Source organism: Erinaceus europaeus, chromosome 9 (genome assembly GCF_950295315.1).
Source record: "Erinaceus europaeus chromosome 9, mEriEur2.1, whole genome shotgun sequence".
In the NCBI taxonomy this organism is placed as follows: domain Eukaryota; kingdom Metazoa; phylum Chordata; class Mammalia; order Eulipotyphla; family Erinaceidae; genus Erinaceus; species Erinaceus europaeus.
The window spans coordinates 18,370,868-18,442,956 of record NC_080170.1 but is presented as its reverse complement, the minus strand read 5'-3'; the positions used below and the strand labels follow the sequence as shown (position 1 = coordinate 18,442,956).

Sequence of the window (72,089 nt, the reverse complement as noted above, 5' to 3'; positions counted from 1 at the left end):
CTGTGTCCACCTGCAGGGGGAAAGCTTCAAGAATGGGGAAGCAGTGCTGCAGGCGTCTCTCTGTCTTTCTCCCTCTCTATAACCACCGTCCCTCTCAACTTCTGGTTATTCAATAAATCAATGAATAAAGACTTAAAAAATTAAAAAGAGGGAGTCGGTCTGTAGCGCAGCGGGTTAAGCGCAGGTGGCACAAAGCACAAGGACTGGCATAAGGATCCCATTCGAAGCCTGGCTCCCCAGCTTCAGGCGAGTCGCTTCACAGGTGGTGTAGCAGGTCTGCAGGTGTCTATCTTTCTCTCCTCCTCTCTGTGTTCCCCTCCTCTCTCCATTTCTCTCTGTACTATCCAACAACGACAACAACATTAATAACTACAACAATAAAGCAACAAGGGCAACACAAGGGACTAAATAAATAAAATAAAAATAAATAAAAAATAAACAGATAAAATAAAAAATAAAATTAAAAGAATTAAAAAGAAGAAATATTCTAAACATTGTATTTGATGTCATTGGAACCCTGATATACAATCATTTGTTTTTCCATTATTTTGTTTATTTAGCTCTGGCCCCATTCCCTCGTGGGAATATTTCACTATAGATTTAAATTTAAGTATTTCATTATAGAACCGGTTATCATTTTTACAAATCTTGCCTCCTGAGAAAAATTATTTTTGCCAAGATTATTATATTTCTCTTTTTCATTTGTGTTCCATACATTTTTAAATTTTTTTAATTTCTTTTTTGGAAGATTAATGTTTTACAGTTGACAGTAGACATAATAGTTTGTACATGCATAACATTTCTCAGTTTTCCACATAACGGTATAACTCCCAGTGGGTCCCCTGTCATCCTTTGCTAGCACCTGTATTTTCCCTGCCACACACTCCGGAGTCTTTTACTTTGGTGCAATATCAATGTATATTTTTCAGTCTCATTTATTTATTTTTTTTGCCTCCAGGGTTACTGGTGGTACTTGGTGCCTGCACTACAAACCCACTACTACTGGAGGCTATTTTTTCCCATTTTGTTTGCCCTTATTGTTATTATTAATGCTGTTCTTTTTGTTGGATAGGACAAAGAGAAATAGAGTGGAGGGGAAGACAGAGTGAGGGAGAGATGGACAGACACCTGCAAATCTACTTCACTGCCTGTGAAATGACTGCCCTGCAGGTGAGGAGCCATGGGCTCGAACTGGTTTCCTTACACTGTTCCTCACACTTTGTGCCATTTCTGCTTAACCCACTGTTCTACTGCCAGCCTTCCTTCAGTTCATTTTCACCACTTAATTCAAAGTTTAATCTCTCAAAGATGGACACGTCGATATTGCCACTATAATTATACTTATGAGAATAGTTTTTATATTCTTCTTATAAGAATTAATGTATGATCTATATTATTAGCAATTGTTATTGGCAATCAAATAATCACATCTATACTAATAGGGATATTGCTGAGTGGAGCAATTATCTTTAAACAGTCAAATTCAGAGAACAAGTCAGCTTCATATTTCCAGGAATTCTATAAGTAGTGATGATGCCACTTCCTTCATTTCTCCATTTCTCTCTTTATCTAAAACTTTAAATGAAGACACTGACTCATTAAATTTACTTATTTGGGTTGTAGAGATGTCCTTTTTATTACGCAGGATGATTTTCATCCTGCTTGTCACCCTCGTGAGGGCATGCTGGCAGTGCCAGAGGAAATGTTGGTCCTTCCTCATCTGGAGTGTCTTCAAGACTTGCATTCTCAGTCTACAAAAATAGAACAGAAGTCAAAACACTTCCCACTCATGCCCATTTAATACAACACATAAAATATATGCTGCAGACATGAAATCATTGTGGATGGAAGAACTAATATATGGCAACTTTTCATTCTAAGAATGCATGTCTATGTTCTTCATATTGATGTCAATGTGCAACTATCACAGGGCACAGTGCTTTCCTTAATATGTTCAAAGAAGTCTCATAATAAATTTTCAACCAAGGAGATACATCAGTGCTGTGGCAAAGACCTAACCTGATGAACATACCTAAGTTCCAAGTCCAAACACAGCACCATATACAAGAAGGTGAGCTGTGTAAACCTGTGTGTGTGTGTGTATTCAAAACTACTGTAACAGGATAAAATTATTTTTGATAATCTTGTTTGTTTTTTCAGACAAGGAAAGAATGATTTACCATTAAGTATTTTTGTTTGTTTAACTAATTCAGGGCTTTGAAGCTGGGTCATTGGAGCCTGTTTGCATAACCTCTGTTCAAACTCCCTCAACCCTGAATGCCCAGAGTTATGGTCAATGGGAAACCAGATACAGGAACTAAATCTCCCTCAAAATGAACACCTCTGCTCCCCCATACATCACCAAAGAAAGAAACGCACCCTCTCTGCAATTCTGCGTGCAGTGATGGATAATTCTAACTGCATGCCAGTGTGTCTGTTCTGAAGGAGAAAGGAGAAGGACAGTCCTGTATGGACCTCCCCAAGTCGTCTTGGTGGTCCTCGTTCCTCTTCAGTCTACAAGATCAGAGCAAAGCATCACGGTGTTAGTGATCTTCTGGGCAGTCCCATTTCAACGGACTAGAATGAAATCAAGGCACATTCTTCTAGTGAATCCTTCAAGGACATGCATGACAGCTTTCGTGGCTGCTTCTGAATCTATGTTTCCAAGAAAAAGTACCTTCACAGGATTGATTTCTACATACAAAAACACCTAGCACCTCCTACCAAAGAGATCTGATTTACAGAACAGTCCTTGAAGATGTTTTCAAACAAATGAACTTCCTGCTGGAAATTTCATCCAGTCTAGAGTACAGGATTGGTAATTTCATCAAGTTCAAACCTGGGCATCACTTATCAGAGGTCTAAGAGGTGAATTTAGCTTGCTCAGTCTAATGGTCCAAAAATAATCTCCACATAAAATAATGAGAAATGTTTTATGTCAAAATCAGACTTTTTTATAAATCTTATTGACAGAAGGAAAAAAAAAGCACCACCTTTGGCTGACCTGCATGTTGGCTCTCAGGCTCAGGCAATCATTAGTAATGTCATGGGCCCCTTGGAATATTTTGAAAAATTTCTAATAATTCTTTCCAAGATGGAAATCTCAAATCTTAGCTCCTATATTTCTGTCTTTATATTCCAGATTATTTAAAAAAAATGTTCTTCTTTGTATCTCAGTGCTATTTCAGACACCAAATTGAAGATGCTATCATGTTGTCAACCTGACTCTTCCAGGGAGAAAACCTTACCAATGTACACTGGGACCCCACCTCCCCAGAGCCCTGCCCCAATAGTGAAAGATAGAAACATGCTAGGAGTATGGGCTGACCTGCCAATGTCCATGGTTAGTGGACAAGCTATTACAGAAGCCAGACCTTCTACCTCTCCATCCGACAATGATACTGGATCCATACGCCCAGAGACATAAAGAATAGGAAAGCTTCCAATGGAGGGGACAGGAAACAGAACTCTGGTAGTGGGAAATATGTGGAATCTTTACCCCTCTTATCCTGTAGTTTTGTTGATATTTTCCATTTGACAGATACATTAAATAAACACAACAGCAAAAAAAACATCAGTCCTGCTAAGTAAAGGACATATTACAGTCTATCATGACTGAATTCTGTTAGGAGTCAAAATACGCTTTCTTCACCTTTGAGATCCAGTTCCTGCCTGTGCACTTAGTAGTGGCTGCTATGTCAAGTCACCTTGGTGCAGTGCGTGACCTCGAGGCCAGCTCCTGTTGGTCTGTGAGCTGGGGTGACAATCTCAGTCAAATCCCACAGGATGTCTGTGAGAGTGATGGACAAAACAGACACCTGGAGCTCACAGTGCAGTGCCAGGAAGAGGGTGGGTGCTACGCAGAGCTTTGGATGAGGTAAATGATATGAATTTTCTTTTCTTTTTTAACTATTTAAAGGGTTTTTATTTATTATTAGATAGAGAAGAGAGGAATTGAGAGGGGAAGGGGAGATAAGGTGGGACAGAGACACCTGCAGAACTGCCTCACCATTCGTGAAGCTTTCCCCTTTCCGGTGGGGATCAGGCGTTTGAACCTGGAATCATGCATACTGTAATGTGTGTGCTTATGCAGATGTGCTACCGCCTGGCTCCAATGATTTGAATTTTCCTGTAAGCTATACTTTGTGTCTTGGTGTCAATCATTTCTCTCTATTCAAAACACTTAACAATGAAAAAGAAGGCATCATGATATAAACATGTAAATTACAAATGTTTAAAATTGTATTTTCCTATTTATTTGATAGAGACAGCCAGAAATCAATGGGGAATGGGTTGTGAGAAAAGGAGAGAAATGGGCGGAGCCAAGATGGTGACTTGGAGGCAGCTGCTGGTATGAGCTCTTACATCAGGGGCCGGATAGGGTAGGATATGGGGCTGTGAGCAGGACGGTGAACAAGAAGTCCTACCTGTGACACCAAAGAGGGTTCCTGTGACTCTAGTTGGGTTAGGAAATGGAGGAAAAAGAAAAGACATTTTCTGATTATTGTTGAAGCCATCCCTCCCCTCCACCAGATAACCACTCCCCAGGGCTTGGAGAGCTGGTCCTAGCAGGCTCCCAGATGAGCTTTCATCTTTATGACTATGAGTCCCTATTCAAGGAAATAGACACTGATACCAAGAAATAGAAAGACATCCCATGCTCATGGATTGGAAGACTCAATATATTCAAAATAAATATTCTCCCGAGAGCCATATACAAATGTAATGCAATGTCCAGCAAAGTTACACCATACTTCCTCTTAAGAGAATAGGATAAAAACTACAGTCATGGGGAGTCGGGCTGTAGCGCAGCGGGTTACGATCAGGTGGCACAAAGCACAAGGACCAGCATAAGATTCCCGGTTCGAGGCCGGCTCCTCAACTGCAGGGGAGCCGCTTCACAGGTGGTGAAGCAGGTCTGCAGGTGTCTATCTTTCACTCCTCCTCTCTGTCTTCCCCTCCTCTCTCCATTTCTCTCTGTCCCATCCAACAACGACAACAACAATAATAACTACAACAATAAAACAACAAGGGCAACAAAAGGGAATAAATAAATAAAATAAATATTAAAAAAACAAAATACTATTAAAAAAAACTACAGTCATTTAACTGGAACCAGAAAACACCTAGAATTGCCTTAACAATCTTAGGAAAAGAAATAGAAATGGAGGCATCACACTGCCATATCTCAAGCTATATTATAAGGCCATCATCATCAGAACTGCCTGGTACTGGAACAAAAATAGGCACACAGACTAGTGGAACAGAATTGAAAGCCCAGAACTAACCCCCACAACTATGGACATCTAATCTTTGAAAAGGGGGGGGGGGCCCAAAGGATTACATGGAGGAAGGAGGCTCACTTCAATAAATGGTGCTGGGCAAACAGGGTTGTAACATGCAGAAGAATGAAATTGAACCACCTTATCTCACCAGAAACAGAAATCAACTCCAAATGAATCAAGGGCCCGGGCATTAGACCAGAAACTATCAGACACTTAGAGGAAAGCATTGGTGGAACACTTTCCTACCTAGACCTCAAGGATATCTTTGATGAAACCAAGCCAACTGCAAGGAAGACTAAAGCAGAAACAAACCAGTAGGAATACATCCAATTGCAAAGTTTCTGCACAGCCAAAGAAACTATCACACAAATAAAGAGACTCCTCACCATGGGAGAAGATCATCACATGCAAACATCAGACAAGAGACTAATCACCAAAGTATACAAAGAGCTGAGCAAACTTAGCACCAAAAAAGCAAATGACCCCGTTAAAAAGTGGGCAGAGAATAAGAACAAAAGATTCACGACAGAGATCATCCAAAATGCTAACAAACATATGAAAAATAGCTCCAGGTTTCTGATTGTCAGGGAAATGCAAATAAAGACAACAATGAGATACTACCTCACTCCTGTGAGAATGGCATACATCAAAAAGGACAGCAGCAACAAATGCTGGAGAGAGTAGAGTGTGGGGACAGTGGAACGTTTCTGCACTACTGGTGGGATTGTAAATTGGTCCAGCCTCTCTGGAGAGCAGTCTGGAGCACTCTCACAAGGCTAGACATGGACCTTCCATATGACCGAGTAATCCCTCTGCTGGGGACATACCCGATGGACACCATAATACCCAGCCAAAAAGATATGTGTACACCTATGTTCCTAGCAGCACAATTCATAAGAGCTACATCCTGGAAGCAACCCAAATACCCAACAGCAGATGAATGGCTGAGAAAGCTGTGGTCTACATACACAGTGGAATACTACGCAGCTATAAACAACATTCAACACACCTACTCTGACCCATCTTGCATGAAGCCAGAAGAAATTATGTTAAGTCAGCTAAGTCAAAAAGATAAAGACGAGTATGGGATGATCCCACTCATAAACAGAAGTTGAGAAAGAAGAACAGAAAGGGAAACTCAAATCAAGATCTGACTAAATTTGTAGTAGGGCACTAATGTAAAAGCCCTGAGTGGAGGGTGAGGGTGGATCTTCAACTTCATGAGACTGGGGGGTGAGTGGAGCGAGAGGATGTGACACTGACTTTTGGGGGGGTTGGGAATTGTGTTATGTACACTCCTATCAATTTGTAGTCATTTAAATCACTATTTAATTAGTCTGAGAGGGGAAAATTGATTGGATGTCTCAAACTATTTAAAGCACAGACTGCGTCTTTTGAATTCATAGGCTGAGTCTTTGATAGGTTGACTCTCTTATAAGCTTTGTCCAGGGAGAACAAAAGAAGCTGGTAGCATCGCTATATGCAAATAATGTCAAAGGCAATAAATTATGGTGCTGGTGTGTATGATATAGCAAATCCAAACAAAGGGATTTTTCAAAGTTTACCCATTTGCCAAACAATGTGATTATTGCAATAAATAACTATTGTCTTCTTTTTAAAAAAAATTCTTTAAGAGAGGATAAATTAACAAAACCATAGGGAAGTCTTCTTAAACCCTAGGACAACAGGAATCTCCCTTTCCTCTATAGAGCCTATGTTTCTCCCAATCCTGATACCTCTGGGTGGGGCTCACTTCCCTGCATGCTTCTCTCCAATGAGGCTAAATGATATTGCATCCACCGATTCCAACCTGATCAATGCAATGAGTACCATCTCAGCATGCTTCACCTCCGACTTGGTACAGAGACGTAAGGCATGGATTGCCAACCCTTCACCCTCATCACTCGGGTGAGACCTTTGCTTTCATTGTATTCTCTACGTCCATTCCAGGAGCTTCACTTCCTAATGACATACCAAAAGCTAGATATAGGCCAGGGCCTACCAGATTGAGCATATATTAACATGTATTCATAAATTAGGGCAAAATATAGACCTAAAGGCAAAAATACACAATAGTCTGTAGTGAGTCAGTATCAAGTGTATAATGAAATAGTGTCCACATAGACTTAGATACCCTCATCACCTACTTCCTATTACAGCTCTCTCACTCACGCCAAAGCTAACCTTAGCAAAGCAAGGACTGCAAAAGCTGAATATGGGCAACAGACTGGCATATTTTCACGATGACTCTTTAGTCACTATCAGGCTGTTCCTCCAGCTGGGGCACTAATCGGGCAGTCCTGAGACTCCTAAACAGACTTGATGGGTCTAGAACTCAAAGAAATCCCTCTCTCCATGGAGGGAAATGATTTCGTGGAAAATGAAATCTCAGGGTGTTGCAAAACAGGCTGTGGGATGGTGGCATACCAGTAAGAGCCCATACATTCCCATGGTCCATGACACAGGTTGAAATCCTTGATCCCCAGCTGTGAGAGGAAGTTTTACCAAAGGTATCAAATGCTGCAGGTATCCTACTCTTTGCTTCTTTAAATCTCTCTTTCCTCTTGATTTTTCTCTCTCTCCCCAGTCAACACATTACTTGTAAATAGACACAAAATGCAAATGATCTAACTTCTCTCTAAGTAAGATATTTGGCCTTTGTGTAAATATAAATAAGAAAAAGATATGTGGGAGAGTTAGTCAGTATCCCTCAAAAACAACCTTAAAGAAAATTTGAGCTACCTCACGGCTGAAGTGAACCTGTATTAGAGCCACTGTGAACAAGGTCTAGGAACAAGGCAAAATTAAATCACAATCCCCAAAGGAAACCCCGGCATCACCTCATAAATGGAGGAAATCTTGAGTGTGGTCACAACCTCCACCAGGGGGTCTCGTTCCTCCAGGAGGGAGAGAAGCCAGAGTAGGTTCTCTGCATCTACCTGGCCCTCCGAGGATTCGGTGTCTTCAGAGTCTGAATTGTGGTAGTGTTCTTCATCCTGCTAACAGAGAGGAAAGCATCAGCCTCCATCAGATCATCTAGCTGGTGCTTTCTTTAAGAAAAAAGCTTGCACTGGAGAACTCTACTACTTCTTTTTGGTGAGCCACTGCTGCCTTGGCTGCTGGAAGCTCAGACACATGTGTCTATCGAAGTTGAAGAAAAACCTTTGTTCAGCGTGTTCCCTCTGCACCTCCTCTAAGCAAGTATCTGTGTGACCCACCCAGAAATATTCATAGAAGCTCAAAAGAAAAAAACAAAACCCCGTTAACATTTTTACTATCTCAGAAGCAGAGACTCTCAGCATAGCAGGCTGGTCACAGATTTAGATATTTGTACACTTGACAAACCAGAGGTGTAAGAACAGTTGTGGAGAAGGTACTGCACAGACCGTCATCCAAACTCCACATGAGCTTCCCCCAGGAAGCTGGGCAGCCCCATGAGCACAGGCCCCTCCTTCCAGTCAATTTGTCACTCACCTCGCTAGAAAATTCCTCTGCCGAAGCTGTTAAAAAATATTCGTCGATCCCTGTGCAAGCATCCTTTACGTTGACATGCTCCACCACCACCACTGGCTGGTCTTCTTTGATGTTTTTCATGAGTTCCTCCTCTTCCTCTTCAATGTCCTCCATCTCCTCCTCCTCCTCCATCTCCTCCTCCTCCTCTTCCTCTTTAACCTCCTCCTCCTCTATCTCCTCCTCCTCTACCTCTTCTACCTCCTCTTCCTCTTCCTCTTCCAACTCCTCCTCCTCCTCTTCCCCTTGCTCCTCCAATACCATCCAAACCATTTTCTCTTCTTCTTCCTCCTCCTCCTCTTCTTCCTCCTCCTCCTCTTCCTCCTCCAGCTCCTCCTCCTCTTCCTCCGATACCATCCATAACATTTTCTCTTCTGCCTCCTCCTGCTCCAACACCATCCACACCATTTTCTCTTCTTCTTCTTCCTCCTCCTCTTCCTCCTCCTCCTCCTCCGCCTCCTCCTCCTCTGCCTCTTCCTGCTCCTTCTCCTTCTCCTGCTCCTCTTCCAATACCATCCACACCATTTCCTCTTCCTCCTCCTCTTTCTTCGCCCTACACACCAACTCCTCTTCCTCCTCTTCTTCCTCCAGCAATAACTCCTCCAACCTCACACACTCAGGTTTTTCCTCCTCATCCTGCTCCTCCTCCTCCTCCTCGTCCTCCTCGTCCTCGTCCTCCTCCTCCTCCTCCTCCTGCTCCTCCTCCTCCTCCTCCTCCTTTGGATTCAGCTGCTCCACCTGCAGGCAAACAAGTTTCTTTAGATGCTCTTCCTCATTCTCCTCAGTCAGAGAAAAACATCACAACATAGCAGGTCTTGGAGCCATTTCCATTGCCAATAATGTGAGTAAAATCTACATTCAGACACACTCTAATCCCCGCTGTTGAAAGCACTGACAGAGGATGACAGTGAACATCTGACAGACTGGAGGGAAATGGCAAGTAGGGATTTCAAAGCCCTGCATGAGGGTGTCATTGCAGCAGCCTCCTAATCTCAGGGGAAATGGCACTGAACAGGACTCAGAAGGACTTCATCAACCAAAATGCAGTGACATGAGAACATGCTAAACGGGGTGCAGAATAAACCACCACCCAAATCACATCCCCAGTGAGATCAGAGAAGGGACCAGGTACCTCTTGGAGGATGGGGGCCTCCTGGCCAGCCAGCTGCTCCACGTAAACTCTGGGCTCACCCTTGGCCTGAGCAACTGCCTTCGGCTGCTCCACACACAGGCTGGAGGGTACACACACCTCCTCCTCCTCCTCCTCTGCCTACAGAAGACAGCAGACAGCACATTAGAGCAGGTCCATCTCTAGTCAACTACAAACTAAATATACACAAACTAATTAGCCTGAGGAAATCTCTGTCTCCTCTCTCTCTCTCTCTCTGTCTCAATTTTCTTTTTTTAAGATTTTATTTTTATGAGAAAGATAGGAGGAGAGAGAAAGAACTAGACATGACTCTGGCACATGTGCTGCCAGTGATCAAACTCGGGACCTCATGTTTGAGAGTCCAAGCTTTACGACTGCGCCACCTCCCGGACCACTTCTCTCAATGTTTTCTTGACACCAGTGTTATCAGTGTGGAGTCAGTGGCAGCATGACAGAAATCCATACCTACTACTGGCCATGTCTCCCATTTCTTGGTTGAGTTGAAGGGCAAAGAGAAATCGAAAAGGAGAAGGAAGAGAGGGAGGAAGGCGGATTGAGGCACCTGCAACCTGCACCTGCCTTGACTGAAGAACATGGAGTAGATATCCCCACAGAGCAGCTCCTACCTCACTGCCTGGAGCCAGGCACAGAGCCTGCAGCCCATCTGGCTGACCCTGCTGGTTCTCAGTCAGAGCTCCATCATTCCACTCCAGACACACTCACACCAAGGAGGGAAATTGGCAGCTTGAGGGCCTGGGCTCCATAAGCTCATCTAGAGGCTCCAGAGCACTGCTTCAATCCTACCCTCCTGTCTTGGGCAATGATCATGAAAGACCGCGGGTTCAACCACCACCTGCCTCGGCCTCACCTCAACAGTCCTCATGGGATTTTCCTCCCCACACCCAGCCCCTAAACAGACACATAGACATACAGATGCACACACACACACACACACACACACACACACACACAGAGAGAGAGAGAGAGAGAGAGAGAGAGAGAGAGAGAGGAGAGAGAGAGAGAGAGAACTGCAAGGGAAGCTGTCCTTGGAGAGCTCAGAGAGGAATCCTGATCCGGATTACTCTAGGACACACAGTTTTACCTGAGTGCAGGCACAGCAAGGAAGACATAATATCCAATTTAAAAAGCAATTTCTTTCTGGACTCTGTTCGGGGGTGTTCTGGTGCCTATTTCTCCAGAAACTGGGAAAACAGCATGAGAACATTTTCACGCAGGAAAGATTCCAGTGAAATGAACTGGGTAGGGGCCAATGTACCCGCCTGGTTACAGGGGTTCCATGTTCTACTCACACCAGGCATGAGAACTGTGAGCTCACTTCCTGCAGACATAGCCTCTCCCTCACATATCAACTTATCTAATAGTGCTTTCCACGTCCAGGGCAACCTGAGGTTATAAAAGGAATGAAAGACTGTGGACAATTGTTCAATCCAGTATTTCAGTTGGAAGGGACGTGAAACTAGAGACACTCTGATGAGGCTTGTTGTTATCGAGACATGAGCTCACAGGCTACAGCCACCTGTCCATCTGTGCTTCGCAGTCTGACTTGACTCCGAGAAACACTCAGCAGATCACTTCTGACAGGACATCCACACCATAATCAGGCACTTCTTTGAAGACAGCCTCTGAGTGTTCACAAAGCTGGCTGTCCTCTGAGAAACTACACTGACACAATCATAATAGTAGTGGCATCTGAGCCTTCAGCGAGTGGTGACCTTTTTGTGCTTACCATTCTAGAATTGCTGCCTCCTAGGGAGCCTAGGGTGAGATTTCCTCACAGAAAATGCAGTTCTATCATGCTGCACCCATCCACCATTTTCAGGTTGACTGACAATGGAATTGGTCAAAACACTGAGACAGGTTTCTGCAGGAAGCAGCGAAGTCATGCAGACAGTTCACAGCCCACTTCTCTCTGTTCTCTGGTAAGCTTCAAAGGAACTCAGAGACAAGCCGAAGATGCATCCAGGTCCACTGACAGATCACTGCCCTCCAAGCCCCCAAGTCAGGCCAACTAGAGGATCACACCCCAGCAGAGAGCTACTGCAGCTCACGGGCCACAGGCCTAAGCACCAGTTCAGTCCTGCTAGTCACACTCTGGCTTACTAGGGAGGAGCCGGCTCTTGCAGACACTCTGATCCAACTTGATAAGCTAAGGGCCTTGCTTTGATCTCTCTGACCTTGTGACTGTGCGGCCATGCCAAGAGTCATGACGAAATCTGTGAAACCCTCACCTTTTTCCCTGCTTGTCTAATATACAGGCTTCAGCAAGCCTGTTTTCCTACCCCTGACATGCAAGTGCTGCCTAGTCCTTGATGTTCCTGACATTCAGTCCTCCTCATCTGTTAGGAGGTTCTTTGTTCTTTGCTGAATTTGGGGAGCTCTTGATATAATTGATTATGAGTCTTTTGTCTGATGTATGGCCTGCAAAGATCATGTCCTCTTCTGAAAGGAGTCGCTTTGTTGGGGAGGTGCTTCCCTTTGCTGTGTAGAAGCTTTTCATTTTAGGGAGTCCCTTTTGTTGTTGTTATGCTTGTTGCTCTTTGCTTTAGTCTTTCTCTGGCAATTGGATTTGTATTACAGAAGATGCCTATAAACTTTAGATGGAAGTATGTTCTGCCAATATTTTCCTCTAAGTCCTTGATAGATTCTGGCCTAAAACCTAGGTCCGCAATTCATTTAAAGTTTATTTGTATATGTGTGTGTGTGTGTGTGGTGTGTGTGTGTAGTGGTTCAATTCTACTTGTCTGCATGTTTCAAACCAACTTTTCAGAACTTTGGTTCAGTATATGTGAATAAGTCAATATGATCTATTGCATCAATTAAAAAATAATAAAACTGTAACCACATGATTATCTCAACAGATGTAGATAAAGCCTTAGATAAAACCCAACATCCTTTCATAATCAGAACTTCAAAAATGAAATAGATGGAATTTTCCTTAACTTAGTGGTGTCCATATACAACAAACCAATAGGCAACTTCATACTACATTGTGAGAAACTGAAAGCATTTCCACTTAGGGCAGATAGTAGGGACATACGTTTCCTATGATTGTTATTATTCCACATAATGTTGGAATTTCTTGCAATGTCAATCAGGCCAGAGGAACGAATTAAAGACATTGACTGGAAAAGAAGAAGTCAAACTGTGACTATCTGCATATGATGTGATAGGATACAAAGAAAACCCTAATTAATCCAGCAAAAGATTATGAGAATTATTTGGAAATAGAATAAGGTGTCAGGTTACAAAATGAACATGGGAGAAAATCAGTGGGAATTCCTTTCTGCAAACTCTAAGTCCGAATAAATAAGTAGAATCAGAATGTGTTGGAAGATGGACAGGGCATTCCATGACCAAGGGAAAACCACTAACACTTCTATTTTGAGCACTGAAAATGCAACTGTTGACTTATACTCTTAGTAGTCAAGCTCAAGAGTGTAAAAAGGAATCATCATTGAGTATTTCATTTGTCTGTCAAAAATGTCAAGGGGCTCCAGCCTGACTTCCCTGGGCATATGACCCCACCAATGTATCCTGGAGCCCCACCTCCCCAGATCCCTGCCCCACTAGGGAAAGAGAGAGAGAGAGGCTGGGAGTAAGGATTGAACTGCCAATACCCATGTAGAGTGGGGAAACAATTATAGAAGCCACACCTTCTACATTCTGCGCCCCTTAATAGCCCTGGGTCCATATTCCCAGAGGGGTAAAGAATAGGATAACATCCAAGGCAGGGGGTGGGATACAGAGTTGAGCAGATGAGAATTGTAACCCTCTTATCCTATGGTCTTGTCAATATTTCCACTATATAAATAATTGAAAAAAATGTCAAGGGGCACGAAGTTTATTACAGAGAGGAATCCACATGTGTCTGTTTGGATCCCAGTCCTTAGCCATCTCAAGAGTGGCCCAAATGCTCAGGGAGTTATCCATGAGGTTGTGTCTTTGAATTGCTGTCATTTCTCAGAACTCACTGCGGTTACTGAACAAAGATACTTCCTACTGCCTGATGCAACTGCTCTAGTGGGTGATCAGGATGGTTTTAATTAGCAACTGTGGTTGGAGGTAACCAGGTAAGTTTTGATGTCTTCATTCCACTGGGACCTGAGAGGAGAACTTTATGGTCATGGGCCTTCTCCCAGACACATGCTAGGTAAGTTGCAGGGATATTTGAATGAGCCATACATAATCCACTGAGACAAAGTGGTAATTCTTTTAACCATATGGGAGAATGTGACTACATACCACCAACCAAACTTTTTCTTTTGTTCTTTCTCTGCACAAATAGGCTCCCTAGCAAGAGGTGCAGTCACAGGCTTCCTCACTGTCAGGTTCATTTTCTGAGAAATGGAGGCATCAGGGAAATTCAGCTTTCTTCTGACACATTTCCAAGCCAGGCACAATATTCAGACACCATTTATTCTTTCTCCCTGTTTGGCAGCGATTGTTCCATCTGTACCACAGGCTTCAGGGGTGTGGCCCAGCCCCTGAGGCCCTATCCACTCAGAGCAGGGGGCTGAGCTCACCTGCCAGCAAACCCACTGATGACTCCCAGGAACTCTTCCTGGTAAAGAACAAAGGTTGGGTACCATCTTTCTGGAATTGCTGACATCTGCCTTCCCTTTCTCTGGGGACTTCAGCTTGACCTTTCTTGAGCAGCCATGTGGCACTGGATCTGGGATCTTGGAAAGGAAGTGCTCTCTCTAAGGTCTGAAGCAGGTAGATGGTAAGAAGAATGGACTTGGAGGTTAAGGTCAGGTTACATGTTCTAAGGAAGGCATGTGGAATAAGCCATGAAAATAGAGCAACTCACAAGGGGGCAGTTTGTGGGCTCCCCAGTAGATCTTATATGTTGTTCATTTTATAGAACTTTTATTTTCTAATACTAATGTTATATTTCTTCCTCATTGGTTTAAAGAGTCATTTGGGCAGAGACAGAAAATCTCACTTGATATTGTACTGCTTCGCCATGTGTGTGATGCACATTTGAGCTGCTAATCCATGAAGATCAAATTGATGTGAGCCGAGGCCCATATTTAGCCTAGGATGAGCAGTGATTTGAAGAGCCTACTTTGTGGAAGGGAATGCTCTATGGGTGATACTTGTCATTTTATATTTGACATGACTCTCGACCTCATCAAGATCAAGTTGTTCAGAGTAGAGACTAATACAATTTAGTTAAAGGCAATCTCAAATAAAAGTCCCTTACCTAGAGTCCCATGTAATTAATAGCAAAGGTTTGGGAGTGTTTAGTATTCAGGAATTGTTTTTACAGAGAGATTCCCTTTGCCTCCATGGGGACTAAAGCAGGACTGATATTTATATAATACAACTTGCTTCCATACTGGTTTAAACCAGGCACACTCTATAAGCCAGAGACCATGTCCTCGTTACAAATGAAACATGCCCTTTCACTTGTTTGTTCAACTGAGACCACACTTTGCATGCAGATTTTGGACCGATGACAGAAATACACAAAGTTCAGAAAAAGGAAATCTTAAATTATGGATAACATTTAATTCCAGGGAAAAATAAAATAATAACAATAACAATAACAGCCTGATTTTGGAGACAAGAAGATGCTGTGCTCTGGCTATGGGCCAGGCAAAACAACCAATCAAAACCATGGAAGGGAAACAAAATAAAGTGTATGAACTGGGTGGGCTGGGTGGTTGGTTATTTAAACAGATTCAAGTGTTGCCTTAAGCATTTGAAATGTGTTTGTAACTTTGAAGTGGTCACAGAATTTTTACAAATTCCTTTTTTTTTTTTAAACTGCCACCAAGTTTCTGCTAGTCCTGCACTAAGAACTCACCTCTGCTCCAGCCAGCCATTTTTCCTTCCCCTCCCACACCTTTTTTTTTTAGATAGGACAGTTTGAGTGGAGTTGGGCAGGAAAGATAGAGAGGGAGAAGAAAGACCTGCAGACCTGTTTCTCCAGTCAAGCAGCTTTCACCCGAAGGTGGTGAGGGCCTGGAACCACAGTGCAGTGATATGTGTGCTCAAGCAGATGTGCCACCAGCCTGCCCCTTATTGACTTACAGTTAATGGTAGTCACATCTGAAAAGTCAGTCCTAAATACCTTTGTTCTGCTACATAAATTATTCATGTTGTACACTAGATTTCTAGAACTGACTCAGCCTGTATACCTTCGCATAATGCTCTGCAAGTCTATTGCTATTGTTGACACTGCAAAAGTTCTGTTTTTTTTTTTTAAGATTGAAAGATAGTCCATAGAATAAGACTGAATAATACATTAAATCCTGTTTATTCATTCAGACATAGATATCTACTATGAACAATGCTACAGTGAAGATAGAAATGAACACATCAAGATCCTGGCTTCATGTTTTGGGGACACATACCTGGAAGCAGAATTGCTGAACCAAATTTTACTTCTCTTTTCATTGTCTATAGAAAACATTGAATCTGTTTTTTTTTTTATACTAGTTGAACAATATTTCATTCATTCAAGCAAAGCAAAGGCTTATCAGATCTCTAAACCTTGCCAGCGTCTGTCATCTTTTGGTTTTGATAGCGGTGACTTTAACCGATGTGAGAAGATGTCTTATGGTGAAATTGACTGTCAATTCCATAAGGGATGCGGAGGACCTTTTCACTCTCCTATCACATATTTTCAGGCATGTCTATTAAAGTCCGTTGCTTACTTTTTTAAAATTTCTGTATTGGAAAATCAATGTTTTACATTCAACTGTAAATACAATAGTTTGTGCATGCATAACACCCCCCAGTTTCCCATGTAACAATATAACACCCATTAGGTTCTCTATTATCCTTCTTGGACCTGTATTTCTTTTCCCACTTCCCACTTCCATTTCAAAAGATATAAAGGCATTTTCTCTGATCAATAAAGACATTTAATTGCACTCCTGCTCAGCCATGAGTCCATGGTCACTTGTCTCCCCTGTGATGTAACCCGAAGTCTGGTGCATCAACCTGGGGCCTAACCCACCCATCCTCCAGATTAGTATACACTGCTTGGCTCTCTGCAGCCTGCTGTTTTACAAAGGCACTGTGATTCTTTTTTTCCCTCTTATAATCTTTCTGAGACCCGTCCACCATGGGGGACCTTCTTCCTTATGAAGAGGTTTCCCAGTCCCTCTACTCCTTTTTCATGAGACAGTTTCTCTGTCTCTGGTACATTTTGTTTTGGGCTACACCTTGGTTCCTTATGAATGTGATCATAGAGCTTGGGAGATGTGTGAAGATTTTCCCCTGGGAAGCCCTGCACTCCCTCTCCCATGTCTCCCATGAACAAGGGTGGCTCTAACTTGCAGAACCTTCTCCAGATGTAAGCTATATGTTACTCCCCTATTTCTGTAAAGAATGGTACAATGGTTAGTATCGTCCTGTTCTCAGGGGAGGTCATACCCAGAATTGTTTTAGACTTTGGCTGAGGGCTATCTCTACCATTAATCTTCTATGGGGGGCATACGGATCTTTGCCTAGCCGTGGACCACTGCTCATCTCGGTCTGGTACAGTTTAACTGTTCATCTTTCTTTGTTTCAATATGTCAACTTGTACCTGGGAGGCCTCAATCTCTGTATTCCTTCTTTGAGGGGCAGTTCATAACATGACTTGTTTTGTCCGTCTATGTTGACCCACCTTCCCCACTTTCATAATGTAACTTTCAAGTATGCCCCTGTGTAAGGGAGAGGGGGTGCTTCTGACTTTCCATTCCCACCAGGCACTGCCAAAGCATTATTAATCAATTGTGACAGTATAATTATTTGTAACAATAACGGGGACAATGCGTCGACCCATTCTTGTCCTCCTGCCTAGCTTCCTTGAAGTCTGAATGCAGTTCCAGTGGAGATGACCCTGTCAGAATCCCTGGTGAACTTTGATGGGGCTCCGCACCTCCCTACCACTTCTCTCTCCCCCCACCTCGCTCTCTCTGAATATCTTATGTTCACTGTCTGTTTTCAATTGTTTTTTCTAAGAGGGTGATTTGCATGAATGAATTTTTCTATGAACCATTTTGCTTTAAGTACTCTCAAATTTAATTGAATATACATACACACACACACACACACACACACACACACACACACACACACACATATATATACACATTAGATGTAGCCATGGTTTCTGGAGATGTCCAGAATCAATCCTGAATTTTATTTCCTTTTTTGATTTTTACATGTCTTGGTATAAATGTGAAATGTTTAATTTAGAAAACTGTATGAGTGTGGGTGGGGGAGATAGCATAATGGTTTTGTAAATAAACTCTCATGCCTGAGGCTCCATTGTCCCAGTTTTAATCCCCTGCAGCACAATAAGCCAGAGCTGAGCAGTGCTCTGGTAAAAAAACAAAACAAAACAAAACAAAACAAAAAGACAAAAACAAGAACCAAACATTGTCACTAACTTGTTAACTCTCTAAGTAACCTGAGTTTGTTTAAAGTGTAAAGTAAAAATTAGTTAAAAATCTATATATCACTAATAAGTGTTAACTAAGTAACCTGAGTTTGTTTAAAGTCTAAGGTAAAATTAGTTAAAAAAAACAACAATATTTTAACTAAATCTACTCTGAAGATCCTAAACACACTGAGGGTGTGTCTCCATCTTAAATGTGTGTAACTAAAGGTAGAAAAGACGCTACTGATATGTAAAGCTCTCATATACCTTCTCAATTAAAGAGGTTGAACCAGAATCCCAAGATTGAGGAAAAGACTATGTGTTGACAACACAGAAATGAATATATGTTGTATAGATATATGTACTGTTCAACTTCAAAAAGGAAACAAATATACTATCATTTCTGACAACACAGACAAAAAGGGGAAGCACGTTGAGTGAAGAAAGTTTGACTGAGAATGGCTACAAGAGAAATCAAACCCCAGAGGTCTGTGTGTTGGCACACCTAGTTAAGCACACATGGTGTGAAGCTCAAGTATGCACGTTCAAGCCCCAGCACCTCACCTGCGGGTAGGAAGCTTCACTAAGAGACAAAACACGTCTGCAAGTGTCTACCTTTCTCTCTCCCTCTCTATGTATCCTCTTTTCTCAATTTCTCTCTGTCCTATTCAGTGAAATGAAAAAAAAAAAGTCTGCTGGAGGAGAAGACTCATAGTGCTGACAATGAGACCCCACAAAAACCCTAGAGGCCGGAAAAAAAAAGTCAAAACCCAAAAAGAATAAGACCCGAGATATAGCTTACATAGGTAGTGCACTATTTTGCCAGGCACTGGACCCACATTTGAGCATGCCTCCACCAGAATGAATTAAGCTTCTGTGCTATGGTCTCTCTCTCTCTCCTTCTCTCTGTCTCTCAGTCTCTCAGTCTCTCTCTCTCTTTCTTTCTTTTTTTTTTTTAACCAGAGCATTGTTCAGCTATGTTTATGGTGGTTGAGGGTCTAAACCTAAGTCTTTGGAGCCTTAGGCATGTGAGTCTCTTTGTCTAACCATTATATTGTCTACGCCTGTCCTTCATCTATTATTTCTTTTAGGAGAAATAGAAGGGATGAGTAGAGAAAGTGTGAGAGAAATAGACAGTCCACCACCATGGAGCTGCTCTGTGTTGTCCTCTGTGGTACTGGTGATCACATTCAGGGTATCCTAAATGGGAAGACATGTTCTCTACTGGGTCTAACGTTCTACTGACTCCATATATTTGAAGAAGATATGCTACTTAAAAATATAAAGTGGCTGTAGGTTATGATTGATCTGAAATTCCTGAGGGATGGCTTTGTCTTCAGAGAGAAGCATGACCGTTTCTCCTATGTAGTTCCCACCCCAATTACAGAGCTGAGAACTCCAGGGAGAGCAACAAAGGAATGACCTAGACTCATTGCTGGAGCCTGGCAAGGAAGCTGGTGTGTCAGTAATCCCACAGAAATTGTGCAGGTACTTCAGTTGCTGGGATAGGGAGCCCATAGTCACTGGTGAATGCTAGTGTTCTTCTGAAGTTTTTGTACATCACACACACACACAGACCATTGCTCCACAATGATTAAGATGCAGGATTAAGAGATAGGAATGCAGAGTATGACCCAACACAATGTACTCACTGGTTCTTCTGCTTTCTACAAGACAGTCTAACAGAAGAATGGCGAGTCAAATATGAACTGTGGTTGATTTTATGGTAAATGCTTTCTACTGCTACTTCTGCTGGATGTAGGAAAGGAGAACTCAGAATTTATTATTTGCTCATTTAATTAATTGGTGAATTTAGTTTCTTCTTTTTCCCACAAACAAAAAATTAGAAGTTTTATTGATGATCCTCATCAATTTTTGTGTTCCCCAGACCATAATATTTATGCTGATGTGTGTGTGTGTGTCTTTGTGTGTGTGTGTGTGTGTGTGTGTGAATTGATGTCTTGTCAAGAGTAAGGATACCACTTTTCAGATAATTAAAGGAAACTTACATTTTGAATATCATTTCAGCTACTAATTGGAGATGTAAGATGTTGTCAAGTCAGATGGATTCAAAGGCTTCGCAGCTCTCTGTGGTAACTCTGGTAAGGCTGGAGAGAAAACCCTTCCTATTGCAGCATAATCAGCAGGCAACATGTTTGCTATATTTTTCTTCTTGTAATTGTCTCTGTCTATCATTATTTCGTTTTTCCTCTCCATAAATATCAAAGTAGGGAGTAGGTGTGTGCTTGTTTCTCTGGTTTTACTCTGATGAGCTGCATAACTCTTGAGTTCACACTATGTTATTTCGTGCCATACATCGAGAGAAGATTAAATGAACACAACAGATTGAGCCTCTGATATGGGTGCTTCCAGAGACAAAACTCATGCCTGAGAAATTAAGCGATGTGACTTTTTGACTGAATTTCTGCTCAATGGATTCCCTGATAACAAGGTGCTACAGAGATTCTATGCTTCTGTCTTCTTCCTGGTTGACCTGGCAGCTCTGATGGGAAACGTGCTCATTGTCACCCTCACCTCACTTGATCAGCAGCTCCAGTCCACCATGTACTTCATTCTGAAGAACTTGTCTTTGACTGATATCTGCTACATTTCCACCGCTGTCCCCAAGTGAATCATGAACACCCTGAACAACAGCCACTCCATCTCCTTTGTGGGCTGTGCCTCTCAGGTTTTCCTGGTCTTCCTTTTGGCAGGCACAGAGTATGCTCTCCTGCTCATGATGTCTTATGACCGTAAAGCTACCATCTGCCACTCTCTGCACTATGAGGCCATCATGAACAGTGGGGCCTGTGTGCAGATGGATGATCTATGGATCCCTACATGTGGCAGGGACATTTTCTTCCCGTTTTTGTGGCCCTAATGTTGTATGTCAGTTCTTCTGTGATGCTCACACTTGTTTCTTTGGGGGATGAAATTCTAGAATATGCATTTCTCATTGCCAGCTATTATTTTGATTTTATGTGTCTCATTATCATGGTTATTTCCCTTGTACAGATTTTTTCCACTGCTCTGAGAATCCCTTCAGAAGAAGGCTGGTTTAAGGCCTTCTCCACCTGTTTGCCTCACCTCACCGTGGTGAGCTTGTTCTTTTTCTCTGCAGCTTTTACAAATAGAATATCAGCTGCCGGGAGTCGGGCTGTAGCACAGCGGATTAAGCGCAGGTGGCACAAAGCACAAGACCAGCATAAGGATCCCGGTTCGAACCCCGGCTCCCCAACTGCAGGGGAGTCGCTACACAGACGGTGAACCAGGTCTGCAGGTGTCTATCTTTCTCGCCTCCTCTCTGTCTTCCCCTCCTCTCTCGATTTCTCTCTGTCCTATCTAAAAATGACAACAACAATAATAACTACAACAATAAAATAACAAGGGGCAACAAAAGGGAATAAATAAATATAATAAATATTTAAAAAAAAAGATCAGCTGAAAATTCCCCATCATCACTGAATCGCTTTATGTCTGTGCTATATTCTGTGTTACCTCCCAGCCTTATCCATTCATTTATAGAGTGAATAACAGGGACATGAAGATGGCCCTTGAAAACATTTTTGGAGTAAGAATGACATCAGCCTTTTGAATTAAAAAAATAAAAGAAAATCTTGGTAGATACCTATTGTAGAGCAAACTGATTAGGCTTCAGATAAGAATGCAAATCAGTTATGTACTTATGAGTTTTAGATTTCACTCCCATAGAATGCTACAAGTCTTAGGAGATCTTCTCCTCCCTACAGAAGTCTTTTTGTTGATAAAACTTAAACTGGGGCAGTAAGGAAGTAGCACAGTGGGTTAAGCTCAGGTGGTGCAAAGAGTAAGGAACATCATAAAGATTTTGATTAGAACACTCAGCTCTCCCTTCCTGCAGGGAAGTCACTTCACAGGAGGTGAAGCAGGTCTGCAGGTGTCTACCTTTCTCACCCACCCTCTGTCTTACCCTCCTCTCTCCATTACGCTCTGTCCTATCCAACAAGGACAACAACAACTACAACAACAACAACAACAACAATGACAACAAAAAACAAGGGCAACAAAAGGGAATAAGTAAATAAATGAACATAAACAATAAACTTAAACTAGAGGTGGCACCTCAAGTGGTAAACTGCTGGACTGTTACCAGTCACTGTGAGAGGATATGGGATTTTAGCATCAGGAATCTCTCCTTAGGCCCCTCTCTGTCCATGAGCCACATGTGTTTGCACTTACCATGACTTGGTGGGTTCCCAGTGTAGTGCTAGTCTTGTTTTTGTTGTGTTCTCAGGTGATCTTCTTTGCTATTCCTAGTTGGCAGGGAGACAAAAAAAAAATGCAACTGCTATTCTTTCCAACTTGTTTGAGTGTGGTCATTCCATACACATCTTTATCTTTCTGATGTAACTCACTTAACATAATTCCTTATAATAGCTCCATCCAAGATGGAACAGAGAATGGGTTCATTGCCCTTAATAGCTTCGTAGTATTCCATTGTGTATATATTCCACAACTTTCTGAGGCACTCATCTGTTTTTGGGCACCTTGGTTACTTGCAGGTTTTAGCTATTACGAATTGTGCTGCCATGAACATAGGTGTACACATTTCTTTTTGGTTGGGTGTTAAGGAATCCTTGGGGTATATCCCTAGGAGAGGAGTGACTGGGTCATATGGAATGTCCATGTCTAGCCTTGTGAGAGTTCTCCAGACTGCTCTCCACAATGGCTGGACCAATTGACTTTCCCACCAGCAGTGTACAAGGGTTCCTCTGTCCCCACACTCTCGCCAGCATTTGCTGCTGCTGTCCTTTTCAATGTATGCCATTTTCACAGGGGTGAGGTGGTATCTCAATGTTGTTTTTATTTGCATTTCTCTGACAATCAGCAACCTAGAGCAATTTGTCCTGGGTTTGGTAGCCTTTTGGATATCTTCTGTAAAGAGTGTTCTGATCATATCCTTCTGCATCCCACAATAACCTTGTGTCCATATTCCCAGAGGGATAAAGAATAGGAAAGCTATAAGGGAAGGGGATGGGATACAGAACTCTGGTGGTGGAAATTGTGTGGAGTTGTACCACTCTTATCCTATGGTTTAGTCAATGCATCCTTTTTAGAAATAAATATTTAAAAAGACAAAATTATGTGAAGACAAAAAAGAAAAAAGAAAGGATAAGAAGAAAGAAATGAAGCTGCTGCTATTCTGTAGCTCTGCCTCTAGAAATATTTTCGGTCAGCATTTCTCAGTAAATTAGAAATTTTTGCAGCATCAATTCAGCATAAGTTTTCAGAAAATATATGATACCAATGATTTATTTCAAATGTTTTTGTTGTTGTTATTGTGTATTAGTGATCGCGATTTAGAGGTTGCAAGTGCAGTAGCCTATATCCCCATACATCACAGCCAAGTAATGCTTTGATAAAAACAAAATCAACACAATGTTTCTATGTAGTTATGAAATAGCAGTCATCTAAACACTGAAATAAATACGTATAAACACTTGTTACATCAAAGTTTGATAGCAATTTCTTCTTGGAAAAGGAGTAATTAAAAAGGCCTTCAACTCGTGGTGTAGAAAGTTCTTTGGGAAATATCAAAGCAACTAGACAGATTCTCAAAAAAGATTGATTTAAATCCTGGGAATTCCAAGTGGGAGCAGGATTTTAGGGTAATAGGAGATAAACTATAGAAGAAAAGGGGACAAAAAGGAACCATGGTGGATTATTATAAGTCTTCTCTATTGTCAAAATTCCCATGTCCAGTGACATATACAATATATACAATACACTACTGACCCTCAAGAAAGTTGACTTTCTGACAACATAGATAAAAAGAGTGGGTGCACACCATGATCAGTGAAATAAATGAGACTGAGAAAGACTGAGAAATCAAAATCCAAAAATGAAAAGATTAAGATCCTGAGAGATAGCTCACTTAGGTAGCATGCTGCATTTCCACAATGGGTCCCAAGTTTGAGCATGCTTCTAACACAGAGAAGGAAGCTTTGGTCCTGTGGTCTCTCAGACTCTCTATCTCTATCTTTTTATAGAAAGAATAAAAAAATATTTTTAGGGGTCCAGTTGCATATTTCTTCTAATCATGTGACCCATCCAGGGCCTCTCAAGTACAGAGCGACCACGCACAATCAAATCCGTACATTATTTCTTTGAGTAGCAAGAGCAAGTGGATAGAAGAGACAGTTCTTCTCTAGCATTTGCTCTTCTTCCGTAGCCAGTCAACAGCGTCAGGTTGAGCCTGATGTAAAGTTTCGAGACCTCCTTTGAATCTGGAGAGGTGGCAGTCGTTGCCTATGTGGGTCATAGTCTGTCTGTAGCCGAGGGTCAGTTCGGGTAGTCTCTGGCCCCCCAGTGATGGAACATAGCGGCGCATCGGCCATGGCCTGTTCGATAGCGATTGAGGAGGGCCCAATCATAGCGTGCTAGGTCAAAGCCGGGTTGACTCTTGCAGGGGTCTGTGATGAGGTGTTTGTTCTTTACCTCAGCTGACTGCCAACTCTGTTTCCAAGAGTCTGGAACAGAGAAGTTCAGTGTAGGCATAGGGGACCAGATTGGGTGACGAGACATCAAGCGCTGGACAGGGTGGGCAAAGATATCCACGTATATTGGCAGGTCCGGTCGAGTGTAGACGTGGGAAATGAAGATAGATGATGCTGCATCCCGACGAATATCTGGCGGGGCGATGTTGCTAAGAACTGGCAGCCATGGAACTGGGGTGGAATGGATTGTTCCAGAAATTATCCTCATGGAGGAATATAATTTGGAATCGACCAAGTGGACATGGGGGCTACGGAACCATACTGGGGCACAGTATTCTGCAGTGGAATAGCATAATGCCAGAGATGATGATCGTAGTGTGGAAGCGCTCGCGCCCCATGAGGAGCTGGCCAGTCTTGCAATGATGTTATTCCTCGCGCCCACCTTTGCTGCAGTTTTTATGAGATGTTCGTGAAATGACAGAGTGCGATCGAGAGTAACGCCAAGATAGACTGGCTGGGCTTCATGCCGGATTCTCGTATCGCCAAGCTGCACATTTAGCTCACGCGAGGAAAAGAGTCTGGCTGTTTGGGATCGTATAATAGGGAGAGGTCATTCGCTGAAGCCCAGTCAGCTAAGACAGAGCCGTCAGCACGAGTGGAGGAATATCCCCAGTCTTGGTGATGACTATTAAAGTCTCCAACGTAAACAGCTGGGTGATTCGGGCTAGGCAGGATCTCATTATCCCACGAGGCACTGGGAGGCTTATATATGTTGACGAGCTGAATAGTTTCAATAGTAATGGAGTGGGAGAAGGTCGAAGAGGCCGTATGATAAACGTCCGCAAGACAAGATTTGGCGTAGATGGCTCGGCCGTGTTTAGGATGGAGGTTATAGCATACTAAATCGAATCCACTGATGGTGAATCGAGCAGCTTCATCGACTGCTATATGTGTTTCTTGTATGTAGGCAGATAACATCTGCCTGATGCTGTATCGCCAGTTGACCAATAAGAACGCGTTTAGCAAAGGACAGCTCCTCAACATTAAGTTGGAGGACTCGAAGAGCAGGACCAACAGCTTGAAAGCTGACAGGAGCTGCTTGTTGCTGGCTTTGAAAGTGACTGGGATCCATGTGGATTCAGTCGGCTAGGAAGGATCGTCAGTTTCTACTCACGAGATGCACCACGGGAAGGTCGATCCAATGCACCCCAGAAGAGACAGTGAGAGAAGCACACAGCACAGTCCACTGTCATGGAGCTGCTTCTCTGTTATTCTCGGTGGTGCTTTTGATGACATTCAGGGTCTCCTATATGGTAAGATATGTGCTCTACCCTCCTCTCTCCATATTTCTTTGTCCTATACAACAACACTAATAACTACAACTATAAAAGAATAAGGGCAACAAAATGGAATAAATAAATATTAAAAAATTAAAAAGTAAAGTAGCTGTGGGTATTTTGCCCAATAATTCCTGCGGGATAGATTTCTCTTCAGCAAAGAACATGGACACTTCTCCTATTTAGATTCTACCCCAATTCTAGAGCTGGGACCTTTAGTGACAACAAAGGATTGGCAGTGACCCAGTGCTGGAGCCTGGCAGGGAAGCTGGCAGCCCAGGGATCCCAAAGGAATTTTGCAAGTACTTCAGCTGCTGGGACACAGAACCCACAGTCACTAAGAAGTGCAAGGATCCATGTGAAGACTTTGTACCTTACACAAACCAGAGAAAAGAACATGCCCCATTACTAGGTGTTCCCTGGTTCTTCTGACTTCTTACCTCACAGAACTAGCATAGGAGAATGAGGAGCCAAAAGTGGAATGTGGCCAATTTCACCAGATTCTCTCAACTGCTACTTCCGCCGGATTCAGGAAAGAAGAACACTGACAATTCTATTTGTTCATTTAGTTAATTGGTGAAGTTATTTTCTCTTGTTTCTTTTTTCCTGATAGAACAATAAATAGAGAGGTAATTTCTGTGTTCCACACAGTCCAAAACACTTCATATACGTATATGTGTGTGAGTGTTTGTGTGTGTGTGTGTATTAATGTTTTTTCAAGAGTAGATTCATGGTTTCCCAAAAAATTTTGGAAAGAATTAAAGAAACTATATGTATTTTGCATGTAATTTCAATTTTTCTAGTGAAAATATTAAATACTGTCCAGACAGATTGTTTCCAAGACTTTGCAACTGTCTGTAGCCACTCTGGTGAGAATGGGAAAATTACATTTCCTACTTTAAGATTGAAAACAAGCACTATTTTCTGGCATTTTGTTCCTCTTGCAGTTGTCTCTAATGTCATTCGTATTTCATGTTCCTCTCTATAAATATCACAATAGACAGTAATTGTGTAAAATGTTTCTGTGTTTGTGCTCTGATGAGTCACCTATCATTATAGATCACACCGTGTTAATAGGTGAGCTAAATTAAAGTAGAGAAATATGAACACAACTGATTGAATGTCTGATGTCATTGCTTCCAAAGAAGAAACACTCATGCCTGAGAAATTAAGCAATGTGACTTTAGTGACTGAATTTCTGCTTATGGGATTCCCTGGTGACCAGGTGCTACAGGGACCCTGTGCCTCTGTGTTCTTCCGGGTTTACCTGGCAGCTCTGCTGGGAAATCTGCTCATTGTCACCCTCACCTCCCTTGACCAGTGGCTCCAGACCCCCACGTACTTCTTCCTGAAGATCTTGTCTTTGACTGATATCTGCTACATCTGCACCACTGTCGCCAAATGCATCATGAACACCCTGACCCACAGCCACTCCATCTTCTTTGTGGGCTGTGCCTCCCAGGTTTTCCTAGTCCTCTTTTTTGGCAGGCACAGAGTATGCTCTCCTGCTAGTGATGTCCTACGACCCTTATGCTGCCATCTGTCACCCTCTGCACTATGAGGTCTACATTAACAGAGGGGCCTCTTTGCACATGGTGTCAGTGGTGTGGCTCTGTGCCTTTGCCTATAGACCCCTCACATGGCAGGGTCAGTCTCTGCCCATTTCTGTGGCTCCAATGTAATGCCTCAGTTCTTCTGTGATGTTCCCTCCATGCGTACACTTGTCTGTTCCGGGAAGAAATTCTAGAATATGCATTTGTTGTAGTTAGTTGTTGTTTTGTTTTTGTTTGCTACATTTTCATGGTTATTTCCTATGTTCATATTTTCTCCACAGTTCTGAAAATGCCTTCTGATCAAGGTACGTATAAGTCCTTCTCCACCTGTGTGCCTCACCTCACTGTGGTGAGCTTGTTCCTGTTCTCTGCAGCTTTTGCATTTTGGGGTTCAGCTTCTAATTTTCCACCATCACTGAATCTCTTTATGTCTGTGATGTATTCTGTGTTACCTCCCAGCCTGAATCCCCTCATCTATAGTCTGAGAAACAGGGACATGAAGATGACCTTTGGCAAAACTTTTGGAGGAAGTAGGAGAAGAGCAGAGTGAGTTTTTAATGGTGATGGTTGGGTGCCTATTGTGTAGCAAATGGATTGGGCTATAACACATGGCTTTATAAGTATGAAGTGCCTGTTAGTTCTAGGTCTCAGCCACGTTGGATGCTGCATGTATGTGTTTCAATGGGCACGATAGTTCCGTGTATTAGTAATTTCTAATTTACTTGAGATATTCCAGTCATCATATTCAACATCAAGTGGCACTTAGTGTTCTCCATGTATTTTCTTCTATTTTAATTCTGCACCAATTTCCACTTGTAAGTTCAAAATGTATTCATTTAATTATAATCCTCACTATTATTCTTGCAAATTCTACTGCACTAGGTGCTTTACCATGTTACACCATTCTTTTTCATTTGTAGTCTCCATACTAATAGTTTCTTAGTTCAGGGAACATGGTTAATTCAACAATTACAAGGTTGGATTGGCAATTACTGCCATCTGAGCTATAATTAAGAGAAACTAAGAGTAAAAGATATTGCTAACTTTACTGGCAATCACCTAATGTTATCTGCCCTAATAAGGATGTTAGTTCTTAAATAGAACCTATCGTGTTTCAATAGAGAGGTTGATGAGAAATGTTGTTCTCAGATTCCCAAAACCACTTTCCTTAGTGATAATTCCCTCTTCTGCATTTCACTCTTCATATTTTAATGTTATGTTTAAATGTCTAAACTATTAAGTCCAGGTACCAGTACATTACATTTACTTTTGAATTTGTAGAGGTGAAGTTGTAGAGATGTGCAGAAGACATTAATGCTTCAGGTTCTGAGGCCCGAGTTTCAATACCTTGCACAACCTTTAATTAGAATGGAGTGGTGCTTCCCAAGGAGCTTGAAGGATTCATGTCAACTGAGACATGGCAAAAAGAGAAGAATGAAGACTGGATGATGTTACTTGTTGGTGGAACTTAATAAACAGGGACAGAAAGGGGACTGATAAGTAAAACTTGGACTGGATTTGGTGTATAGTACCAAAACAAAGCACGTTTTGGCAGGATGGAAGTAGAATGTTGTGATCAGGATTACTCTGGAGTCCTGGTAAATGATGTGGAAGAGGACCCAGGTTTTGGCTGAGAGTGTAAGGTGAGACATTTTACCCATGTGTCAATAACTATACTGTAAACTGTTCATCTCTCAGGCTAATGATAAAACATACAACGAGTATATACATAAGTGATTTTACTTTAGCTGCTTCAAAATTTTAGAATGTTCCTTCATTTGTTTCTAAAATATTACATCTAAATAGTTTGTTACTTTTCCTCAAGAAGGTTTTGGCAATTCTAGATGTTTTCAGGTTCCAGATAAATGATTGTTGTTTTTGTTCTATTCTCTTAAAGAAGCTTGGTGGAACTTTGATGGGTATTGCATTAAATTTGTATATGGCTCTGGGGAGAATATTCATTTTGATGATATTTATTCTTCCAATTCATGAGCATGGGATATCTTTCCATTTCTTGGTATCACTTGCTATTTCCTTGAGTAGCGACTCATAGTTTTCAGCATACAAGTCTTTCACTTCTTTGGTCAACTTTATTCCTAGGTATTTGATTGATTTTGCTGAAACAGTAAATGGGATTGATTTCTGGATGTCTTCTTCTTTAGATTTAGTGTTTGCATAAAGAAATGCCACTGATTTTTTGTACATTGATTTTGTAGCCTGCTACCTTGCTATATTGCCTAATAACTTCCAGTAATTTTCTACTGGATTCTTTAGGTCTTTCTATGTATACTATCATATCATAAATAAAATAAATATTTTAAAAAAGAAAATACTATTAAAAAAGACGACAGTCATTTATCTGGAACCTGAAAACACCAAGAATTGCCAAAACCATATTGAGGAAAAGAAACAGAAATGGAAGCATCACACTCCCATATCTTAAACTACATAACAAAGCCATCCTCATAAAAACAGCATGGTACTGGAACAAAAATAGGCACACAGATTAGTGGAACAGAATTGAAAGCCCAGAAAAAAATCCCAACACCTATGGGCATCTAATCTTTGATAAGGGGGCCCAAAGGATTAAATGGAAAATGGAGGCTCTCTTCAATAAATGGTGCTGGGAAAACTGGGTTGAAATATGCAGAAGAATGAAATTGAACCAAGCAAATGACCCCATCCAACAATGGGAAGAGGATTTGAAAAAAAACATTCAGCTCAGCGGAGATCGAAAAGGCTAACACACATATGAAAAACTGCTCTAGGTCACTGATTGTCAGAGAAATGCAAATTAAGACAACACTAAGATACCACCTCACTCCTGTAAGAATGGCATACATCAAAAAGGACAGCAGCAACAAATGCTGGAGAGGATGTGGGGACAGAGGAACTCCTTTACATTGCTGGTGGGAATGTAAATTGGTACAGCCTCTGTGGAGAGCAGTCTGGAAAACTCTCACAAGGCTAGACATGGACCTTCCATATGATCCAGTAATTCCTCTCCTGGGGTTATACCCTAAGGACTCATAACACCCAACCAAAAAGAGGTGTGTACTCCTATGTTCATAGCAGCACAATTTATAATAGCTAAAACCTGGAAGCAACCCAGGTGCCCAACACCAGATGAGTGGCTGAGAATGCTGCGGTATATACACACAATGGAATACTATGCAGCTATCAAGAACAATTAACCCACCTTCTCTGACCCATCTTGGACAGAGCTAGAAGGAATTATGTTAAGTAAACTAAGTCAGTAAGATAAAGATGAGTATGGGATGATCCCAGTCATCAACAGAAGTTGAGTAAGAAGATCTGAAAGGGAAACTAAAAGCAGGACCTGATCAAATTGTAAGTAGGGCACCAAAGTAAAAACCCTGTGGTGAGGGGTAGACATACAGCTTCCTGGGCCAGTGGGGGGTGGGAGTGGGTGGGAGGGATGGGTCACAGTCTTTTGGTGGTGGAAATGGTGTTTATGTACACTCCTAGCAAAATGTAGACATATAAATCAGTAGTTAATTAATTTGAGAGGGGGGAAAAACAGTTGTATGTCTCAAAGTTTCTCAAAACACAAACAGATTCTTTTTAATATATAGGCTATGTATTTGATATGCGGACTCTCTCAAAAGCCTAGACCAAGTAGATTAGAAGCATCCAATAGCACAGCTATATACAAGATACTGGATACTGTACAGCAAACCATAACAAAAGGACTTTTTAAAGTTAACCCAATTACGAAATAATGGGATGATAACATTAAGTATCGATTGTCTTTTTGAACCCTAAGACAGCAGGAACCTCACATCTCCACTATAGAGCCCCTAATTCCCCCAGTCCTGGAACCCTTGGATAGGGCCCACTTTCTCGTATGTGTCACACAATCCATACCAAATAATATTGCATCCACCGATCACAACCTAACCAACGCAACGATTGCCACCTCAACATGCTTCACCTCAGACTGTGTCCAGAGACTTCACGTGTGGAATGACAACCCATCAGATTCATTACTCAGGTGAGACCTTTCCTTTTACAGTACACTCTAATTTCATCTCAGGTGGTTCACTTTCTAACAAAGTCCCATAACCTAGATATACCCCAGTTTCTGTGAGAGAGAGCTTATGTTCACACGTATCCATAAACTACTGCAAAATATATACCTGAAAGCAGAAGTACACTAGAGTTTGCAGTGAGTACCGCCCAAACACTTCCTCTCCACTATTCCAAGCTTGGGATCCATGATTGCTCAACAATTTGTTTGGCTTTGTATGTTAACTCTCTTTTCAATCACCAGGTTCCAGATGCCACCAGGATGCTGGCCAGGCTTCCCTGGATTGAAGACCCCACCAATGTGTCCTGGAGCTCAGCTTCCCCAGAGACACACCTTACTAGGGAAAGTGAGAGGCAGACTGGGAGTATGGACCGAACAGTCAACGCCCATGTTCAGCGGGGAAGCAATTACAGAAGCCAGACCTTCTACCTTCTGCAACACTCAATGACCCTGGGTCCATGCTCCCAGAGGGTTAGAGAATGGTAAAGCTATCATGGGAGGGGGTGGGTTATGGAGATTGGGTGGTGGGAATTGTGTGGAGTTGTACCCCTCCTACCTTATGGTTTTGTTCATTAATCCTTTCTTAAATAAAAAAATAAAAAATAAATAAATAAAATAAATAGTTTGTTAATGTTAAATGTGTGTCTTTTCATTCCTTTATTGGGGGCTTAATAGTTTACACTAAACCTAAAATACAGTAATTTGTACACATGTAAAATTTTGTCTTAATTTAAATGAATTTAATATTTATTTATGATTATTATACATGTTATGGCAAAATATTTTGTTTACAAACGTTAACAATACAAGATAGAATGGTTGGGTGAGAGCATCACTCTGCCCTATGAATCTAGGAATTGAACTTGGCAGCTCAAATTCAGAATCAAATCCACCATCCATTATCTGTACTGCATCCTATCCTCAGCTGGAAGGCATTTCAACTATTTTAGTTCTTATTTCATTATCCTAACCATATCCCTTCTTTAATAATTCTGACTATATTCATTTATAGGGTGGAGACAGTCAGAAATTTAGAGCAAAAGGAACGAAGCTGAGAGAGAAAGAGGGGAAGAGAGAGAGAGAGAAAGAGAGACAGAGAGAGAGAGAGAGAGACCTGCAACACTGCTTCACCTCTCATAAAGCTGTCCCTCAGCAAGTTAGCATCAAGGGCTCAAACCTGTGTAGTCTTGTGCTCAAGCAGATGCTGTACCACTCAGCCTGTTTCCCTCTTCTTTTTCTATCTTAAATTCTTCTTCTTTTTTACTCACTTGATCATTTCCCTTATCTTTTTATTCATAAATTTTTATTTGTAAAAAGGAAACACTTATAAAAAAAAAAACCCAGATAAGTGGGGTACAACTCTACACAATTCCCGCCTCCGGAACTCTGTATCCCATCCCCTCCCCTTATAGCTTTCCTATTCTTTAACCATCTGGGAGCATGGACCCAGGGTCATTGTGGGATGCAGAAGCTGGAAGGTCTGGCTTCTGTAATTGCTTCCCCACTGAACTTGGGCTTTGAAAGTTTGATCCATATTTCCAGCCCACCTCTCTCTTTCCCTACTGGGTGTGGCTCTGGGAAAGTAGGCCTGATTGGTGATGTTGTATGTCCAGGCAAGTCCGGTAGGCATCATGGTAACATCTGGAACGTGGTGGCTGAGAAAACAGTTAACATGTAAAGCCAAACAAATTGCTGACTAATCATGAACCTACAGGCTAGAATAGTGCAGATGAAGATTTGGGTTCTCCATTCTGAAGATAGCTAGTAGGCCTCTTGCAGTTGTATTCCAAAGGAGTATAGCCATTTCCCTCATCTTATGCTTACTATCTTTTCTATCTTATTTCACTGTACACAGTTTACACATCTCCTAACTTCCTATATGAGTTTTCCTTGCTTTTTCTCTTTAGATGTTCTGTGGATCACAGTGATATTGGTGGAGCTGCAGCTGGTGACAGTGATATGGTGTTGCTAATGTTATAAAGATGACTATGGTGGTCTGACAATGAATGACATGTCTGTGAGTAGACTATGTGATTCACTTGATTTTGTCCATTCATCTGCACTAAAACATTTCTGCATAATTTTTTTCTCATATAAAGATTGAAATTTTGGGGACTGAGGATAAGCATAATGATTATGTGAAAGAATTTCATGCCTGAGACTCTAAGATCTCTGGTCCAATCACCTGCACTAGGATAAGCCAGAGTAGAGCAGTGGTCTAGTAATTCTCTCTCTCTCATTCTCTCTCTCTCCATCCTCTCTCTCCTCACTCTCTCTCTCTCTCTCATTAAAAAATGAAAGACAAAATAAATACAATTTTCAAAGGGCAGATGACATCACCAATGTGTACTGGAACCTCACTTCCCCAGAGAGCCCTCCACTCACACCAGAAATATAGAGACAGGTTGGGAGTATGAATCGATCTGCCAACACCCATGGTCTGTGGTGAAGCAATTACAAATGCCAGACCTTTCACATTCTGCATAGGTGTAAGGATCCCAGTTCGAGACCCCTGTTCCCCACCTGCAGGGGCTTCGCTTCAGAAGTGGTGAAGCCGGTCCGCAGGTGTCTTTCTTTCTCTCCCCCTCTCTGTGTCCCTCTGTCTCAGTGTATCTCTGTCCTATCCAACAACGATAACAGCAATAACAACAATAATAATAACAACCACAATAAACAACAGGGGCAGCAAAAGGGGAAAAATAGCCTCCAAGAGCAGTGGATTCATAGGGCAGACACCAGACCCCACCAATAAATAACCCTGGAGGCAAAAAGAAAAAAAAGAATTTTGGTTTATACTCCCATAGGAATTATAAAACAAAGAAATTTCCAATGGAGGGGATGGGATATAGAACTGTTGTGGTGGAAAATGTCCATACATGGGATTGTACTCCTGTTATCTTACATTCTTGTTGATATTTATTACATCACTAATAAAACTAAATAAGATTAGAATAAATAAGTGAAAATGAAAAATGCTAAATTTTGCTCCCCTTTGATGAAATGAGGGGAAGTGCGGGGTGGGATGAATCAGGAAGAGAAGGAAGAGCACTGGGTGACTTCACAAGTGGGTGTACCTCTGAAAACAGTGTCAGATAGAAGAACAGAGCATGGAATTCAGACTAAGGGTGGTGTGCTGCACCAAAGCAAGGGATTCTAGAGAAGGAATGGGATTTGGAGCTGGAGGAGTTTGGGGGCATAGGTTGGGAATGAAAGTATTCTTTAGACAGCTATCACCTGTGGGGGGGGGAGATGTGGCCACGTGTAGACACTTATGCTGTAAACCATTAACCCCACAATAAAATGCAAAAAAATATATGCTGGATAAGAATTTAATCAAATTTTTTTCGACTGTAACAAGGTAATTAACTATATACACACTTTGATATCATTCACAAACACTGCAATCATCCAGTGGGTTCTATTCCGATCCTTTGTGCACATTTAAAAAATATTTCTGAACTGTAGAGGCAGCACATTGTTCCTGCACAAAAGTTACATGTGTGAGGCTCTGAGGTCCCAGCCTCAATCCCTAGTACTACCGTAAACCATAGATGAGCATGGCTCTAGTCTCTGTCTGCCAGTCTGTCTTTATATTTCTGTGATTAAAAATTAAAAGGAAATATCTGGGAGTCAGGCAGTAGTGTAGTGAGTTAAGCACAGGTGGTGTGAAGAGCAAGGACTGGCCTAAGGATGCCTGTTGGAGCCCTCGGCTCCCCACCTGCAGGGGAGTTGCTTCACAGGCAGTCAAGCAGGTCCGCAGGTGTCTGTCTTTCTCTACCCCTCTCTGCCTTGCCTTCTTATTTTCATTTCTCTCTGTCCTATCCAACAGTGATAACAACAATAATAATAATAACAACTAAAACAATAAGAAACAAGGACAACAACAAAGGGAACAAATAAATGAAAAATAAAACACTTTTTAAAAAGGAAATATTTAAAGATAAAACATAATTTTAGGGATGGGGAAATAACAATACAGTTTTACGAAAGAAAAACCTTCATGACTGAGATGTCGAAGTCACTGGTTCAGTCTCCTACATCCCCATGCATTTGAGCTGAGCAATGGTTTGATAAAAATAAAAATAATCGGGAGTCGGGCTGTAGCGCAGCGGGTTAAGCGCAGGTGGCGCAAAGAACAAGGACCGGCATAAGGATCCCGGTTCGAGCTCCGGCTCCCCACCTGCAGGGGGAGTCGCTTCACAGGCGGTGAAGCAGGTCTGCAGGTGTCTATATTTCTCTCCTCTTCTCTGTCTTCCCCTCCTCTCTCCATTTCTCTCTGTCCTATCCAACAATGACAACAACAATAACAACTACAACAATAAACTAATAAGGGCAACAAAAGGGAATAAATAAATAAAATAAATATTAATAAAAATAAATAAATAAAAATAAAAATAATCAACACAATATTTCTATGTATTTATAAAACAACACTCATCTAAACAGTGAAATAAATCTATCAACAGTTGTTGCATCAACTCTTGATAATGATTTCTTCAAATCTTGGAAAATTCATTGACAGAAAAATGATTCATCAATAAAAGCCACAAAGTCTTGGTGTAGCCAATCAAAGAGGAAATCTCCAAGGCATCGTGATGAGTTGGAGAGACACACAAGGTCCCCCATAATGATTGCACTCATGGTCATGACAATGGCTAATCTGCAGGGTGGAAGACAAGCTCAGTGGTTGCATACATGAGAGCTGAGGCAGAGGTTGAACCAGGAGCTTGAAGCTGTAATCAGTAAGCACTGAATAAAGGAAAATTCAGGACCAGGTGGCTTAACTAGTGAATTTTACCAGGATAATTAATGGTAGTAACACAATTTTTATAAAAGTTTCCACATGTAGAAATGAAAAAGTCAACCAAATTTATTTAGAATACTATCTTTACCTTCACCAAAACCACTCACAATGACCAAATACAATGCCCATATCCAGCAGTGTAGCAGTTATAGAAGCCAAGCCTTTCACCTTTGTGCACTCCATAATTGACCCTGGGTCCACACTCTCAGAAGGATAAAAAATAGGAAAGCAGGGGAGTCCCTTCACAGGAGGTGAAGCAGGTCTGCAGGTGTCTAACTTTGGCTCCTCCTCTCTGTCTTCCCCTCCTCTCTCCATTTCCCTCGGTCCTATCCATCAACCTCAACAACAATAATAACTACAACAGTAAAACAACAAGGGCAACAAAAGGGAGTAAATAAATAAAATATTTAAAAAATTTAATAAAAAAGAATGAGAGGACTTTTATTCAGTCAGACATCACCACTGCTATAATTAAGAAATTAATAATTCCATGTCTTGATCAAAAAGAGTTGTCCTTTTCTAAATTATCCTAGTTGTTCTAACTTTTATTTTATGGCTTTAAGAAAAACCCAGTATTGAACTGGATCATAGCCCATGTTCAAGAGGGGTTTATTCCAATAATTCAAGAATAGTTGAACACACAGAACACTTATGTGAATATACATTTGACAAAATAAGGACAACAATTATATGATGGACGCAGTGAAGTAAAGAAGGCAATTGATGAATGAAATTCAGTACTCTTGGAGAACATGATAAAAATCAACAATTTATAGTGGGTTCAATGCAGTTCATGGTTAACATGAAAATTGTTCGCCCCCAAATGTTAATGACAGGCTAAAACAACTCATACTGTGTTAAGGCATAGGACTTGTGAAGCAGGGATTCCTATTTGTCCACTGGAATCACCAGACATCAGGGCAACTAGTTTTACCATAGTATAGGAAGTAAGACCTAAAGGTTTCATCAAAAATAAAAGAATGTGACATTTACAAAGCAGAAAGAAAAAGCAACTTGTTCTGTTTTCAAATGACCGTATATTATAGGTATAAAACCCCCTGAGGACTACCAATTAATAGAAGTGTACATAACCACCATTTCCACCACCAAAAGACCATGTCCCATGCCATCTTCTTTCTCCCACTCCCTGCCCAGTGAAGCCGAACATCCACCCTCACTCTCAACTCAGGGATTTTACATTGACTGACTACTCTAGCCACAGGTCCTTTGGAATAGAACCAAAATATGCCTACTAGCTGTCTACCAAATGGAGACCCTCCCGCCAACCCTTCATCTCCCCTATTCTGGCCTTTAGGTTCATGATTAGTCAACAGTTTGTTTAGCTTTATATGTTAACTCTCTTTTCAGCCACCAGGTTCCAGATGCTACCATGGTGCCAACCAGACTACCCTGGACAGACAATCCCACCAATGTGTCCTAGAGCTCTACTTCCCCTGAGCCCTCCCCCACTAAGGAATGAGAGAGACAGGCTGGGAGTATGGATCCAACTGTCAACGCCCATGTTCATCGGGGAAGCAATTACAGAAGCCAGACCTTCCACCTTCTGCTCCCCAGAATGACCCTGGGTCCATACTCCCAGAGGGTTAAAGAATAGGAAAGTTGGGAATTGGGTGGTAACACAGTGGGTTTGTGGTGTGAAGCACAAGAACCAGCAATAAGGATTTGGGTAGGATCCTCAGGCTCCCCACATGGAGAGGTGTTGCTTAACAAACAGTGAAGCAGATCTGTGGGTTTCTATCTCTATTTTTTTATTTTTTATTTAGGAAAGGATTAATTAACAAAACCATAGGGTAGGAGGGGTACAACTCCACACAATTCCCACTACCCAATCTCCATATCCCACCCCCTCCCCTGATAGCTTTCCTACTCTCTATCCCTCTGGGAGCATGGACCCAGGGACATTTTGGGATGTAGAAGGTGGAAGGTCTGGCTTCTGTAATTGCTTCCCCGCTGAACATGGGCGTTGACTGGTCGGTCCATACTCCCAGTCTGCCTCTCTCTTTCCCTAATAGGGTGGGTCTCTGGGAAAGCGGAGCTCCAGGACATATTGGTGGGGTCTTCAGTCCAGGGAAGCCTGGCCAGCATCCTGATGACATCTGGAACCTGGAGACTGAAATGAGAGTTAACATACAAAGCCTAACAAATTGTTGAGCAATCATGGACCCAAAACTTGGGATAGTGGAGAGGATGTGTTAGGGGGATACTCACCGCAAACTCTAGTGTACTTCTGCTTTCAGGTTTATATTTTGCAGTAGTTTATGGATAGGTATGAACATATGCTCTCTCACACAGAAAATGGTGTATATCTAGGTTTTGGGACTTTGTTAGAAAGTGAACCACCTGAGATGGAATTAGAGTATACTATGAAAGGAAAGGTCTCACCCGATTAATGTAGCTGAAGGGTTGTCATTCCACACGTGAAGTCTCTGGACTCAGTCTGAAGTGAAGCATGTTGAGGTGGCAATCGCTGTGTTGATTAGGTTGTGATGCAATATTATTTGATATGGATTGGGAGAGACATACTGGAAAGTGGGCCCTATCCAAGGCTTCCAGGACTGGGGGAAGTACAGGCTCTATAGAGGAGATGTGAGGTCCTGCTGTCTAAGGGTTCAAAAAGACAATCGATAGTTAATGTTATCTTCACATTAATTGGTAATTGGGTTAACTTTGAAAAGTCTTTTTGTTAGGGTTTGCTGTACAGTACCCAGTGTCTTGTATATAGCTCTGCTATTGATTGCTTCTGATCTACTTGGGCTAGGCTTTTGAGAGAATCTCCATATCAATTTCACAGCCTACATATTAAAAATATATGTACACTCCTAGCAAAATATAGACATATAAATCACTAGTTAATTAATAAGAGAGGGGAGAAATCAATTGTATGTCTCAAAGTTTTTCAAAACACAAACTGAATCTTTTTATTATATAGGCTGTGTATTTGATATGTGGACTCTTTGTCCCCACAACCTCTCCAGCATTTGTTGTTGCTGTCCTTTTTGATGTATGCCATTCTTACAGGCGTGAGGTGGTATCCTAGTGTTGTCTTAATTTGCATTTCTCTGACTATCAGTGACCGAGAGCAGTTTTTCATATATTTGTTAGCCTTCTGGATCTCCTCTGTAGTGAATGTTTTGTTCATATCCTCTGTCCATTTTTGGATGGGGTCATTTTATTTATTTATTTATTTTTTGGTGCAAAGTTTGCTGAGCTCTTTATATATTTTGGTGATTAGTTTCTTGTCTGATGTATGGCATGTGAAGATCTTCTCCCATTCTGTGAGGGGTCTCTCTGTTTGTTTAATAGTTTCTTTGGGTGTGCAGAAGCTTTTCAATTTGATATAGTCCTATTGGTTTGCTTCTCCATTAGTCTTCCGTGCAATTGGGTTTGATTCATCAAACATGTCTTTGATGAATCAAAGGAACGTGTTTTACCAATGTTTTCCTCTAAGTATTTGATTGTTTGATTGTTTCTGGTCTGTCATCGACGTCGTTGATCCATTTGGAGTTGATTTTTGTTTCTGGTGAGATAAACTGGTTCAATTTCATTCTTCTGCATGTTTCAACCCAGTTTTCCCAGCACCATTTATTGAAGAGAGCCTCCTTCTTCCATTTAATCCTTTGGGCCCCCTTATCAAAGATTAGATGTCCATAGGAGTGGGGATTTATTTCTGGGATTTCAATTCTGATCCACACGTCTGTGTGCCTATTTTTGTTCCAGTACAGTGTTGTTTTGCAGATGATGACTTTAAAGTATAGTTTAAGGTCTGGGAGTGTGAAGCCTCCATTTCTGTTTCTTTTCCTCAATATGGTTTTGGCAATTCAAGGTGTTTTCAAGTTCCAGATAATTGATTGTAGTGTTTGTTCTATTCTGTTAAAGTAGCTTGGTGGAACTTTGATGGGTATTGCATTACATTTGTATATGGCTCTGGGGAGAATATTCATTTGATGATATTTATTCTTCCAATCCATCAGCATGGAATATCTTTCCATTTCTTGGTATCAGTTTCTATTTCCTTGAGTAGCGAGCGACTCATAGTTTTCAGAATATAAGTCTTTCTCTTCTGTGGTTGTCTTGATTCCTAGCTATTTGATTGATTTTGCTGAAACAGTAAATGGGAGTGATTTCTGGATGTCTTCTACTTCTTCAGATTTAGTGTTTGCATAAAGAAATGCCACTGGTTTTTGTACATTGATTTTTAGCCTGATATCTTGCTATATTGCCTAATAACTTCCAGTAGTTTACTGCTGGATTCTGTAGGTTTTTCTATGTATACTATCATATCATCTGCAAATAGTGAGAGCTTGACGTCTTCCCTTCCATTCTGTATTCCTTTGATTTCCTTCTCTTGCCTGATTGCTATGGTAAGAATTTACAGTACTATGTTGAAGAGTAATGGTGTCAGAGGACAGGCCTGTCTAGTTCCCGATCTGAGGGGGAATGCTTTCAGCTTCAGTCCATTGAGTATGATGTTGGCTGTAGGTTTGCTATATATAGACTCCACTATGTTGAGTAATTTCCCATCTATTCCCATGTTTTGTAGAGTTTTGAGCATTAATGGTGTTGGATTTTGTCAAAGGCTTTCTCTGCATCTCTTGAGATAATCATGTGGGTTTTGGCTTTGCTTTTATTGATGTGGTGAATGACATTGATTGACTTGTGGATGTTAAAGGAGCCCTGCATTCCTGGGATGATTCCCACTTGGTCATGAATGACAATCTGTTTGATATGTTGCTGTATCCGGTTGGCCAAGATCTTGTTTAATATTTTGGCATGTATGTTCATCAGTGATATAGGTCTGTAGTTTTCCTTTTTTGTTGTGTCCCTCTCAGCTTTTGGTCTCAGGGTGATGTTGGCTTCATAGAAGGTGGAAGGAAGTATTCCTGTTTCTTCAGTCTTGTGGAAAAGCTAACTGTTTCCTGAAAGTTTTGTAGAATTTGTTTTTGAAGCCATCTGGTCCAGGACTTTTGTTGTTGGGGAGATTCTTAATAAGGGTTTCAATTTCTTTGTCTGTGATTGGTGCATTTAGATTTTTTAGTTCTTCTTGGTTCTGTTTTGGAAGGGCATATGCTTCTAGGAATTGTTCCATTTCTTCCAGATTCTCTAGCATAGTGATGTGTAGTTCTCCATCGAAGTTTGTTGTTTTCGACGGGTTATGTTGTTTTCAATGGGCTGGCTTCACGGGCGGGTAACAGACGACCAGGGACTCATGGTTGAGCTGTAGGCAGTATCTCTTTATTCATGCAGGGCGCAGCACAATCTAAGATGAGCTAAGCTAATCTCAAGGTACAGTACTGTAAAACTCACAATGCTGTCTTTATATATACTTGCCAAGTAAGGTGGAAACAGGATGTGACATAGAGAGAGTGGAGAGAAAAGTGACTGGTAAAAAACAGAGTGTGACAAAGAGGGGGCAGATTAGGCGAGAATCCTATCACTGAACCACAAATGCCCTGGAGGGAGGGTGGAACTTGTTAACAGTGGTTATGTAAATAGAATGAAGTGGTTATGTAAATAGAATAGTGTTAAGCAGGGGGGATTTAAACCAAATGAAACAGAAGGGGTCTCATGCATACCAACAGAAGTTTCGCATGATTCTTTGGATTTCTGTGGTGTCACTTGTGATATCTCCTCCATCGTTTACAATTCTATGAATTTGAGTCTTCTCTCTTTTTTGTTTGGTGAGTCTGGCTAGGGGTTTGTCAATTTTGTTTAATCTTTAAAAGAACCAACATGTCGCTTCACTGATCTTTTGTATGGTTCTCTTATTTTCGATGTTGTTTATTTATGCTCTAATTTTAGTGATTTCTGTCCTTCTGGTTGCTTTAGGGTTCCTTTGTTCCACTTCCTCTAAGTGCTTGAGGTGTGCAGTAAGGTCGTTCATTTGAGCTTTTTCTTGTTGTTTAATATGTGATTGTATGGCTATAAGTTTCCCTCACAGTACTGCTTTAGCTGTGTCCCAAATATTTTGATAGGTTGTGTCTTCATTTTCATTTGTTTCCAGGAACATTTGAATTTCTTGCTTGAATGACTGTCTGACCCAGTGGTTCTTAAGGAGTGTGTTGTTTAGTTTCCAAATTCTGTGACTTTTCATAATTTTCTGTTTGTTGTTAAATGTTAGTTTTACTCCACTGTGGTATGAGGAGATACTTGGGATGATTTCAATGCTCTTTAATTCATTGTTGCTGGCTTTGTGGCCTAACATTTTGTCTATCCTTGAGGATGTGTTATGTGCACTTGAAACGAAGGTGCATTCCTGTTTTTTGGGGTGAAGTACTCTGGAAATGTCCAAGAGGTCTAGTCTGTCTATCTCTCCATTTAATTCTCTTGTATCTTTTTTGATTCTCTTCTTTGTTGATATGTCTAAGTGTCAGAGTGGTGTATTGAAGTCTCCCACTCTTATTGTATTACTATTGATGTATTTTTGAAATTCTTTCAGTAAGTGCTTGATGTATATAGATGGTCCCTCATTGGGTGCATAGATGTTAATAATTGTTAAGTCTTCTTGGCTGATTGATCCTCTAATCATTATGTGATGTCCTTGCCTATCTTTTATTACTTTAATTGATTTAAAATCTATTGTGTCTGAGATGACAATGGTTGTTCCATTCCTTTTCTGTGGTCCGTTGGCCTGTAAGATAGTTTTCCATCCTTTCACTTTAACTCTGTGTTTATCTTGTTGTGTCAGATGGGAGTCTTGCAAGCAGCATATGGTTGGATTATGTTTTCTGATCCATCCCCCCACTCTGTGCCTTTTGATGGGTGAGTTTAAGCCATTGGAATGTATTGATATTATGCATTTAATGTATTGTCGTGCCATTGTTGAAAACATTTTTTTGTTTGTACTGATATATTGCAAGTATTATAGTGATGTTCTTATTTATAAGAGGTCTTTTAGAACCCCTTATATGTCCGGTTTGGTGATGGTTGCCTCCTTTAACTGTTGTTTGTCTAAGAGGGTTTTGATCCCTCCATCTAGTTTGAATGAAAGTCTAGCAGGATATATTATCCTTGGTTGAAGCCCTTTTTCATTCAGGGCTCGATAGATATCTTGCCATTCTCTTCTGGCTTTGGGAGTCTGAGTGGTGATGTCTGCAGATAATCTTATCAGTTTTCCCCTGCATGTGACTTTTTGTTTCTCTCTAGCAGCCCTTAGGATCCTTTCTTTATCCTTACTCCTTTTAATTGTAACCTTGATGTGTCTTGGAGACTTCAGGTCTGAGTGGATTCTGTTTGGAACTCTCTGTGCCTCTTGAATCTTGATGTCCTTTCTGTTATTCAGGTCTGGTAAGTTTTCTTCTATTATATCCTCTAGAATGTTTGCTTCCCTTTGCTCTCTTTCTTTCTCTGGCTGGCCAATTATACAAATGTTACTTATTTTGAGATCATCCCATATGTCTCTGTTGTTGTCTTCAGTGTCTCTCAATCTCTTTTTGAGTTCTTTCACCTCTTTTGTCATTTTCTCTAACTCATGCTCTGTCGGACTAATCTGTTTTCTGCCTATGTTAGTCTGCTTTCCCTTGCCTCAGCTTCTTCCCTCATTACAGCTATTTCAGCTTTCAGTTCTCTAATTGCATCAAGATAATCAGTATTTTCCTTGGGGGTCTCAACTGTTGTTTCTCTGATACTGCCATTCATTTCCTCCAATGTTGTAATTAAAAAGCAGTGAAAGGAAAGATTTTTGATTACATTATTTTTAACTTAATTTCATATAAATTTCTTAATTAGCTAGGATGAGTAGGTAGGGGAGAGTCTGTAGAGGAGGTAGGAGTAAGGACACAAGTTCCTCCCACAATAGATAAGATGCCCTCTACCCTACTAATGAAAGATACCCTAAGAGTTAATTCTGATTAACCTATGGGGGGAGATATATGCTTTTATATAATATTGATAATAAAATATAAAATTGAGCTGGGTAAAAAAAAAACCCTGTCCCAGATTACCTCAAACCTTGTGATCAGAGGCAGCTGATTGTTAAGAGAAAAAAAAATTTTTTTAAATCCTCAGGACTAGACAAGTATAGCTGAAATAGACAGTTATGCTAATCTGGTATCCACTGCATATTCTAAGGGCAGCTAAAGGAGGAAGGGAAGTTGAGCAGAGATACTCACAGTGAGAGTCCACTCTGAGTCAGAATTCTTCCCCAACTAATTGCCAAATGTGTATCAGTGAATTCAAAAAAGCACACTGTTTGGTGGTGTGGGGGATAGGGCCTGTGGCTTTGGAAGCCGTAGGATTAAGGAAGAAAGGATGACAAGAATGAGAAAAAGAAAAGAAACAGAGAGAAAGAAAAAGAAAAGATAAGAAAAAAAAACATTAATAAAAGAGTGGTGTGAGGAAAGTTTTTTCTTTATTTATTTTTAATTATTTAATTAGCTATGCGCGTTGGGGTGGGGTGGTTGGCTACTTAGAAAGAAAAAAGGCCAGAGGTTTCAGACAGGAATAGACTTAGAATGAATGATAATCCCTGGTGGGACAGGAATCTTGGTAAAGATAGAAGCTCAGCCAGGGAGCCTGCTAGGAGGTGGTCCCCAGAGATGGGTTATGGGGGGGTTGCGGGGGTAGGAGAAGGAGGTGTGCTTTGGGATTAATAATTTAAAAGAAAAAAATGGTTTCCCTTTTTTTTTACTCTGTCTTTTAACCCAAATTAAGTTATAGTCACTCCCTAGTGTCACTGCTAGGACCCCTTATTGACTGGCCTACTAAAGGCAGAAAATCCTACCGTTTCCAGAAGATGTGGTCAGAGCTCGAGCCAATAGCAGCTTCTCAGTCTGCCATCTTCCGGGAACCTCAGTTTCTATCTTTCTTTCCCTTCTCTGTCTTCCACTCCTCTCTCCATTACTCTCTGTCCTACCCAACAACAACAGCATCAATAACTATAAAAAAAAGGGAAACAAAAGGGAATAAGTAAAAAATATATTTAAAAAAAGAATAGGAAAGCTATCAAGGTAGGGGACTTGATATGGAGTTGTTGTGGTGGGAATTGTGTGGACTTCTACCCCTCTTATCCTACGGTTTTGTCAGTATTTCCTTTCTATAAATAAAAAAAGGGGGAAATCTTAAGGACATCATCAAATATGGTTAGAGCCATTATGTAAATCCTATAAAGTCACAGGAGGAAAAATATTCAGCTGTGATTATGTACAAACAATTAACAGAAAAGAATTGAGGGCTCAGAGCCACACAGAAGAGAGTTAAAAAGTACAATATACATAGGAATAAGTTTTACTAGGGAAATAAAAGAACTGCTCACTAAAAGCTGAAGACACTGATAAAGGATGTGGCACTTTGGGGTATGCATCTCCAGAGAAAAAGCCATCATTAGAAGAAAAACATGTCACTTGAAAAATAGTTCCACAGGTAGAACACTGGACTTTCTTACCTGAGTTTGAGTTCTGATAACCAGCACTACATACTATAGTGCTGCTTGGACTTGTCTCTCTGCTCTTTTCTCTGCATCATGTGAAATTCCCCATCATATATGTAATAAATGAGATAATTCTTGAATCATCCAATAAAGTTTGGCTCTTTTAGAAAAAAGATGATATGCCACTTATATGGCAGCATTATTAGCACTACCCAAGTTTAGGAACAGATGAAGCATCCATAACACAGACATGAATAAAAGTTGTGCTGCATAAATAGATAGCTACACTAGTCAATCTCAAGGAAGCTAGACCTCTGACAACATAGATTAGCAGAGTGGGGGACACATAATCATTAGTGAAATAAGTGAGACTGAGAAAGCCTACTTGAGAAATCAAAACTCCAAAATGGAAAAAATAAGTTTCTGAGAGGTAGCTCACTTAAGGCATTGTATTGCACTGCCACACAGTGGTGCCAAATTTGAGCATGCCTCCAGCACACTGAAGGAAGCTTTGGTCCTGTGGTCTTTCTGTCTCTTTCTCTGACACTCTGTCTTTCTCTCTCTCTGCCTCTCTATCTGAAAAGAGGATACAGATATTTTTCTTTAAGTGTTCCAATTGCATACTTTCTTCTAATCATGGTAACATACCAAGCACTCTCACATAATGAGCCATCACCCACAATAAACTGCATTCATTATTTTAAAAAAAGTAAAAAAAAAAAAAAAACAACCCTATATTTCTGTTTATTATTGGGTAGAGTTAAAGAGAAATTCAGGTAGGAGAAGAAAGTAGAGAGAGGAAGAGGTAGATATACCTGCAGCCTTGCTTCACCATTTATGAAGCTTACCCCCTGCAGGTGGGGGACCAGAGGCTTGAACATGGGTCCTTGAACACTTAACCAACTATGCCACCACCTGTCCCCCATTCATTAATTTTTTAGCAGCAAGAGGAAGTGGAGAGAAGAGACAGAGAAGCACACAGCACAGGCGAACATCACGAAGCTGCTTCAGTGTTGTCCTCTGTGGTGCTAGTGATCACATTCAGGGCATCCTAGATGGTAAGCCGTGTGCTCTACTGGGTCAAAGTATCTACTGACTTCATATATATGAATCAGATATGCTAGTGAAAAATGATTAAGATTTCCCTCTACTTCCTGAGGGATGAATTTCTTTTTGGAGAAAATAATGAGCATTCTCCTCCTTAGTTCCCATCCTAATTACATAATGGAGATCTGTGTGAGCAAAGGAGGAATGACCTTGACCCAGTGCTGTAACATCTCAGGGAAAGTGGCAGCTGACAGGACCCCACAGGAATTGTGCTGGTACTTCAGCTGCTGAGATAAGGAATCCACAGCCACTGCTAAGTGTAAGAGTCCTTGTGAAGAGTTTGTACCTCACACAGACTATTGCGCCACTCTAATGAGGACATAGAACTAAGGGATGAAACAGAAAATCATGTCCCATCTCTCGTTGTTCACCGCCTCTTCTGATTTCCTCCTTGACAATCTAACAGGAGAATGGAGAGCCAAAAATGGAATGCGATCATTTTCATAGTAGATATCTCAGCTGCTACTTCTGGCTTGAGAGAAGAATAATTTGTATATTTCTATCTGCTCACTTAATTATTTGGTGAGGTAATTATTTTCCCTTCCATGTTTTCTCTCTTTGATAGACTAAGAAATGTACAGGATCTGCTGAAGAACATCCTTAATTTTGTGTTCTCAGACCACCATGTTTTTGCATGTGTGTGTACATTAGTGTTTTGTCAAGAGTGAAATTCAAGATTATTCCTCAAGAGTACCTGGATGTAATCAAAGGAAACACATATTTTGCATTTAATTTCAATTGCTCTGGAAGATGTTAGATACATTCTAGTCATATTGCTTCCCAAGGCTTTGTAACTATAACCACTCTGATCAGAATGGAGACAACATCCTTCCTGTTTCTGGAGAGACAATAGGCACCATTTTGCTACATTTTTCTTTCTCATGATATTGCCCTTAACGCCATTCATATATAAATTTTTTCTCCATAAATATCACAACAGAAGAAACTGTGTACTGCGTTTTTGCTCTGATGAGCCACCTATCACTCTAGATCACGTCATGTGAAGAATTGAAAGCAGAGTAAATGGAATGAACACAACTGATTGAGCCTCTGATATCTTTTCTTCCACAGAAAAAAACTCTTGCCTGAGAAATGAAGCAATGTGACTTTTGTGACTGAATTTCTGCTCATGGGAATCTCTAATGACCAGGTGTACAGAGACCCTTTGCCTCTGTGTTCTTTCGGGTTTACCTGGCAGCTCTGCTGGGGACCTGCTCATTGTCACTCTCACCTCCCTTGACCAGCAGCCCCATTCCCCCATGTACTTCTTCCTGAAGATCTTGTCTTTGATTGGCATCTGCTACATTTCCACCACTGTCTCCACGTGCATCATGAACACCCTGACCAACAGCCACTCCAGCTCCTTTGTGGGCTGTGCCTCTCAGGTTTTCCCGGTCCTCTTTTTGGCAGGCACAGAGTATGCTCTCCTGCTAGTGACTGTTATGCTGCCATCTGCCACCCTGTGCACTATGAGACCATCATGAACAAAGGTGGCGGGGCTCAGAGACTGTGTCTATAGATCCCTCCATGAGATAGGAACATTTTCTACCTGTTTCTGTGGCCCCAATGTAGTGCCTCAGTTCTTCTGTGATGTCTCTCTCTGCTCACACTTGTTTTGGGGATGAAATTCTAGAATATGCATTTATTGTAGCTAGCTGTTTGTTTTTGTTTGCTTCATTTTCATGGTCATTTCCTATGTTCATCTTTTCTCTGCAGTTCGGAGAATACCTTCTGACCAAGGCAGGTTGAAATCCTTCTCCCCCTGCTTTCCCCACCTCACTGTGGTGATTTAATTCCTCTTTTCCACATTTTTGGCATATTTCAGTTCAGCTGCCTATTCTCCATCATCACTGAATCTCTTTATGTCTGTGATGTATTCTGTGTTACCTCCCAACCTGAATCCTGTCATTTATAGTCTGAGAAACAGGGACATGAAGACGGCACTTTGCAGTTTTTGGACAGAAAATGACAGCTGCAATGTGAATTTTACAAATATTTATGATGAATGTCTATTGTGTAGCAAATAAATTGGGCTTTAATAATGGCTGCAAATACACACAGGTATCATATACCTGTGAGTTTGGGGTTTCACCTACATGGGTGCTGCATGTCTTTGGTTAGATGGGCAGGCAATGCAGTGTATTTGCAATTTCCTATTGGCTGAAGTATTCTAGTCATAGGATTCAACGGTGGCACATCTGGTTGAGCTCACATGTTACATGTCGCAAGGAGCCAGGTTAGAGTCCCCTGTGTCCACCTGCAGGGGGAAAGCTTCAAGAATGGGGAAGCAGTGCTGCAGGCGTCTCTCTGTCTTTCTCCCTCTCTACAACCACCGTCCCTCTCAACTTCTGGTTATTCAATAAATCAATGAATAAAGACTTAAAAAATTAAAAAGAGGGAGTCCGTCTGTAGCGCAGCGGGTTAAGCGCAGGTGACACAAAGCACAAGGACTGGCATAAGGATCCCATTCGAAGCCTGGCTCCCCAGCTTCAGGGGAGTCGCTTCACAGGTGGTGCAGCAGGTCTGCAGGTGTCTATCTTTCTCTCCTCCTCTCTGTGTTCCCCTCCTCTCTCCATTTCTCTCTGTACTATCCAACAACGACAACAACAGTAATAACTACAACAATAAAGCAACAAGGGCAACACAAGGGACTAAATAAATAAAATAAAAATAAATAAAAAATAAACAGATAAATAAAATAAAAAATAAAATTAAAAGAATTAAAAAGAAGAAATATTCTAAACATTGTATTTGATGTCATTGGAACCCTGATATACAATCACTTGTTTTTCCATTATTTTGTTTATTTAGCTCTGGCCCCATTCCCTCGTGGGAATATTTCACTATAGATTTAAATTTAAGTATTTCATTATAGAACCGGTTATCATTTTTACAAATCTTGCCTCCTGAGAAAAATTATTTTTGCCAAGATTATTATATTTCTCTTTTTCATTTGTGTTCTATACATTTTTAAATTTTTTTAATTTCTTTTTTGGAAGATTAATGTTTTACAGTTGACAGTAGACATAATAGTTTGTACATGCATAACATTTCTCAGTTTTCCACATAACGGTACAACTCCCAGTGGGTCCCCTGTCATCCTTTGCTAGCACCTGTATTTTCCCTGCCACACACTCCAGAGTCTTTTACTTTGGTGCAATATCAATGTATATTTTTCAGTCTCATTTATTTATTTTTTTTGCCTCCAGGGTTACTGGTGGTACTTGGTGCATGCACTACAAACCCACTACTACTGGAGGCTATTTTTTCCCATTTTGGTTGCCCTTATTGTTATTATTAATGCTGTTCTTTTTGTTGGATAGGACAAAGAGAAATAGAGTGGAGGGGAAGACAGAGTGAGGGAGAGATGGACAGACACCTGCAAATCTACTTCACTGCCTGTGAAATGACTGCCCTGCAGGTGAGGAGCCATGGGCTCGAACTGGTTTCCTTACACTGTTCCTCACACTTTGTGCCATTTCTGCTTAACCCACTGTTCTACTGCCAGCCTTCCTTCAGTTCATTTTCACCACTTAATTCAAAGTTTAATCTCTCAAAGATGGACACGTCGATACTGCCACTATAATTATACTTATGAGAATAGTTTTTATATTCTTCTTATAAGAATTAATGTATGATCTATATTATTAGCAATTGTTATTGGCAATCAAATAATCACATCTATACTAATAGGGATATTGCTGAGTGGAGCAATTATCTTTAAACAGTCAAATTCAGAGAACAAGTCAGCTTCATATTTCCAGGAATTCTATAAGTAGTGATGATGCCACTTCCTTCATTTCTCCATTTCTCTCTTTATCTAAATCTTTAAATGAAGACACTGACTCATTAAATTTACTTATTTGGGTTGTAGAGATGTCCTTTTTATTACGCAGGATGATTTTCATCCCGCTTGTCACCCTCGTGAGGGCATGCTGGCAGTGCCAGAGGAAATGTTGGTCCTTCCTCATCTGGAGTGTCTTCAAGACTTGCATTCTCAGTCTACAAAAATAGAACAGAAGTCAAAACACTTCCCACTCATGCCCATTTAATACAACACATAAAATATATGCTGCAGACATGAAATCATTGTGGATGGAAGAACTAATATATGGCAACTTTTCATTCTAAGAATGCATGTCTATGTTCTTCATATTGATGTCAATGTGCAACTCTCACAGGGCACAGTGCTTTCCTTAATATGTTCAAAGAAGTCTCATAATAAATTTTCAACCAAGGAGATAGATCAGTGCTGTGGCAAAGACCTAACCTGAAGAACATACCTAAGTTCCAAGTCCAAACACAGCACCATATACAAGAAGGTGAGCTTTGTAAACCTGTGTGTGTGTGTGTGTGTGTGTGTGTGTGTGTGTGTGTGTGTGTGTGTGTATTCAAAACTACTGTAACAGGATAAAATTATTTTTGATAATCTTGTTTGTTTTTTCAGACAAGGAAAGAATGATTTACCATTAAGTATTTTTGTTTGTTTAACTAATTCAGGGCTTTGAAGCTGGGTCATTGGAGCCTGTTTGCATAACCTCTGTTCAAACTCCCTCAACCCTGAATGCCCAGAGTTATGGTCAATGGGAAACCAGATACAGGAACTAAATCTCCCTCAAAATGAACACCTCTGCTCCCCCATACATCACCAAAGAAAGAAACGCACCCTCTCTGCAATTCTGCGTGCAGTGATGGATAATTCTAACTGCATGCCAGTGTGTCTGTTCTGAAGGAGAAAGGAGAAGGACAGTCCTGTATGGACCTCCCCACGTCGTCTTGGTGGTCCTCGTTCCTCTTCAGTCTACAAGATCAGAGCAAAGCATCACGGTGTTAGTGATCTTCTGGGCAGTCCCATTTCAACGGACTAGAATGAAATCAAGGCACATTCTTCTAGTGAATCCTTCAAGGACATGCATGACAGCTTTCGTGGCTGCTTCTGAATCTATGTTTCCAAGAAAAAGTACCTTCACAGGATTGATTTCTACATACAAAAACACCTACCACCTCCTACCAAAGAGATCTGATTTACAGAAGAGTCCTTGGAGATGTTTTCAAACAAATGAACTTCCTGCTGGAAATGTCATCCAGTCTAGAGTACAGGATTGGTAATTTCATCAATTTCAAACCTGGGCATCACTTATCAGAGGTCTAAGAGGTGAATTTAGCTTGCTCAGTCTAATGGTCCAAAAATAGTCTCCACATAAAATAATGAGAAATGTTTTATGTCAAAATCAGACTTTTTTTATAAATCTTATTGATAGAAGGAAAAAAAAAAGCACCAGCTTGGGAGCTACTCTCTTTCCTGATGCAGCTTTCAAGTTCTATTTTCTACCCTGATGCCACCTCCAAGGTTATACCTTTGGCTGACCTGCATGTTAGCTCTCAGGCTCCGGCAATCATCAGTAATGTCATGGGCCCCTTGGAATATTTCGAAAAATTATTTCTAATAATTCTTTCCAAGATGGAAATCTCAAATCTTAGCTCCTATATTTCTGTCTTTATATTGCAGATTATTTAAAAAAAATGTTCTTCTATGTATCTCAATGCTATTTCAGACACCAAATTGAAGATGCTATCATGTTGTCAACCTGACTCTTCCAGGGAGAAAACCTTACCAATGTACACTGGGACCCCACCTCCCCAGAGCCCTGCCCCAATAGTGAAAGATAGAAACATGCTAGGAGTATGGGCTGACCTGCCAATGTCCATGGTTAGTGGACAAGCTATTACAGAAGCCAGACCTTCTACCTCTCCATCCGACAATGATACTGGATCCGTACACCCAGATACATAAAGAATAGGAAAGCTTCCAATGGAGGGGACAGGAAACAGAACTCTGGTAGTGGGAAATATGTGGAATCTTTACCCCTCTTATCCTGTAGTTTTGTTGATATTTTCCATTTGACAGATACATTAAATAAACACAACAGCAAAAAAAACATCAGTCCTGCTAAGTAAAGGACATATTACAGTCTATCATGACTGAATTCTGTTAGGAGTCAAAATACGCTTTCTTCACCTTTGAGATCCAGTTCCTGCCTGTGCACTTAGTAGTGGCTGCTATGTCATGTCACCTTGGTGCAGTGCATGACCTCGAGGCCAGCTCCTGTTGGTCTGTGAGCTGGGGTGACAATCTCAGTCAAATCCCACAGGATGTCTGTGAGAGTGATGGACAAAACAGACACCTGGAGCTCACAGTGCAGTGCCAGGAAGAGGGTGGGTGCTACGCAGAGCTTTGGATGAGGTAAATGATATGAATTTTCTTTTCTTTTTTAACTATTTAAAGGGTTTTTATTTATTATTAGATAGAGAAGAGAGGAATTGAGAGGGGAAGGGGAGATAAGGTGGGACAGAGACACCTGCAGAACTGCCCCACCATTCGTGAAGCTTTCCCCTTTCCGGTGGGGATCAGGCGTTTGAACCTGGAATCATGCATACTGTAATGTGTGTGCTTATGCAGATGTGCTACCGCCTGGCTCCAATGATTTGAATTTTCCTGTAAGCTATACTTTGTGTCTTGGTGTCAATCATTTCTCTCTATTCAAAACACTTAACAATGAAAAAGAAGGCATCATGATATAAACATGCAAATTATAAATGTTTAAAATTGTATTTTCCTATTTATTTGATAGAGACAGCCAGAAATCAATGGGGAATGGGTTGTGAGAAAAGGAGAGAAATGGGTGGAGCCAAGATGGTGACTTGGAGGCAGCTGCTGGTATGAGCTCTTACATCAGGAGCCGGATAGGGTAGGATATGGGGCTGTGAGCAGGACGGTGAACAAGAAGTCCTACCTGTGACACCAAGGAGGGGTCCTGTGACTCTAGTTGGGTTAGGAAATGGAGGAAAAAGAAAAGACATTTTCTGATTATTGTTGAAGCCATCCCTCCCCTCCACCAGATAACCACTCCCCAGGGCTTGGAGAGCTGGTCCTAGCAGGCTCCCAGATGAGCTTTCATCTTTATGACTATGAGTCCCTATTCAAGGAAATAGACACTGATACCAAGAAATAGAAAGACATCCCATGCTCACGGATTGGAAGACTCAATATATTCAAAATGAATATTCTCCCTAGAGCCATATACAAATGTAATGCAATGTCCAGCAAAGTTACACCATACTTCCTCTTAAGAGAATAGGATAAAAGCTACAGTCATGGGGAGTCGGGCTGTAGCGCAGCGGGTTAAGATCAGGTGGCGCAAAGCACAAGGACCAGCATAAGATTCCCGGTTCGAGGCCGGCTCCTCAACTGCAGGGGAGCCGCTTCACAGGTGGTGAAGCAGGTCTGCAGGTGTCTATCTTTCACTCCTCCTCTCTGTCTTCCCCTCCTCTCTCCATTTCTCTCTGTCCCATCCAACAACGACAACAACAATAATAACTACAACAATAAAACAACAAGGGCAACAAAAGGGAATAAATAAATAAAATAAATATTAAAAAAACAAAATACTATTAAAAAAAACTACAGTCATTTAACTGGAACCAGAAAACACCTAGAATTGCCTTAACAATCTTAGGAAAAGAAATAGAAATGGAGGCATCACACTGCCATATCTCAAGCTATATTATAAGGCCATCATCATCAGAACTGCCTGGTACTGGAACAAAAATAGGCACACAGACTAGTGGAACAGAATTGAAAGCCCAGAACTAACCCCCACAACTATGGACATCTAATCTTTGAAAAGGGGGGGGGCAAAGGATTACATGGAGGAAGGAGGCTCACTTCAATAAATGGTGCTGGGAAAACAGGGTTGTAACATGCAGAAGAATGAAATTGAACCACCTTATCTCACCAGAAACAGAAATCAACTCCAAATGAATCAAGGGGCCGGGCGTTAGACCAGAAACTATCAAACACTTAGAGGAAAGCATTGGTGGAACACTTTCCTACCTAGACCTCAAGGATATCTTTGATGAAACCAAGCCAACTGCAAGGAAGACTAAAGCAGAAACAAACCAGTAGGAATACATCCAATTGAAAAGTTTCTGCACAGCCAAAGTGACTATCACACAAACAAAGAGACTCCTCACCATGGGAGAAGATCATCACATGCAAACATCAGACAAGAGACTAATCACCAAAGTATACAAAGAGCTGAGCAAACTTAGCACCAAAAAAGCAAATGACCCCGTTAAAAAGTGGGCAGAGAATAAGAACAAAAGATTCACGACAGAGATCATCCAAAATGCTAACAAACATATGAAAAATAGCTCCAGGTTTCTGATTGTCAGGGAAATGCAAATAAAGACAACATTGAGATACTACCTCACTCCTGTGAGAATGGCATACATCAAAAAGGACAGCAGCAACAAATGCGGGAGAGAGTAGAGTGTGGGGACAGTGGAACGTTTCTGCACTACTGGTGGGATTGTAAATTGGTCCAGCCTCTCTGAAGAGCAGTCTGGAGCACTCTGACAAGGCTAGACATGGACCTTCCATATGACCGAGTAATCCCTCTGCTGGGGACATACCCGATGGACACCATAATACCCAGCCAAAAAGATATGTGTACACCTATTTTCCTAGCAGCACAATTCATAAGAGCTACATCCTGGAAGCAACCCAAGTACCCAACAGCAGATGAATGGCTGAGAAAGCTGTGGTCTACATACACAGTGGAATACTACGCAGCTATAAACAACAGTCAACACACCTACTCTGACCCATCTTGCATGAAGCCAGAAGAAATTATGTTAAGTCAGCTAAGTCAAAAAGATAAAGACGAGTATGGGATGATCCCACTCATAAACAGAAGTTGAGAAAGAAGAACAGAAAGGGAAACTCAAATCAAGATCTGACTAAATTTGTAGTAGGGCACTAAAGTAAAAGCCCTGAGTGGAGGGTGAGGGTGGATCTTCAACTTCATGAGACTGGGGGGTGAGCGGAGCGAGAGGATGTGACACTGACTTTTGGGGGGGAGGTGGGAATTGTGTAAAGTACACTCCTATCAATTTGTAGTCATTTAAATCACTATTTATTTAGTCTGAGAGGGGAAAATTGATTGGATGTCTCAAACTATTTAAAGCACAGACTGCGTCTTTTGAATACATAGGCTGAGTCTTTGATAGGTTGACTCTCTTATAAGCTTTGTCCAGGGAGAACAAAAGAAGCTGGTAGCATAGCTATATGCAAATAATGTCAAAGGCAATAAATTATGGTGCTGGTGTGTATGATATAACAAATCCAAACAAAGGGATTTTTCAAAGTTTACCCATTTGCCAAACAATGTGATTATTGCAATAAATAACTATTGTCTTCTATTTAAAAAAAATTCTTTAAGAGAGGATAAATTAACAAAACCATAGGGAAGTCTTCTTAAACCCTAGGACAACAGGAATCTCCCTTTCCTCTATAGAGCCTATGTTTCTCCCAATCCTGATACCTCTGGGTGGGGCTCACTTCCCTGCATGCTTCTCTCCAATGAGGCTAAATGATATTGCATCCACCGATTCCAACCTGATCAATGCAATGAGTACCATCTCAGCATGCTTCACCTCAGACTTGGTACAGAGAGGTAAGGCATGGATTGCCAACCCTTCACCCTCATCACTCGGGTGAGACCTTGGCTTTCATTGTATTCTCTACGTCCATTCCAGGAGCTTCACTTCCTAATGACATACCAAAAGCTAGATATAGGCCAGGGCCTACCAGATTGAGCATATATTAACATGTATTCATAAATTAGGGCAAAATATAGACCTAAAGGCAAAAATACACAATAGTCTGTAGTGAGTCAGTATCAAGTGTATAATGAAATAGTGTCCACATAGACTTAGATACCCTCATCACCTACTTCCTATTACAGCTCTCTCACTCACGCCAAAGCTAACCTTAGCAAAGCAAGGACTGCAAAAGCTGAATATGGGCAACAGACTGGCATATTTTCACGATGACTCTTTAGTCACTATCAGGCTGTTCCTCCAGCTGGGGCACTAATCGGGCAGTCCTGAGACTCCTAAACAGACTTGATGGGTCTAGAACTCAAAGAAATCCCTCTCTCCATGGAGGGAAATGATTTCGTGGAAAATGAAATCTCAGGGTGTTGCAAAACAGGCTGTGGGATGGTGGCATACCAGTAAGAGCCCATACATTCCCATGGTCCATGACACAGGTTGAAATCCTTGATCCCCAGCTGTGAGAGGAAGTTTTACAAAAGGTATCAAATGCTGCAGGTATCCTACTCTTTGCTTCTTTAAATCTCTCTTTCCTCTTGATTTTTCTCTCTCTCCCCAGTCAACACATTACTTGTAAATAGACACAAAATGCAAATGATCTAACTTCTCTCTAAGTAAGATATTTGGCCTTTGTGTAAATATAAATAAGAAAAAGATAAGTGGGAGAGTTAGTCAGTATCCCTCAAAAACAACCTTAAAGAAAATTTGAGCTACCTCACGGGCTGAAGTGAACCTGTATAAGAGCCACTGTGAACCAGGTCTAGGAACAAGGCAAAATTAAATCACAATCCCCAAAGGAAACCCCGGCATCACCTCATAAATGGAGGAAATCTTGAGTGTGGTCACAACCTCCACCAGGGGGTCTCGTTCCTCCAGAAGGGAGAGAAGCCACAGTAGGTTCTCTGCATCTACCTGGCCCTCCGAGGATTCGGTGTCTTCAGAGTCTGAATTGAGGTAGTGTTCTTCATCCTGCTAACAGAGAGGAAAGCATCAGCCTCCATCAGATCATCTAGCTGGTGCTTTCTTTAAGAAAAAAGCTTTCACTGGAGAACTCTACTACTTCTTTTTGGTGAGCCACTGCTGCCTTGGCTGCTGGAAGCTCAGACACATGTGTCTATCGAAGTTGAAGAAAAACCTTTGTTCAGCGTGTTCCCTCTGCACCTCCTCTAAGCAAGTATCTGTGTGACCCACCCAGAAATATTCATAGAAGCTCAAAAGAAAAAAACAAAACCCTGTTAACATTTTTACCATCTCAGAAGCAGAGACTCTCAGCATAGCAGGCTGGTCACAGATTTAGATATTTGTACACTTGACAAACCAGAGGTGTAAGAACAGTTGTGGAGAAGGTACTGCACAGACCGTCATCCAAACTCCACATGAGCTTCCCCCAGCAAGCAGGGCAGCCCCATGAGCACAGGCCCCTCCTTCCAGTCAATTTGTCACTCACCTCGCTAGAAAATTCCTCTTCCGAAGCTGTTAAAAAATATTCGTCGATCCCTGTGCAAGCATCCTTTACTTTGACATGCTCCGCCACCACCACTGGCTGGTCTTCTTTGATGTTATTCATGAGTTCCTCCTCTTCCTCTTCAATGTCCTCCATCTCCTCCTCCTCCTCCATCTCCTCCTCCTCCTCTTCCTCTTTAACCTCCTCCTCCTCTATCTCCTCCTCCTCTTCCTCTTCTACCTCCTCTTCCTCTTCCACTTCCAACTCCTCCTCCTCCTCTTCCCCTTGCTCCTCCAATACCATCCAAACCATTTTCTCTTCTTCTTCCTCCTCCTCCTCTTCTTCCTCCTCCTCCTCTTCCTCCTCCAGCTCCTCCTCCTCTTCCTCCGATACCATCCATAACATTTTCTCTTCTGCCTCCTCCTGCTCCAACACCATCCACACCATTTTCTCTTCTTCTTCTTCTTCCTCCTCCTCTTCCTCCTCCTCCTCCTCCGCCTCCTCCTCCTCTGCCTCTTCCTGCTCCTTCTCCTTCTCCTGCTCCTCTTCCAATACCATCCACACCATTTCCTCTTCCTCCTCCTCTTTCTTCGCCCTACACACCAACTCCTCTTCCTCCTCTTCTTCCTCCAGCAATAACTCCTCCAACCTCACACACTCAGGTTTTTCCTCCTCATCCTGCTCCTCCTCCTCCTCCTCGTCCTCCTCGTCCTCGTCCTCCTCCTCCTCCTCCTCCTCCTCCTCCTCCTGCTCCTCCTCCTCCTCCTCCTCCTTTGGATTCAGCTGCTCCACCTGCAGGCAAACAAGTTTCTTTAGATGCTCTTCCTCATTCTCCTCAGTCAGAGAAAAACATCACAACATAGCAGGTCTTGGAGCCATTTCCATTGCCAATAATGTGAGTAAAATCTACATTCAGACACACTCTAATCCCCGCTGTTGAAAGCACTGACAGAGGATGACAGTGAACATCTGACAGACTGGAGGGAAATGGCAAGTAGGGATTTCAAAGCCCTGCATGAGGGTGTCATTGCAGCAGCCTCCTAATCTCAGGGGAAATGGCACTGAACAGGACTCAGAAGGACTTCATCAACCAAAATGCAGTGACATGAGAACATGCTAAACGGGGTGCAGAATAAACCACCACCCAAATCACATCCCCAGTGAGATCAGAGAAGGGACCAGGTACCTCTTGGAGGATGGGGGCCTCCTGGCCAGCCAGCTGCTCCACGTAAACTCTGGGCTCACCCTTGGCCTGAGCAACTGCCTTCGGCTGCTCCACACACAGGCTGGAGGGTACACACACCTCCTCCTCCTCCTCCTCTGCCTACAGAAGACAGCAGACAGCACATTAGAGCAGGTCCATCTCTAGTCAACTACAAACTAAATATATACAAACTAATTAGCCTGAGGAAATCTCTGTCTCCTCTCTCTCTCTCTGTCTCAATTTTCTTTTTTTAAGATTTTATTTTTATGAGAAAGATAGGAGGAGAGAGAAAGAACTAGACATGACTCTAGCACATGTGCTGCCAGTGATCAAACTCGGGACCTCATGTTTGAGAGTCCAAGCTTTACGAGTGCGCCACCTCCCGGACCACTTCTCTCAATGTTTTCTTGCCACCAGTGTTATCATTGTGGAGTCAGTGGCACCATGACAGAAATCCATACCTACTACTGGCCATGTCTCCCATTTCTTGGTTGAGTTGAAGGGCAAAGAGAAATCGAAAAGGAGAAGGAAGAGAGGGAGGAAGGTGGATAGAGGCACCTGCAACCTGCACCTGCCTTGACCGAAGAACATGGAGTAGATATCCCCACAGAGCAGCTCCTACCTCACTTCCTGGAGCCAGGCACAGAGCCTGCAGCCCATCTGGCTGTCCCTGCTGGTTCTCACTCAGAGCTCCATCATTCCACTCCAGACACACTCACACCAAGGAGGGAAATTGGCAGCTTGAGGGCCTGGGCTCCATAAGCTCATCTAGAGGCTCCAGAGCACTGCTTCAATCCTACCCTCCTGTCTTGGGCAATGATCATGAAAGACCGCGGGTTCAACCACCACCTGCCTCGGCCTCACCTCAACAGTCCTCATGGGATTTTCCTCCCCACACCCAGCCCCTAAACAGACACATAGACATACAGATGCACACACACACACACACACACACACACACACACACACACACACACAGAGAGAGAGAGAGAGAGAACTGCAAGGGAAGCTGTCCTTGGAGAGCTCAGAGAGGAATCCTGATCCGGATTACTCTAGGACACACAGTTTTACCTGAGTGCAGGCACAGCAAGGAAGACATAATATCCAATTTAAAAAGCAATTTCTTTCTGGACTCTGTTCGGGGGTGTTCTGGTGCCTATTTCTCCAGAAACTGGGAAAACAGCATGAGAACATTTTCACGCAGGAAAGATTCCAGTGAAATGAACTGGGTAGGGGCCAATGTACCTGCCTGGTTACAGGGGTTCCATGTTCTACTCACACCAGGCATGAGAACTGTGAGCTCACTTCCTGCAGACATAGCCTCTCCCTCACATATCAACTTATCTAATAGTGCTTTCCACGTCCAGGGCAACCTGAGGTTATAAAAGGAATGAAAGACTGTGGACAATTGTTCAATCCAGTATTTCAGTTGGAAGGGACCTGAAACTAGAGAAACTCTGATGAGGCTTGGTGTTATCGAGACATGAACTCACAGGCTACAGCCACCTGTCCATCTGTGCTTCGCAGTCTGACTTGACTCCGAGAAACACTCAGCAGATCACTTCTGACAGGACATCCACACCATAATCAGGCACTTCTTTGAAGACAGCCTATGAGTGTTCACAAAGCTGGCTGTCCTCTGAGAAACTACACTGACACAATCATAATAGTAGTGGCATCTGAGCCTTCAGCGAGTGGTGACCTTTTTGTGCTTACCATTCTAGAATTGCTGCCTCATAGGGAGCCTAGGGTGAGATTTCCTCACAGAAAATGCAGTTCTATCATGCTGCACCCATCCACCATTTTCAGGTTGACTGACAATGGAATTGGTCAAAACACTGAGACAGGTTTCTGCAGGAAGCAGCGAAGTCATGCAGACAGTTCACAGCCCACTTCTCTCTGTTCTCTGGTAAGCTTCAAAGGAACTCAGAGACAAGCCGAAGATGCATCCAGGTCCACTGACAGATCACTGCCCTCCAAGCCCCCAAGTCAGGCCAACTAGAGGATCACACCCCAGCAGTGAGCTACTGCAGCTCACGGGCCACAGGCCTAAGCACCAGTTCAGTCCTGCTAGTCACACTCTGGCTTACTAGGGAGGAGCCGGCTCTTGCAGACACTCTGATCCAACTTGATAAGCTAAGGGCCTTGCTTTGATCTCTCTGACCTTGTGACTGTGCAGCCATGCCAAGAGTCATGACGAAATCTGTGAAACCCTCACCTTTTTCCCTGCTTGTCTAATATACAGGCTTCAGCAAGCCTGTTTTCCTACCCCTGACATGCAAGTGCTGCCTAGTCCTTGATGTTCCTGACATTCAGTCCTCCTCATCTGTTAGGAGGTTCTTTGTTCTTTGCTGAATTTGGGGAGCTCTTGATATAATTGATTATGAGTCTTTTGTCTGATGTATGGCCTGCAAAGATCATGTCCTCTTCTGAAAGGAGTCGCTTTGTTGGGGAGGTGGTTCCCTTTGCTGTGTAGAAGCTTTTCATTTTAGGGAGTCCCTTTTGTTGTTGTTATGCTTGTTGCTCTTTGCTTTAGTCTTTCTCTGGCAATTGGATTTGTATTACAGAAGATGCCTATAAACTTTAGATGGAAGTATGTTCTGCCAATATTTTCCTCTAAGTCCTTGATAGATTCTGGCCTAAAACCTAGGTCCGCAATTCATTTAAAGTTTTTTTGCATATGTGTGTGTGTGTGTGTGGTGTGTGTGTGTAGTGGTTCAATTCTACTTGTCTGCATGTTTCAAACCAACTTTTCAGAACTTTGGTTCAGTATATGTGAATAAGTCAATATGATCTATTGCATCAATTAAAAAATAATAAAACTGTAACCACATGATTATCTCAACAGATGTAGATAAAGCCTTAGATAAAACCCAACATCCTTTCATAATCAGAACTTCAAAAATGAAATAGATGGAATTTTCCTTAACTTAGTGGTGTCCATATACAACAAACCAATAGGCAACTTCATACTACATTGTGAGAAACTGAAAGCATTTCCACTTAGGGCAGATAGTAGGGATGTACGTTTCCTATGATTGTTATTATTCCACATAATGTTGGAATTTCTTGCAATGTCAATCAGGCCAGAGGAACGAATTAAAGACATTGACTGGAAAAGAAGTCAAACTGTGACTATCTGCATATGATGTGATAGGATACAAAGAAAACCCTAATTAATCCAGCAAAAGCTTATGAGAATTATTTGGAAATAGAATAAGGTGTCAGGTTACAAAATGAACATGGGAAAAAGTCAGTGGGAATTCCTTTCTGCAAACACTAAGTCCGAATAAATAAGTAGAATCAGAATGTGTTGGAAGATGGACAGGGCATTCCATGACCAAGGGAAAACCACTAACACTTCTATTTTGAGCACTGAAAATGCAACTGTTGACTTATACTCTTAGTAGTCAAGCTCAAGAGTGTAAAAAGGAATCATCATTGAGTATTTCATTTGTCTGTCAAAAATGTCAAGGGGCTCCAGCCTGACTTCCCTGGGCATATGACCCCACCAATGTATCCTGGAGCCCCACCTCCCCAGATCCCTGCCCCACTAGGGAAAGAGAGAGAGAGAGGCTGGGAGTAAGGATTGAACTGCCAATACCCATGTAGAGTGGGGAAACAATTATAGAAGCCACACCTTCTACATTCTGCGCCCCTTAATAGCCCTGGGTCCATATTCCCAGAGGGGTAAAGAATAGGATAACATCCAAGGCAGGGGGTGGGATACAGAGTTGAGCAGATGAGAACTGTAACCCTCTTATCCTATGGTCTTGTCAATATTTCCACTATATAAATAATTGAAAAAAGTGTCAAGGGGCACGAAGTTTATTACAGAGAGGAATCCACATGTATCTGTTTGGATCCCAGTCCTTAGCCATCTCAAGAGTGGCCCAAATGCTCAGGGAGTTATCCATGAGGTTGTGTCTTTGAATTGCTGTCATTTCTCAGAACTCACTGCGGTTACTGAACAAAGATACTTCCTACTGCCTGATGCAACTGCTCTAGTGGGTGGTCAGGATGGTTTTAATTAGCAACTGTGGTTGGAGGTAACCAGGTAAGTTTTGATGTCTTCATTCCACTGGGACCTGAGAGGAGAACTTTATGGTCATGGGCCTTCTCCCAGACACATGCTAGGTAAGTTGCAGGGATATTTGAATGAGCCATACATAATCCACTGAGACAAAGTGGTAATTCTTTTAACCATATGGGAGAATGTGACTACATACCACCAACCAAACTTTTTCTTTTGTTCTTTCTCTGCACAAATAGGCTCCCTAGCAAGAGGTGCAGTCACAGGCTTCCTCACTGTCAGGTTCATTTTCTGAGAAATGGAGGCATCAGGGAAATTCAGCTTTCTTCTGACACATTTCCAAGCCAGGCACAATATTCAGACACCATTTATTCTTTCTCCCTGTTTGGCAGCGATTGTTCCATCTGTACCACAGGCTTCAGGGGTGTGGCCCAGCCCCTGAGGCCCTATCCACTCAGAGCAGGGGGCTGAGCTCACCTGCCAGCAAACCCACTGATGACTCCCAGGAACTCTTCCTGGTAAAGAACAAAGGTTGGGTACCATCTTTCTGGACTTGCTGACATCTGCCTTCCCTTTCTCTGGGGACTTCAGCTTGACCTTTCTTGAGCAGCCATGTGGCACTGGATCTGGGATCTTGGAAAGGAAGTGCTCTCTCTAAGGTCTGAAGCAGGTAGGTGGTAAGAAGAATGGACTTGGAGGTTAAGGTCAGGTTACATGTTCTAAGGAAGGCATGTGGAATAAGCCATGAAAATAGAGCAACTCACAAGGGGGCAGTTTGTGGGCTCCCCAGTAGATCTTATATGTTGTTCATTTTATAGAACTTTTATTTTCTAATACTAATGTTATATTTCTTCCTCATTGGTTTAAAGAGTCATTTGGGCAGAGACAGAAAATCTCACTTGATATTGTACTGCTTCGCCATGTGTGTGATGCACATTTGAGCTGCTAATCCATGAAGATCAAATTGATGTGAGCCGAGGCCCATATTTAGCCTAGGATGAGCAGTGATTTGAAGAGCCTACTTTGTGGAAGGGAATGCTCTATGGGTGATAATTGAGTATGGACCGACCAGTCAACGCCCATGTTCAGCGGGGAAGCAATTACAGAAGCCAGACCTTCTACCTTCTGCAACACTCAATGACCCTGGGTCCATGCTCCCAGAGGGTTAGAGAATGGTAAAGCTATCATGGGAGGGGGTGGGTTATGGAGATTGGGTGGTGGGAATTGTGTGTAGTTGTACCCCTCCTACCTTATGGTTTTGTTCATTAATCCTTTCTTAAATAAAAAAATAAAAAATAAATAAATAAAATAAAATAAATAGTTTGTTAATGTTAAATGTGTGTCTTTTCATTCCTTTATTGGGGGCTTAATAGTTTACACTAAACCTAAAATACAGTAATTTGTACACATGTAAAATTTTGTCTTAATTTAAACGAATTTAATATTTATTTATGATTATTATACATGTTATGGCAAAATATTTTGTTTACAAACGTTAACAATACAAGATAGAATGGTTGGGTGAGAGCATCACTCTGCCCTATGAATCTAGGAATTGAACTTGGCAGCTCAAATTCAGAATCAAATCCACCATCCATTATCTGTACTGCATCCTATCCTCAACTGGAAGTCATTTCAACTATTTTAGTTCTTATTTCATTATCCTAACCATTTCCCCTTCTTTAATAATTCTGACTATATTCATTTATTGGGTGGAGACAGTCAGAAATTTAGAGCAAAAGGAACGAAGCTGAGAGAGAGAGAGGGGAAGAGAGAGAGAGAGAAAGTGAGACAGAGAGAGAGAGAGAGAGAGAGAGAGAGAGAGACCTGCAACACTGCTACACCTCTCATAAAGCTGTCCCTCAGCAAGTTAGCATCAAGGGCTCAAACCTGTGTATTCTTGTGCTCAAGCAGATGCTGTACCACTCAGCCTGTTTCCCTCTTCTTTTTCTATCTTAAATTCTTCTTTTTTACTCACTTGATCATTTCCCTTATCTTTTTATTCATAAATTTTTATTTGTAAAAAGGAAACACTTATAAAAAAAACACCAGATAAGTGGGGTACAACTCTACACAATTCCCGCCTCCGGAACTCTGTATCCCATCCCCTCCCCTTATAGCTTTCCTATTCTTTAACCATCTGGGAGCATGGACCCAGGGTCATTGTGGGATGCAGAAGCTGGAAGGTCTGGCTTCTGTAATTGCTTCCCCACTGAACTTGGGCTTTGAAAGTTTGATCCATATTTCCAGCCCACCTCTCTCTTTCCCTACTGGGTGTGGCTCTGGGAAAGTAGGCCTCATTGGTGATGTTGTATGTCCAGGCAAGTCCGGTAGGCATCATGGTAACATCTGGAACGTGGTGGCTGAAAAAACAGTTAACATGTAAAGCCAAACAAATTGCTGACTAATCATGAACCTACAGGCTAGAATAGTGCAGATGAAGATTTGGGTTCTCCATTCTGAAGATAGCTAGTAGGCCTCTTGCAGTTGTATTCCAAAGGAGTATAGCCATTTCCCTCATCTTATGCTTACTATCTTTTCTATCTTATTTCACTGTATACAGTTTACACATCTCCTATCTTCCTATATGAGTTTTCCTTGCTTTTTCTCTTTAGATGTTCTGTGGATCACAGTGATATTGGTGGAGCTGCAGCTGGTGACAGTGATATGGTGTTGCTAAGGTTATAAAGATGACTATGGTGGTCTGCCAATGAATGACATGTCTGTGAGTAGACTATGTGGTTCACTTGATTTTGCCCATTCATCTGCACTAAAACATTTCTGCATAATTTTTTTCTCATATAAAGATTGAAATTTTGGGGACTGAGGATAAGCATAATGATTATGTGAAAGAATTTCATGCCTGAGACTCTAAGATCTCTGGTCCAATCACCTGCACTAGGATAAGCCAGAGTAGAGCAGTGGTCTAGTAATTCTCTCTCTCTCATTCTCTCTCTCTCCATCCTCTCTCTCCTCACTCTCTCTCTCTCTCTCATTAAAAAATGAAAGACAAAATAAATACAATTTTCAAAGGGCAGATGACATCACCAATGTGTACTGGAACCTCACTTCCCCAGAGAGCCCTCCACTCACACCAGAAATAAATAGACAGGTTGGGGGTATGAATCGATCTGCCAACACCCATGGTCTGTGGTGAAGCAATTACAAATGCCAGACCTTTCACATTCTGCATAGGTGTAAGGATCCCAGTTCGAGACCCCTGTTCCCCACCTGCAGGGGCTTCGCTTCAGAAGTGGTGAAGCCAGTCTGCAGGTGTCTTTCTTTCTCTCCCCCTCTCTGTGTCCCTCTGTCTCAGTTTATCTCTGTCCTATCCAACAACGATAACAGCAATAACAACAATAATAATAACAACAACAATAAACAACAGGGGCAGCAAAAGGGGAAAAATAGCCTCCAGGAGCAGTGGATTCATAGGGCAGACACCAGACACCACCAATAAATAACCCTGGAGGCAAAAAGAAAAAAAAGAATTTTGGTTTATACTCCCATAGGAATTATAAAACAAAGAAATTTCCAATGGAGGGGATGGTATATAGAACTCTTGTGGTGGGAAATGTCCATACATGGGATTGTACTCCTGTTATCTTACATTCTTGTTGATATTTATTACATCACTAATAAAACTAAATAAGATTAGAATAAATAAGTGAAAATGAAAAATGCTAAATTTTGCTCCCCTTTGATGAAATGAGGGGAAATGCGGGGTGGGATGAATCAGGAAGAGAAGGAAGAGCACTGGGTGACTTCACAAGTGGGTGTACCTCTGAAAACAGTGTCAGATAGAAGAACAGAGCATGGAATTCAGACTAAGGGTGGTGTGCTGCACCAAAGCAAGGGATTCTAGAGAAGGAATGGGATTTGGAGCTGGAGGAGTTTGGGGGCATAGGTTGGGAATGAAAGTATTCTTTAGACAGCTATCACCTGTGGGGGGAGATGTGGCCACGTGTAGACAATTATGCTATAAACCATTAACCCCACAATAAAATGGAAAAAATATATGCTGGATAAGAATTTAATCACATTTTTTTCGACTGTAACAAGGTAATTAACTATATACACACTTCGATATCATTCACAAACACTGCAATCATCCAGTTGGTTCTATTCCAATCCTTTGTACACATTTAAAAAATATTTCTGAACTGTAGAGGCAGCACATTGTTCCTGCACAAAAGCTACATGTGTGAGGCTCTGAGGTCCCAGCCTCAATCCCTAGTACTACCATAAACCATAGATGAGCACGGCTCTAGTCTCTGTCTGCCAGTCTGTCTTTATATTTCTGTGATTAAAAATTAAAAGGAAATATCTGGGAGTCAGGCAGTAGTGTAGTGAGTTAAGCACAGGTGGTGTGAAGAGCAAGGACTGGCCTAAGGATGCCTGTTAGAGCCCTCGGCTCCCCACCTGCAGGGGAGTTGCTTCACAGGCAGTCAAGCAGGTCTGCAGGTGTCTGTCTTTCTCTACCCCTCTCTGCCTTGCCTACTTATTTTCATTTCTCTCTGTCCTATCCAACAGTGATAACAACAATAATAATAATAACAACTAAAACAATAAGAAACAAGGACAACAACAAAGGGAACAAATAAATGAAAAATAAAACACTTATTAAAAAGGAAATATTTAAAGATAAAACATAATTTTAGGGATGGGGAAATAACAATACAGTTTTATGAAAGAAAAACCTTCATGACTGAGATGTCGAAGTCACTGGTTCAGTCTCCTACATCCCCATGCACTTGAGCTGAGCAATGGTTTGATAAAAATAAAAATAATCGGGAGTCTTGCTGTAGCGCAGCGGGTTAAGCGCAGGTGGCGCAAAGAACAAGGACCGGCATAAGGATCCCGGTTCGAGCTCCGGCTCCCCACCTGCAGGGGGAGTCGCTTCACAGGCGGTGAAGCAGGTCTGCAGGTGTCTATATTTCTCTCCTCTTCTCTGTCTTCCCCTCCTCTCTCCATTTCTCTCTGTCCTATCCAACAATGACAACAACAATAACAACTACAACAATAAACTAATAAGGGCAACAAAAGGGAATAAATAAATAAAATAAATATTAATAAAAATAAATAAATAAAAATAAAAATAATCAACACAATATTTCTATGTATTTATAAAACAACACTCATCTAAACAGTGAAATAAATCTATCAACAGTTGTTGCATCAACTCTTGATAATGATTTCTTCAAATCTTGGAAAATTCATTGACAGAAAAATGATTCATCAATAAAAGCCACAAAGTCTTGGTGTAGCCAATCCAAGAGGAAATCTCCAAGGCATCGTGATGAGTTGGAGAGACACACAAGGTCCCCCATAATGATTGCACTCATGGTCATGACAATGGCTAATCTGCAGGGTGGAAGACAAGCTCAGTGGTTGCATACATGAGAGCTGAGGCAGAGGTTGAACCAGGAGCTTGAAGCTGTAATCAGTAAGCACTGAATAAAGGAAAATTCAGGACCAGGTGGCTTAACTAGTGAATTTTACCAGGATAATTAATGGTAGTAACACAATTTTTATAAAAGTTTCCACATGTAGAAATGAAAAAGTCAACCAAATTTATTTAGAATACTATCTTTACCTTCACCAAAACCACTCACAATGACCAAATACAATGCCCATATCCAGCAGTGTAGCAGTTATAGAAGCCAAGCCTTTCACCTTTGTGCACTCCATAATTGACCCTGGGTCCACACTCTCAGAAGGATAAAAAATAGGAAAGCAGGGGAGTCCCTTCACAGGAGGTGAAGCAGGTCTGCAGGTGTCTAACTTTGGCTCCTCCTCTCTGTCTTCCCCTCCTCTCTCCATTTCTCTCCGTCCTATCCATCAACCTCAACAACAATAATAACTACAACAGTAAAACAACAAGGGCAACAAAAGGGAGTAAATAAATAAAATATTTAAAAAATTTAATAAAAAAGAATGAGAGGACTTTTATTCAGTCAGACATCACCACTGCTATAATTAAGAAATTAATAATTCCATGTCTTGATCAAAAAGAGTTGTCCTTTTCTAAATTATCCTAGTTGTTCTAACTTATGGCTTTAAGAAAAACCCAGTATTGAACTGGATCATAGCCCATGTTCAAGAGGGGTTTATTCCAATAATTCAAGAATAGTTGAACACACAGAACACTTATGTGAATATACATTTGACAAAATAAGGACAACAATATATGATGGACGCAGTGAAGTAAAGAAGGCAATCGATGAATGAAATTCAGTACTCTTGGAGAACATGATAAAAATCAACAATTTATAGTGGGTTCAATGCAGCTCATGGTTAACATGAAAATTGTTCGCCCCCAAATGTTAATGACAGGCTAAAACAACTCATACTGTGTTAAGGCATAGGACTTGTGAAGCAGGGATTCCTATTTGTCCACTGGAATCACCAGACATCAGGGCAACTAGTTTTACCATAGTATAGGAAGTAAGACCTAAAGGTTTCATCAAAAATAAAAGAATGTGACATTTACAAAGCAGAAAGAAAAAGCAACTTGTTCTGTTTTCAAATGACCGTATATTATAGGTATAAAACCCCCTGAGGACTACCAATTAATAGAAGTGTACATAACCACCATTTCCACCACCAAAAGACCATGTCCCATGCCATCTTCTTTCTCCCACTCCCTGCCCAGTGAAACTGAACATCCACCCTCACTCTCAACTCAGGGATTTTACATTGACTGACTACTCTAGCCACAGGTCCTTTGGAATAGAACCAAAATATGCCTACTAGCTGTCTACCAAATGGAGACCCTCCCGCCAACCCTTCATCTCCCCTATTCTGGCCTTTAGGTTCATGATTAGTCAACAGTTTGTTTAGCTTTATATGGTAACTCTCTTTTCAGCCACCAGGTTCCAGATGCTACCATGGTGCCAACCAGACTACCCTGGACAGACAATCCTACCAATGTGTCCTAGAGCTCTACTTCCCCTGAGCCCTCCCCCACTAAGGAATGAGAGAGACAGGCTGGGAGTATGGATCCAACTGTCAACGCCCATGTTCATCGGGAAAGCAATTACAGAAGCCAGACCTTCCACCTTCTGCTCCCCAGAATGACCCTGGGTCCATACTCCCAGAGGGTTAAAGAATAGGAAAGTTGGGAATTGGGTGGTAACACAGTGGGTTTGTGGTGTGAAGCACAAGAACCAGCAATAAGGATTTGGGTAGGATCCTCAGGCTCCTCACATGGAGAGGTGTTGCTTCACAAACAGTGAAGCAGATCTGTGGGTTTCTATCTCTATTTTTTATTTTTTATTTAGGAAAGGATTAATTAACAAAACCATAGTGTAGGAGGGGTACAACTCCACACAATTCCCACTACCCAATCTCCATATCCCACCCCCTCCCCTGATAGCTTTCCTACTCTCTGTCCCTCTGGGAGCATGGACCCAGGGACATTTTGGGATGTAGAAGGTGGAAGGTCTGGCTTCTGTAATTGCTTCCCCGCTGAACATGGGCGTTGACTGGTCGGTCCATACTCCCAGTCTGCCTCTCTCTTTCCCTAATAGGGTGGGTCTCTGGGAAAGCGGAGCTCCAGGACATATTGGTGGGGTCTTCAGTCCAGGGAAGCCTGGCCAGCATCCTGATGACATCTGGAACCTGGAGACTGAAATGAGAGTTAACATACAAAGCCTAACAAATTGTTGAGCAATCATGGACCCAAAACTTGGGATAGTGGAGAGGACATGTTAGGGGGATACTCACCGCAAACTCTAGTGTACTTCTGCTTTCAGGTATATATTTTGCAGTAGTTTATGGATAGTATGAACATATGCTCTCTCACACAGAAAATGGTGTATATCTAGGTTTTGGGACTTTGTTAGAAAGTGACACCTGAGATGGAATTAGAGTGTACTATGAAAGGAAAGGTCTCACCCGATTAATGTAGCTGAAGGGTTGTCATTCCACACGTGAAGTCTCTGGACTCAGTCTGAAGTGAAGCATGTTGAGGTGGCAATCGCTGTGTTGATTAGGTTGTGATGCAATATTATTTGATATGGATTGGGAGAGACATACTGGAAAGTGGGCCCTATCCAAGGCTTCCAGGACCGGGGGAAGTACAGGCTCTATAGAGGACATGTGAGGTCCTGCTGTCTAAGGGTTCAAAAAGACAATCGATAGTTAATGTTATCTTCACATTAATTGGTAATTGGGTTAACTTTGAAAAGTCTTTTTGTTAGGGTTTGCTGTACAGTACCCAGTGTCTTGTATATAGCTCTGCTATTGATTGCTTCTGATCTACTTGGGCTAGGCTTTTGAGAGAATCTCCATATCAATTTCACAGCCTACATATTAAAAGTATATGTACACTCCTAGCAAAATATAGACATATAAATCACTAGTTAATTAATAAGAGAGGGGAGAAATCAATTGTATGTCTCAAAGTTTTTCAAAACACAAACTGAATCTTTTTATTATATAGGCTGTGTATTTGATATGTGGACTCTTTGTCCCCACAACCTCTCCAGCATTTGTTGTTGCTGTCCTTTTTGATGTATGCCATTCTTACAGGCGTGAGGTGGTATCCTAGTGTTGTCTTAATTTGCATTTCTCTGACTATCAGTGACCGAGAGCAGTTTTCATATATTTGTTAGCCTTCTGGATCTCCTCTGTAGTGAATGTTTTGTTCATATCCTCTGTCCAT

At 41.6% G+C, this 72,089-nt stretch overlaps 2 pseudogenes; both read left to right on the top strand.

Annotated features, from left to right (window-relative positions):
* The first annotated feature begins 20,733 nt into the window (after nucleotides 1–20,733).
* Nucleotides 20,734–22,039, top strand: LOC132540154 (olfactory receptor 14A16-like; annotated as a pseudogene).
* A 5,279-nt stretch (nucleotides 22,040–27,318) lies between these two features.
* LOC132540291 (olfactory receptor 14A16-like) lies at nucleotides 27,319–49,089 on the top strand (annotated as a pseudogene).
* Nucleotides 49,090–72,089: the final 23,000 nt, after the last annotated feature.